The 60,948-nt window shown below is 40.6% G+C and overlaps 1 protein-coding gene across 7 annotated transcripts; it reads right to left on the reverse strand.

The window, feature by feature from the left end:
• Positions 1-957: 957 nt before the first annotated feature.
• Positions 958-55,917, reverse strand: YWHAE (tyrosine 3-monooxygenase/tryptophan 5-monooxygenase activation protein epsilon). 7 transcript variants are annotated; one of them, XM_072741068.1, is made up of 8 exons: positions 55,582-55,767; positions 31,054-31,151; positions 15,337-15,536; positions 10,621-10,727; positions 9,747-9,953; positions 6,566-6,702; positions 3,550-3,596; positions 958-1,929 (listed from the first exon to the last, which is right to left on the reverse strand). In XM_072741068.1, exons 2-7 carry the CDS (start codon positions 31,067-31,069, stop codon positions 3,589-3,591), a joined length of 675 nt encoding a protein of 224 aa, XP_072597169.1. In that variant the 5' UTR covers positions 31,070-31,151; positions 55,582-55,767; the 3' UTR covers positions 958-1,929; positions 3,550-3,588. The 7 variants fall into 7 exon arrangements, with proteins under 7 accessions (XP_072597169.1, XP_072597148.1, XP_025871854.1 ...); XM_072741047.1 differs by having other exon boundaries at positions 31,054-31,074; positions 55,582-55,760; XM_026016069.2 differs by lacking the exon at positions 31,054-31,151 and having other exon boundaries at positions 55,582-55,815.
• Positions 55,918-60,948: the final 5,031 nt, after the last annotated feature.

The raw sequence follows: 60,948 nt of genomic DNA on the forward strand, positions 1-60,948 counted from the left end.
CTACTGAGAATTAAGCCAGGGTATTACTTTTGGTGTCAACATCTTGACAACAGCAGAGTCAAGCGTGGTGATGGAGCTGATATTCTCACACATTGCTGATTTGGGGGGGGGGGGGGGACCTATAAATGTGGAACAACCTCTATGGAGGGAAATGGGCAGTATTTATCAGTTGATAAGTTATGTTCTCTGACACAGGAAATCTAGAAATGTATCACACAAATACACATGCAAATATTTAAGTGGAGACCGTTATAAGGATATTTAATGCAGCACCATTTACAACAGGAAGGCTGAAAACAATCTGAAATGTTCAAAGGAGTCAACTGGTTTAAAATAAAAATCAGGAGTATACCCATGTTACACAGTCACTCATATTAGATCTAAATGCCTGATACAGAATGGTCTATAATACCTATATACACTGATGTATAGATTATTTCTAGAAGAAAATAGTTAACAATGAGTGTGTCTAGTAAGGAGATTCTACCACGTGTACATGTACTACTGAAAATGAATGTAATTATTCTTTTCTGCTCTTGCCCCTGACCTTTGGAGGTGGTAATGGGTAATTTTACTTTAGTCTAAGGAGGACTGTTCTGACACATTCAGCCTTATTTGGTTGTACAACCCAAAATTCCATGCTAGAAAATGACCCATAATTGTACCTTAAGTATGAATTTGTACTTTAATGATTAAAAAATAAGTACCATTTTGCTACCTGGTTGAGAAAAGATAGTAATGAATTGACTTGGTGTTCTTATTCAGTGTTCTTCAACAACCAGGCTATAGGTAAAAGTTTTTTCTAAAACTTTTTTCAAAAAATATGTATCACCTTTGGGAAACCAAGTGATTTGTAGAAGAAAGAGGGGGATCTTTCCACATTCAGGCAAACAATACTGTCAACGTGTTTGGACTACAGTTTATTTTAAAAAGATAAAGGATGGAGGCGCAATAATATTTGGCATTTTTAATTTAGGTTTGTTTTATTTAAGTTTAATGTTAATTCCATGCTGTGTTTCAGTAAGAACAATACAGATTCTGTATCTGTGGCTCCAGTCAGATATCCAGTAGTACAAATTAGCTTCAAGTTACACATACTGAACAAAAGAGGTTGAGCGAGCGAAGGAGGGAAGGGGGGGCCCAAGGGGAAAGGGAAGGAGAAGAAACAAAGAACTGAACACGCATGCAGGCTTTTCCATACCACCTTCAATGCTAACCTGCTTTAGAGGGAGAGTAAAAGTAGGCAAGAATGAGCAGCCACGGATTGTTGAACTGTTACCAGCACCATGCTTTTCAGCAACATTTCCGCAACACTTTTTACAGCAAAACCATTATAACAACTCTCCAAACAGTCTTTAACCACTTCAAGCTAACATCCAATTAATTTTTAACATTGGTATAAAATTCGATTTAAACAATTAGAAAAAGGAAAAATGATACCACAATGCCTCTATAGTGTGATTAACCTCTTTCTTAGATGCTTGCATCACCTAGAAGTCTAATGGCTTTCAAATGTAATTTCCATTTATAATGGTGATCTTGCCACATCTGGCAGTAGACAATACAGTAATGCTGAAAAAGCCTCTACACAGTCCTGTTAGTGTCTTAAAGAACCTAAAAGCTGGGACCAGTAAAAATCCACAGAAATTCACTCTTGCCTTTAAGAACTTTTGAAAACTGTTTAAAAAAAAAAAAAAACAAAAAACAAAAAAACAAAAAAAAAAAAACAAAACAACAGGGCAGGAACCTAAATTCTGAGACCAAATGTAAAAGTCAGATTTGGTGGTTCTCAGTGACAATGGGGGAATTTCCAATGGGAGTGGGATGGGAAGGAATGGGGTGGTCAGAGATGGTTTCTCTTGTTGGCTTTTATGTCTCACTGATTTTCATCTTCCACATCCTGCAGCGCTTCTTTATTCTGCTCTTCACCTGCAAAGAAGAATGAGTTAATTATTTCATACTAAATTAGACTGTTGTGGTAACAACAACAAAAAAACTATCATTCCAAGCAAAGACTCCTTATATTTGCTGCAATTGGTATTAAACACAGACAGCCAAAGGACTTCTACCATCCTTGACACCTGAAATGCCTAAGCCAAGAGGTGCTGCTCGATCAAGGTCCTGAATGGTCAATAGGATGAAAAAAAAATGCACAGTGAAACTATTTTTATGCTAAATAAGCTCTTAAAAGTAGACAGCCAAGGTAACCATATTATTAAATGATTTTCAAGCTTTTATGTATTTCTTGGGTCAAAATACTCTTTCTCAATAACCTCACCTCTTCAAAAACCAAGGGTACTTTATAGTTTTTTGTAAAATCTACCCATAAGCTCCATGTGAAATACTTCAGTAAAGAGAACTGAGCAGAAAAATGCTCCAAAGAAGTTCTATAGTTTTAGAGGGAGGGTTCTGCTTTTCAAAGTGATTTCACTTTTATATCATTTTAGATCTTGGCCAGTCACACTAAACCATAAACCAAATTTCTTACTCCAGGGTGAAACAGCATGCTCAAAGTAAACCAGACCGCTGAGGTTATTAAAGAAGGGCATTTGGACCAGTTCTCTCATGCTATTTTTCTTTCCCTTACAACATGGTGATTGGCCTGAGGAGTTTCAACTGCACTGTGACATGCAACAGAAAGCCAGCCTATTCACTGGAGAATCATCTACCTATTAATAAGCATTAAAATAAGTCAGCCATAATAAAGCATGCAGGCTTTTGCTAAAAAATAATGGAACAGGTAAAAGTTACATTCTTTTGTGCTTTAATAAACCACTACAATTCCTATGTAATTACTAGTATGAATCAAAATGAATACCAATTAACTAATCCAACAACAGTTCAGACAATCCATCCATTCATATTGCTTGTTAAATTACTTAACTAGGATGGACAAATGACACTAAGACCAACTGCCTACCAATGTAAAATATTTAACCTAAGGAGTGCTTTTTCATAGTCTGAAAGATCTTGATATGATAAATGATAAACGCTGTTACAAACAAGGATTGGGTAAAGATAGTTTTAGACATTTCAAATTTTCTTCTCTGACAAAAATGTTTGACACTAATATGTGACTCTTAAAAAGTACTTAAGGCACATAAAGATTTTGGACTCCTATATAGAAAAAACATGCAGAAAAAGACAAAAATCCATTTCCTGAGGAAAGAAATGATGCACCACCCAACCATTCCCAAAATAATGTACTCAAACTTAGGAAATGATAGGAACATTCACGCTCATTTTTAACAGCAATACACTGCCAAAATACGGTTAACAAACAACAATAGGGCACACGCTAATTCACTTATAAGCAACCATTAGATTTGCCACAAGTTCCAAGTAACTTTGGCATAGGGTAAGGTCAGATGAGTCACACCCAACCAGAAGTAGACAAGGGTAGCAGATCATAAATGTCTTAAAAGGTTTCACATCCTAGAATGTAGAACAGGCAGTTTTGTAAGCAAAAGGATGATGATATATGCAGGCATGATTAGTGAAGAACCAAAACTAAAAAGCAGAACTCGCTGTGCCATGATAATGACTTACAAAGTAGAGTTTTTAGGAAAGGAAGAGTTGAATTTTCCTTTAGGAATCTATATTGCAAGGAGAAAGGGAGGGAGAACAATCATATGAAAGCAACATTACAAGAAAAATAAACCGAGAGAGCAGGACAAAAGAAAACATCAATGATTTAGCGGAGTCAGACTTTGGCCTTTTCACTTTGTATAAAAACCTCACACAACAAAAAGTATTTGTTCATTTTACCTTTAAAAGGATGAAATAATATCCTCTTAAAAGGTATACAGAAGGGGGGAAAAAGGTTTCTTTGGATATGTATCTCTTAGCCCATTGTTTTCGGATTTGGGGGGAAGAGGGAAACAGGCAGAGAACGCATATTTTCTTTCTATGCATTTATGTATGAAACAGTCCTCTGAACACAAGAGGACTGAAATCACTTGATGAGAAAAAGTGGTAATCTGTTTATAAAGATGTTCCAACACAGACAAAAGTGAACATATTCTGCAGTTAAAAAAAAGATAAAAACATCTCAGTAAAAGCTTGTGAATCACATACATTTCTTCCTTTAGAAACCCTTAATTCTAGTTTTTTGACACCGTTTTTCGTAATAAAATTAAAAAGGAAAAAAACTAAATAATGTTCAAGTAAATTAACATCCTGAGGAACTGCCTATTTCATGACTGCAATTTTGCAGATTCTAAGTCACAAAACCTATTTAATAAAACATGTAATAAATTACTAGTACCCACAACAATTTTTAAATTCAGATAATTTGTTAATTTTACTAAAATGTCCGAAGACTACTTGAATTTTTAATAAACTATGTATGTTTCATAATTTTTTTGTTTCCTAATTTCAAATACAAAGCTCTTCAATGAAAATTAGTCTGTCTCAACTAAATTTAATCAACTGTTCAACTTACAAAGTGATAAGAACTATAGCAACTGGATTTCACTAAATTTAAAACAGGATTAAAGAGAGATCTATCAGAAATGTAATAAAACATCTCTATACAAAGAACCCCTCCAACTATGAAAAGTAGTTTCAAGAGAATAATCCTATTTCATAAAATGCTTGATAACCAAGAAAAAGTGTTATCTTTGGTTCTTTGTAAAAACTGAATGGACATAGTTACTTTGATTAATTCCTGGTTATCAGTGATAAATAAGTAGCATTAGAAAATAAACCTTATTTCTACTTACTTTTATAATCTAGCAAGTTTAGTTATAAAAGTTGGCATGAAATGTCTTAAAAAAAAAAAATAAAGAAAGGTTTCAACCCAGGTCACCTTCTTTGTTATTTTCACCCTCAGAAAAATGTCCCCAGAGGTCACAGGGGTATATACCTTACTTATAGGTCAATACCGCTTACCAAACTCTCCACATGTTTTCCTTTAGCCCCTCAAACAGGCAGAGAGATATTAGTCTTCTCTGAGCTGAGAGTGACTGTGAAGAGTCCACAGCTGTTTGGCCATTCTTCTGAGTACATATTATTTAGAATACAACAGAATGTCAAAGCTGGAAGGAACCTCAAGTCATTAGTTCAGATATGGTAAATTGGTTTTGAGTCCTACAGACTGGTAGTGGTTGCCTAAAGTACTGTGTTGAAAAGTAGTATGTGGCTCCACCTGGCTTTGTTGGGTAAGTGTGCAAGTAGATCACATATGCCACACATCTCAAGCCAACCCTAGTCAAATATCTAAATATTTCATAAAGCTAGTTAGCTTTAAAGCGGAGTCACCTAATTCTCACTTTATTACCTAAAGAAGTCTAAAATCTGACTCTATCCTTCTAGAGTAAGGAAACTTAAAACATACATGCCCTGAAAAACCCATTTTCAGAAGTACTTTTTAATTTTTTAAAAAGATTTTATTTATTTATTCATGAGAGACACAGAGAGGCAGACAGAGACATAGGCAGGAGAAGCAGGCTCCTTGCAGGGAGAGTCCCAATGCAAAACTCAATCCCGGAACCTGAGACTGTGACCTGACCAAAGGCTGACACTTGACCACTGAGCCACCCAGGCATCCCCAGAAATACTTTTAAGTACAATGCTTCCAAAGACAACATGCTGGATTCAGCATGCTGTCTTGACTAACAGACTATACAGCCTCAAGCAATGCAACATATGCTTCAGTCCTTAAAGGATCTGCAACTAAAATTGACAAACTTTTTGTTTCCTCTCCACATACCACCAACTATAGAGCTAGCTCATAAAATGCTCATGCCACACTAGTTTATGTGCCCCATGCCCTCTCCCCAACTCTTCAACAATCTATCATGGATAAAAAAGGATTATTTGGGATAAATAAAGAATAAGAGTAAAATCTCCTTTAAAATCAACAATTATGACAAATTTGGGCATTTAGAATAAATATTAACCCCCCATCACAAGACTAAGTTTTGTAAAATAATATTTATAACTAAAAACAAACAATAACAACAACAAAACAGAGACTATATCAGACCTCTTACAGACAAAAAGCAGGACATTCCATTTGCTTTATAAAATCCAGAGACAAGTTCCTTCTTTAAAGATTTCCAGGGAAAATGGTTCATAAATATTTACTGACACCATCTAGTTTTTTTTTTTTGACACCATCTAGTTTTAACCTCAGTATACCAGTCAGCCAAAGCAGTGATCATGACAATCAAATACAATCTTAGATTCCTAAAATTGAATCTGAGAAAAAGAAAATGAGCTGATTCCTGTCTCCATTTTCCAAAACACAGTGAGAGAAAAAAACTAAGGTTAGCAAACATCATTAGAGACAAAATTTTTAAATCTTTTAACTTTTAAATCTTTGAATATTAAAAAGATCCCCCTTTCCAAGGAGGTCTTTTATATTATTAACATACAGCCCCAAATGGAAATTGTACTTTGAGATCATTTGCTATAAAAACAATAATTAAAATTTGATAGTTTGTTGGATGATAGGCTGAGTCTAAACTGTAGCTTAGTATGAAGAAATTCTTAGGAATTCTTAAGAGTAAAAATATTCAATAGCTGAAAAGAGATGCATTTAACTTCGGAGTTTCCTTACCATCACCCTGCATGTCTGAAGTCCATAGTGTCAGATTATCACGTAACAACTGCATGATAAGTGTAGAGTCCTTATAGCTTTCTTCACTCAGCGTATCCAGTTCTGCAATTGCATCATCAAAAGCTGCTTTTGCCAACCTAAAAGTATTTAATAAATATATTATAGTAATAAGCCTCAAAACAGAAATGATGTGTTAGAAATCAATCTTTTTCTTCAGCTATCCCACAGTATATAATACTATCCTGGGTCTAAATACTGAAATAAAGGAAAAATAGATGTAACTGATGAAAATTAATTTTCTTTTTTTTTAAAGGTTTTTTTTTTTAAAGATTTATTTATTTGGGGGGGGGGGGGGCAGAGACACAGAGGGAGAAGCAGGCTTCATGCAGGGAGCCCAATGTGGGACTCGATCCCAGGTCTCCAGGATCACGCCCTAGGCTGCAGGCGGCGCTAAACCGCTGCACCACCAGGGCTGCCCGAAAATTAATTTTCTATTTAATTTTATAATCTAGCAAATTTGGAGGCATAAAATTGTTAGGAGCACTACTACATTATTTTTTTAAAAACTCCCCATGTGGGGCTCAAACTCATGACCTGAGGTCAACAGTCACATGCTCTACCTACTGAGCTAGCCAGGCACCCCAGAACACCACTTCTTACTAGGCCTTTGACAAGCCTATCAATAAACAGAATATGGACTAAATAAATTCTATCCTGAACCAACCAAAATATAGGCATAATAAAAGTATTACCAAGTTCTAGTCAACAGCTCACGTTTTTAAAAAATTTTATTTATTTATTAATGAGAGACACATACATAGAGAGAAGAGAGAAGAGAGAGAGAGAGCCAGAGACATAGGCAGAGGGAGAAGCAGGCTTCTTGTGGGGAGCCTATGTGGGACTTGATCCCAGGAACTCGGGATCATGACTTGAGCCGAAGGCAGATATCTGGCTCAACCACTAAGCCACCCAGGCATTAACAGCTCACTTATTTAATAAAATTTTAATGCAAAAAGATGAAATGTTAGTTCAGTTTATTTCCGAAGAATTTAATGTTAACAGAAGCCAAAAATGGGGGGAGGGGCAATATAGAACCCACAAAAATGTATGTAAGCCATTCGTTAGAATTTAAAAGAAACAACATTTACTGGGTATACTGTATGATGTATACCAAGTGATGTGGAACACTGGTGGAGAAACAGAAGAGAGGGAAAAAACAATCTCAGTCCACAGTGGACATCTAGAAAATAGAGGACTGACATACAAAACCATTATAAAACAAGTATGAAGTGCTTCTCTGGAGAAAGTACTTCAGAAACCCTAGAGGACAAGCAAAAGGAAAAATCAAATATAAACTCATCTTAAAGGGTAGGGAAAAGAATGAATGCACACTTAAGATTAAAGCAAATGCATAAAAATAAAGGCATGGAGAAGACTTAACTCCAAGTGATATGTGGGACAAGCAGACTGGAGAATGACAATGAAAGACCCAATCAATACTATTAGCTGAACAGATAGCTATAACTTCTTCAGTTGAGACCTGTACCTGTTTAAACTCGACAAGGCATTTAGAATGTTTTTATTTTTAAGTATTTATTTTTAAAGATTTTATTAATTCATGAGAGACAGAGAGAGGCAGAGACACAGGCAGAGGGAGAAGCAGGCTTCCCATGGGAGCCCGATGTGAGACTCCACCCCGGGACCCTGGGATCACAACCTGAGCCAAAGGCAGACGCTCAACCACTGAGCCACCCAGGTGCCCCTAGAATGTTTTTAAATGAATAAATAATGGTTTGCATTCAAATGAATCCACCTCACAAAAGGACAATCTCTCCCTTTCATCAAGTATCTGATCCCAACATACTGACGACTGTAAACTATAAACAACAAATACATTATAACAATTATGTGAAGTACCTAAAATAGGCAAATTCACAAAGAGAAAAGGTAGAAATAACTGGGGTCAAGGGTGGGTGAATCTGGACAATGACCCGGTACCAGTTAGTGTTTGTTTCAGGTGATTAAAAAGTTTTGGAAATAACTTAGTGGTGACGGTTACACAATATTGTGGGTGTATTTAATGCCATTCAATTATACAACTTAAAAATGGTTAGAATGAGGGGCGCCTGAGTGGCTCAGTCATTAAGAATCTGATTCTTGATTTCAACTCAGGTTATGATCTCAGTGTCATGGGACCAAGTCCTGCATCAGCTCTGAGCCCAGCAGGGAGTCTGCTGGAGATTCTCTTTGCACCCCACCCCCACTCACTCATGATCTCTAAAATAAATAAATCTTTTGGGTGGCTGGGTGGCTCAGTCCACTGACCATGTGCTGTTGGCTGAGGTCATGATCTTAGGGTCCTGGGATCGAGCCCTGCAGGGAGTCTCCCTCTCTCTCTCTCTGCTCATGCTCTCCCTCCCTCTCAAATAAATAAAATCCTTAAAATTAAAATAATAATAATAAATCTTTAAAAGAATGGTTAGAATGATAAACTGTTATATTTTGCAATAACTTTTACAAGAAAAAGCCATGTACATAGAGCTAGCCCTTAAATTTCTATCTGTATCAAATATTGGGAACAATCTAAAATACATATAAATGAGGGAATTATTAACATAGAAAGATGGAAAACTATTCATATTAGAATAGAAAATACAAAATATGTACACTAAGAGCCTAACTATGTTAACATACCTACAAAAGACTAAAAGCTCATATTTAAAAAAAAGAAAATAATTCTATTCTAATTCCACCCTCTGGGACACCCAGGTGGACTCAGAGGTTAAATGCCTGCCTTCAGCCCAGGGTGTGATCCTGCGGTCCTGGGATGGAGTCCCACCTCAAGCTCCCTGCATGGAGCCTGCTTCCCTCTCTGCCTGTGTCTCTCATTAACAAAATCTTAAAATAATAATAATAATAATAATTCCACCCTCCCACTAACAAGTTAAAATTTCAACCTACCAACCAAAATTGTCCCCATCAACATAATCTAAAACTGCTATCCTAGTGAACAGAGATAGAGTCGGTCTTAAAATAATCCAAAGAAGTTTCATTAAAAGCCAAAAGAATTCTTACATGTCCAAGGCCACAAAGGCAATCCCAGGAAATAAGACAAGTAATTCTCTTTTGTAATGTTTTTCACTTTCCCAGTGAGAACTTTTGTTTCTCTTCCATGACTTACCTGCAGGCACGGTCGGGGGAATTAAGAATTTCATAGTAGAATACAGAAAAGTTGAGAGCAAGACCTAAGCGAATTGGATGCGTTGGTGGAAGTTCTGTCATTGCAATATCACTAGCAGCCTTATAAGCCACTAGGCTGTTCTCTGCAGCCTCCTTCCTGTCATTTCCTGTGGCAAATTCAGCCAGATACCTGTGGTAGTCCCCTTTCCTAAAACAAAACAAAACAAAACAAGAATTAGGAAAAATGCTTTTTAAATGAAAGTAAACTGTTAAAATTTTTCTATAATCTATAAAATGAAATGTAACAAAAATTATTTTAATAATCAGCATGTATACTTCAATAACTTCACTCTATCAGGAAAGACTATTCAGTTTTCCTTCTCAGAGTTCAGAATACTAAATATAAGCAAAATCCTAGAGAAATTAATTGAAAAGCCTCTAAAAAAATAAATAAATTTATTGCCAACTAGAATTAAACACAAAAAAGTGGTTCCAAAAAATGGCATGACAGTTAATTGTGAAATAAAACTTCTACATAAAACATTAAAACTGAACTATGTAATGTATTGCAACAGCTGATGGGTTAATTCCACACAAAAACAAACGCAAAGAGGTAAAACCTAGTACTCTTATAGTAAATAGTCTGAGCATCTTAAATGCAACAATAATTGTTCATTAGCAGTGAATATGCAAATGAGCACTCTAAGTTTTGAAAATCATTCCTCCCATGTAATTATCCTTTAAACATTAAACAATTATTCTTAAATAAAAGTTGAACACCTACACAAAAAAGTGATAATTCAAAAAAAAAAAAGTGATAATTCTAAGGGGGCCAACATTTAATCTGACATTTTCCCTTCTAGTATAGAACCTACATTTTATAATAGAAAACCTTGGACTCGCCAGTGTTAGCTGCTGGAATGAGGTGTTTGTCCAGTACATCCAGAATGTCACAACAGATTAACTTTAGCTCAGTCTCAACCTGAAAAAAAAAGTAAAAAATTGTTTACTTAATTGTAACATGAATTACGACATATTTGCCCACTGGTTTTGAGGAAGAGAGCCAGAGTAAACAGAATACACATCTCTATCTAAATCTTCTTTAGGGATCCCTGGGTGGCGCAGCGGTTTGGCGCCTGCCTTTGGCCCAGGGCGCGATCCTGGAGACCTGGGATTGAATCCCATGTTGGGCTCCCGGTGCAAGGAGCCTGCTTCTCCCTCCGCCTTTGTCTCTGCCTCTCTCTCTCTCTGTGACTATCATAAATAAATAAAAATTTTAAAAATAAATAAATAAATAAATCTTCTTTAAAATTTTTTATAAATAAATAAATAAATAAATAAAATGCTGAATCTCCCCTGCTCTTGATTTAAAAAAAAAGCAGAGAAAAGCTGTCTCCAGGTTATAGACATTATCTTCCTTCTACATGCTAAAAAACCAAAACCAAAACCAACCCCCCTACACACACACACACATACACACACACATACACACACACATACACACACACACACGGTTGGCTCAGCTGGTGGAGCATGTGACTCTCAATCTCATAGTTATTCAAACCTCACGTGAGGTATAAAGATTACTTAAAAATAAAATCGTTTTCTTTTTAAAAAAGATTTTATTTATTTATTCATGAGAGACAGAGACACAGAGAGAGAGAGAGAAGGCTCCATGCAGGGAGCCCGACGTGGGACTGGGTCCCGGGTCTCCAGGATCACACCCTGGGCTGAAGGCAGCGCTAAACCACTGAGCCACCCGGGCTGCCCTTAAAAATAAAATCTAAACAAACAAACAAACACACCAACCCAACAACCTCATGGTTTAGCTACAGAACTGAGTATAATACTGATTGCTATTTACAAGTGCTGCATACTTAATTAGCATATTTAACAAGGTAGAAACTATGTCTCTATTTACATGGGGGAAACAACGATTATAGTATTTAGCCAAAAGGAGGAGAGCTAGGATCTGAACCAATGTAGGCTATAAAGCCTAAGGTCACAGCTTCTAAGGGATGGAATAAAAATTAAAAACCTAGGGCAGCCCAGGTGGCTCAGCAGTTTAGCGCCGCCTTCAGCCCAGGGTGTGATCCTGGAGACCCGGGATCGAGTCCCGCGTCCGGCTCCCTGCGAGAAGCCTGCTTCTCCCTCTGCCTAGGTCTCTGCCTCTCTCTGTGTCTCTCTCACAAATCAATAAATAAAATCTTAAAAAACAAAAACAAAAACAGGGCAGCCCCCATGGCGCAGTGGTTTAACACCGCCTGCAGCCTGGGGTGTGATCCTGGAGACCCGGGATCAAGTCGCGGGTCGGGATCCCTGCATGGAGCCTGCTTCTCCCTCTGCCTGGGTCTCTGCCTCTCTCTGTGTCTCTCGTGAATAAATAAATAAAATCTTAAAAAAGAAAAAAAAATTCAAACCTAGGCACAGCCTGCCTCCAGTGCTCACATTCCAAACCACTACTATGCTCAACAGCCAATCACTTGAGTGGCTCAGATCCACAGTCCATCATGACACCAAAAATGCTTATACTCAAGTAAATATTGCCACTCATCTCAATTTATCATACTAAAAAAGCATACCACCACAAACACACATAATTATTTGGGCCCTTTCCACTGTAAAGAATTCCCCCACTCTCTCTTCTCCTGTAATCTCATCCTGATTCTATGTTAAACTAGCTCCTTCCTGAAAAACTTACCTCTTTTGTGGCTTTTTAAGTGGCGATTACTGTAGAGACAAGACAATTTCTGGATTCGCTCAGTTCCCCACTAACTCAGTATTACTCCAAACTGTTCGCTCAGCAGTTGAGTGTCTGCTATTTGGAAGCTCATCTTCAACTTAATTTTTTTTTCTTTTTTTTTTTTTTAAAACATTTTATTCACTCATTCATGAGAGATACAGAGTGAGAGAGGCAGAGACACAGGAAGAGGGAGAAGCAGGGGGCCAGACATGGGACCTGATCCTGGGTCCCCAGGATCACACCCCGGGGCCAAAGGAGGTGCTAAACCGCTGAGCCACCGGGGCTGCCCTTCAATTTAATTTCTAAAAATCTGTTCTCAGTCAGTGGATCTCTATAGGCCTTTCACTCACATTCAGTCAGTCTACCTCTTCAATTCTTGGCATCACATCCGTGTTCCTTTCAACACAGTTGTTCTTTGATCTCTTCTCTATGACCTTATTTGTCAACATCCCTAACTGTACTGCTTTAACCCAAGAAGTTGTAAATTCTAGTATTTTACTACCGGAATGTAACTTCCTTTTTTTTATTTCCTTTATTCCTGGTTAATCCTACTTAGGGACACATCAAGACACCCAGCCTCTTGAATCTTTCATCTTCCCCCAATTTATCAGTCCCACTCTTTGCTTCCTGCTTCCTTTCTTACTTACTCCAAATCCCACAATTTAGCACAGCCTTCAGCACTTCTAATTTTCTCATTTCATCATCCTGCTGAGACACCAAACTTTTCTACTGACAATCCATATTCTTACTCCAACATATTTGAGGTTAATGGACACACTGATAGCATATAACTTCTTTGTGGCTCTAGGTATGTTACTTAATCACTCAGAACCTCAGTTTCCTCCTCATCTATAAAGCAGAACAATAACCTATTCTTTACAGGGTCATTATATGTACTAATAAATATCTCCCCACTCAGAACAGTGTCCAACAAAAGTAGAGATAATTAATGGATGTAGTTTCTGTTTTCCCATTGCCCACGCTACTTTGTGAGTGGTTCCTGTAATTTTCCTCGCTGTATTCTAAATGGGTTTAATATACCTGTCTCTTCCACCAGGATCAGTTTCTCAGCAGTACTCCTATTGACATTTTGGGCCAGGTAATTCTTTGTTGTGTGGTGCTGTCCCATGCACGACAGAATATATAACAAGAAGCATCCCTGTCTGTACCAACTGGATACCAGTAGCACCCTTCAAGTCGCTGACAGCCAAAAATGTCTTCAAAAGATTTGCCAAATGCTTTGAGGGGCAAAATCACCCCCTAGTTGAAAACCATGAACTAGGGACACATGGATTGCTCAGCAGTTGAGTGTCTGCCTTTGGCTCAGGGCCTGATCTTGGATTCCTGTGATGGAGTCCCACACTGGGCTCCTTCCATGGAGCTTGCTTCTCCTCCCTCTACCTGTGTCTCTTCCTCTCTCTAGGGAAGGGGAAGGGGAAGGAAAGGAAATAAAACTATGAACTAGGAACACTGGGTGGCTCAGTGGTTGAGTGCCTGTCTTCAGCCCAGGGCATGATCCCAGGGTCCTGGGATTGAGTCTCACACCAGGCTCCCTGTGGGGAGCCTGCTTCTCCCCCCTCTGCCTCTCTCTGTGTCTCTCATGAATAGATAAAAGTCCCGAGATCGAGTCCCACGTGGGGCTGCCGGGATGGAGCCTGTTTCTCCCTCTGTGTCTCTGCCTCTCTCTCTCTCTCTCTCTCATGAATGAATGAATCTTTTTTTAAAAAAAGAACACCGTGAACTAGATCAATGGTTATTGTACTTTTCCACCAAAATTCACAGTAAGAAAAATTACATATGTTTACATATACAAATGTAACATCTGAAATAGTAACTTCATGAGATGTCCAATGCCCTCTAACATTTTATATTAAAAAACAAGGACCGGGGGATCCCTGGGTGGCGCAGCGGTTTGGCGCCTGCCTTTGGCCCAGGGCGCGATCCTGGGGACCCGGGATCGAATCCCATGTTGGGCTCCCGGTGCAAGGAGCCTGCTTCTCCCTCTGCCTGTGTCTCTGCTTCTCTCTCTCTCTCTCTCTGTGACTATCATAAATAAATAAAAATTCAAAAAAAAAATTAAAAAAAAAAAAAAAAAAAAAACAAGGACCGGGTGCCTGGGTGGTTCAGTGTCTGCCTTTGGCTCAGGTCATAATCCCAGGGTCCTGGGGATCGAGTCCCGCATCGGGCTCCCCACAAGGAGCTTGCTTCGCCCTCTGCCTATGTCTCTGCCTCTATGTCTCTCATGAATAAATAAACCTAAAAAAATATTTATAAGTGAATAATTTTTTTAAAAAACAGACTGAGCCTCCATTAAGGAGGCTTTATAATATGTATCTGTCTCATCTTTACACCCATAGCACCCAGCAAATTCTGTGATTCATAACAAGTACAAATATACTCGCTCAATTATCCTGAATGGCAATTCCCAGTCACTCACTGTAGCATTTTGCAGCTAACTACAACAAAAACAAACTGGTTCTCTACCTGTGAGGTGCTTAAAATTGAACACCCTCTGCAGCTTCTGGAGAAAAATAGTTTACCTCTTTCCTGAAATATTGTATAGCCCATAATCTCTTAATTCCAGGTAAGTAAAAAATGCAAATCAACCAAATAGGATATGTATTTTATGCATATTTAACTCATGAGTACTAGGCTGTCATCTAAAATATCCAAAACCTAGGACACCTTGCTGGCTTAATTAGAAAAAGCATGAGACTCCTGATCCTGGGGTCATGAATTCAAGTTCCACATCAGGGTAAAGATTACTTAAATAAATAAAACTTTAAAATAAAACAGCCAAAACCTAAGGCAACTTTCTTTAAAGATGTCTAGGATATGATAATCTCACCATTTGCCGATATTCCCGGATCATTTTTAGTTTGTCTTCTCCTCCCTTGTTTTCTTCTTTCTGTTCAATGCTGCTGATTATTCTCCAGGAAGCTCTTCTGGCTCCAATCACATTTTTATATGCAACAGATAGGAGGTTTCTTTCTTCAACTGTCAACTCCACATCCATCCCTGCTACTTTCTTCATTGATTCCACCATTTCTATAAAGGAAAAGAGAAGTAAAATCAGACCATACAAAGTAAGTTTTGATATACAATACCCCTTTACAATAGAATTCTTTTTTTCTGTCAAACTAGTGTAAAAAGTAAGAATCTTAACAAAAATACAATCATCAAAACTAAAGAGTAGGGGTACCTGGGTAGTTCAGTTGGTTGAGCCTCTGCCTTAGTCTCGGGTCATGATCCCAAGGGTCCTGGTATTGAGCCCTGCACTGGGCTCCCAACTCAGTGGGGAAGAGTATGCTTACCCCTCTCTCCCTCTCAAATAAATCTTTTCTTAAAAGGAGTAAAAAACTGGGATGCCTGGGTGGCTCAGCAGTGAGTGTCTGCCTTCAGCTCAGTGCGTGATCCCAGGGTCCCGGAATAGAGTCCCGGATCAGGCTCCCAGCATGAAAGCCTGCTTTCCCCTCTGCCTGTGTCTCTGCCTCTTTCTGTGTCTCTCATGAATAAATAATATTTTTTAAAAAGGAGTAAAAAACTAAAAACATATAAAACAAAGTAAACTGGGATCCCTGGGTGGCCCAGCGGTTTGGCGCCTGCCTTTGGCCCAGGGCACGATCCTAGAGACCCGGGATCGAGTCCCACGTCGGGCTCCCGGTGCATGGAGCCTGCTTCTCCCTCTGCCTGTGTCTCTGCCTCTCTCTCTCTCTCTCTGTGACTATCATAAATAAATTTAAAAAAATTAAAAAAAAAAAACAAAGTAAACTAAAAGCCTAGAATAAGAGAATCTGCAATATAAGTTCTATGTAAACAAAAGTTCATATAGTACCTAGTGTAATTCACAGCAAGGTTTGGAAACATCTATCTCATTAAATAAGGGAACTAAGAAGGCACACCTGCCCATTTCCCAGTAAAAATAATTAAGCTGGCAGTTTAGACAAAAATTAAAGAGTTATAGGCTATAGAGGCACCTGGGTGGCAGTCAGTTGAGTATCCGACTCTTGGTTTTGGCTCAGGTCATGATCTCAGGGTGGTAAGACCAAGCCTGGTGCTCAGCACAGAGTCGGCTTCTGTTTCTCTTTCCCTCTGCCTCTGCCCCTCCCCGCTGCTCTCTCTTTGAAATAAATATTTTTTAAAAAGTTATAGGCTCTAAAATAGATTTTCTTACAAATAAATTATTTCCCAATTAAATCCAAATAAATTGTATTTTCAAAAATAAGGAAGTTGGAGGAATGAGCATTCATATAGCAAACATACACATTTGAGCATCTGGTTAATCACACATACAAACCAAACTTATCTTTGGATGTTTCCATCCTTCTTAAGAAGGGACACTGTTCACTTCCTATGAATTTCAATTCATCAGCAAAACTCGTGATGGTTCCTATTTGTTACCACTAGGTGGCGACCAAAGAAAGGGGCCCAGATAAATCTTAGGAGATAGGCAAGTAAAGGAAAAAACAGGTAACAAACACAATCCACATGAAGTGCTCCTGGGTGGCTCAGTTGGTTAAGTATCTGACTCTAGATCTACACTTAAGTCTTGATCTCAGGGCCATGAGTTCAAGCCCCACACTGGATGTGGTGCCTACTTAAAACAGGGCACCTGGGTGGCTCAGTTAAACATCTGGCTCAGGTCATGATCTCAGGGTTGTGAGATCGAGCGCTCTGCTCTCCCTCCCTACTGTGCGCATGCTCTCTCTCAAATCTTTAAAAAATTTTTCAGGGCAGCCCGGTGGCGCAGCGGTTTAGTGCCGCCTGCAGCCCAGGGCGTGACCCTGGAGACCCGGGATCGAGTCCCACGTCGGGCTCCCTGCATGGAGCCTGCTTCTCCCTCTGCCTGTGTCTCTGCCTCCGCCTCCCTCTCTCTCTCTGCATCTCTATGAATAAATAAAATCTTTAAAAAAAAATAAAAAATAAAATTAAAAAAATAAAAATTTTTTCAGATAAAACAATGGAATGCAAATGAAAAACGAAAAAAAGCTCAATGAACAGTAACCTAATAAATACATTAATGAAAATTATGCTTTTAGAAAAGACTAAATGCCATATTATCATATGGCTCTTCTACTTTACTGATTGAGAATCTTTAAGACCCAACGATCTACATTTTATTTTTTTAAAGATTTTATTTATTTATTTATTCATTCATTCATTCATGAGAGAGAGAGGGCAAGCAGAGACACAGGCAGAGGAAGAAGCAGGCTCCATGCAGGGAGCTGGCCATGGGACTTGATCCAGGGTCTCCAGGATCACGCCTCGGGCTGAAGGCAGTGCTAAACCGCTGAGCCACCCAGGCTGCCCAGGATCTACATTTTAACAAGCACCCTAAGCATACATTAACATTCTAAACATGAGCAATACCTTAAGACATGATGCAGATGGTAACTTTATGAAACAATGCATAATAAATTGTTTAATCCCAGGGAAATATGTTCAAAAACATCCTTTCAGGAATATCAGGAAATTAATAGAAACATTAAGATGGTAAGGTCTTTGAAAACAGTTTGGTCGTTTTGGTGTTTTTTTTCTTTTAAGATTTTATTTATTTACTCATGAGAGAGGCAGAGACACGGGCAGAGGGAGAAGCAGGCTCTTCACAGGGAGCCCAATGTGGGACTCTATCCCCAGAGTCACGCCCTGAGCCGAAAGCAGACAATCACTGAGCCTCCAAAGCGTCCCCAGTATAGTAGTTCTTATACAGTTGGAACACCCTAAGACTCAGCAATTCTAGTACTAGGTATTACCCAAAAGAAATGAAAATTTATCTCCACAAAGACGTTTTACACAAATGTTCACAGCAACTTTATTCAAAATAGCTAAGGTGAAAACAATCCAAAAAGTCCATGTATACAGTGGAATACTATTCAAGAACAAAAAATAAACCATGGGTACAAGTAACAACATGGATGAGTTACGAAATCATGCTAAATGAAAAAAGCCAGACCAGAAAAGGCTGTATAATTCACTTTAAGTTATATAAAATGCAAAATTAGGAGTGCAGGGGGCGGAGGGGGGGTGGCCTCAGTGGTTGAGCGCCTGCCTTTGGCTCAGGTTGTGATCCTGGGGTCCTGGGATCAAGTACTGCATCAGGCTCCCCCCACAGTAAGCCTGCTTCTCCCTCTGCCTATGTCTCTTCCTCTCTATGGCTCTCATGGATAAATAACTTTTTAAGAATGCAAAATTATAAAGACAGCAAATAAGTGGTATGGGGGTGAAATGAGGGAGGCTTGTGTCCAAAGGAAATTTGGAGAGTAAAAGAATGCTCTGCTGTGGTGGTTATACATCTGAATAGATTTATCAAACACTTAACTGTATGGCTTAATCCTTGAATAACACAGGAGGAAAAAAAAAAAAAACAACAACAACACAGGAGAGCAGACCCACCAAGCAGTCACAGACTGAAATCCAAGTATACCTTATGACTCCCCAAAAACTTTACTGATAATCTGTTGACCAGAAGCCTTGCTGATAATTAGCACATATTTGTGCATGTTATATGTATTATATACTGTATTCTATAATAAAGTAAGCTAGAGAAAATAAAATGCTATAAAGAAAATCAAGAGAAAAAGCATTCACAGTACTATACTGGATTTACGGGGGGGAAGGGGACACACACACACATATAAGTGTACACCCACACAGTTCAAACCTATGTGTTCGTCAACTGTACATGGAAAGAAGTTCTATTTTATTGCATACAAATACTTTAATAAGATGTATTTTTAAATGTAATTCTGAAACATTAAAGAATGATTAGGAAGTACAGTAACAAAACCATTAATTCATTTGTGGAAGCCTGAAAACATCCCCCCCCCCTTTAAACTAGCCATGAAAAAAAAGCTAAATTCAGAGGCAGCAGAGTCAAAGGGTAAATTCAAGATCACTTCCATACTAGTTTATTTTCAAAAACTAACAAATTGGGACGCCTGGGTGGCTCAGCGGTTGAGCATCTGCCTTTGGCTCGGGTAGTGATCCCAGGGTCCTGGGACTGAGTCCCACATCAGGCTCCCTGCAGGGAGCCTGCTTCTCCCTCTACCTGTGTCTCTGCCTCTGTGTGTCTCTCATGAATAAGTAAATAAAATCTCTTTAAAAAAAGAAAAAAAATTTTTTTTAAAAACTAGCAAATTAAAATGCCCCAGAAGAGAACCAGTAATTAGCTTTTCTAAATTGGCCCCAACAAAGCAATTTAAAAAATAACTTCGCTACACCAAAAAAGACTATGAATTATCTTAAACTGTAGGACTTTGTAACATTATATAGGGAAAAACTATACACAAATACCTATACCACCAAAAATTTAACAATTATATATGTCTCTGGGTACTATTTCAGATAATTTACATTTCCTTTTCTATGCTCTACAATTTTTCAGCATCTTAATAAAGGTCTTATTTATTGAGAGTACACATGCACGCACAAGTAAGCACAAGCAAGGGAAGCAGCAGGCAGAGGGAGAGGGAGAAGCAGGCTCAATCCCAGGATCCTGGGATCATGACCTGAGCCAAAGGCAGACTCTTAACCGACTTGAGCCACTCAGACATCCCCAAATTTTTTTTCCAACATTTCAACAATATTTTTACAATAATAAAGGGGGGAAATTAAAGCACTCAATGAGGGGCACCTGGGTGGCTCAGTGAGTTAATCATCTGCCTTCAGCTCAGGTCATGATCCCAGGGTTCTGGGATCAGGCCCCACGTTGCGACCTCCTCAGCAGGAAGTCAGCCTCTCCCTCTTCATCTGATTCTCCCTGCTCATACTCTCTCTCACTTGCTCTAATAAAATAAAAATTTAAATAAATACAACACTCAATGATATCCTATCCCAAATGCAATTAAATATATCCTTCTCTTCATTTAGAAGGCCAAAAACAAGGCAAAAAAGACTATATAGTACAACTACAGAAGCAGTTATCTAGCTTTCCTAAGTAACAGCTTTATCTATTTCATTTTATTGATTTTATTAATTTACATATACAATTCACCCACTTAAAATGTAAAATTTAGGGGTGTCTAGGTGGCTCAGTTGGTTAAGTGTCTACCTTCGGCTCAGGTCATGATCCCAGGGTCCTGGGATCAAAAGTCCCATACTGGGTTCCCTGCTCCAAGGTGAACCTGCTTCTCTGTCTCTCATGAATAAACAAACTTAAAAATATTTTTAAAAATAAAAAAACAAGATGTGGGCAGCCCGGGTGGCTCAGCGGTTTAGCCGCCTTCAGCCCAGGGCGTGATCCTGGAGACCCAGGATCGAGTCCCACGTCAGGTTCCCTGCATGGAGCCTGCTTCTCCCTCTGCCTGTGTCTCTGCCTCTCTCTCTCTCTCTCTCTCTCTGTGTGTGTCTCTCATGAATAAATAAATAAAATCTTTAAAAAAAAAAAAAAAAACAAGATGTACAATTTAGTGGTTCTTAGTATATTCACAAAGTTGTACAACCATGACCACAGCCAATTTTAGAATATATTCATCATGTGAAAAAGAAACGCTCCATACCCATTAGTAGTCACACTCTCCACTCAATTCCAACTCCCTCAAAGCTAGGTAACCACTTACTTTCATCCCTATGGATTTACCACTCTAAACATTCCATATAAATGGAAGCATATACAGGCATACTTTGTTTTATTATGCTTTTGTTTTTTTACAAAGCGAAGGTTTGTGGCCACCCTGTATGGGGCAAGTCTACCAGGTTCTTCTTTCCAACAGCATTTGTTCATTTCATGTTTCTGTGTTCACATTTCAATAATTCTTGCAATATTTTGAAATTTTTCATTATTATATTTGTTACGGTGATCTGTGATCAGTTATCTTTGATGGTACTATTGTAATTGTTTTGGGGCACCACAAACCACACCATATAAGATCATAGACTTAATAAATGTTGTATTCTGTTCCACCAACCTGCCTGCCATTCAGTGCCATGTCATGTCTTCCCACTCTTCACTGTCTCTCCCTCTCTCTTCTTAGGACTACCTATCCTCTGAGACACAATACTGAAATTAGGCCAATTAATAACCCTACAATGGCCTCTAAATCAAGTGAAAGGAAAAGTCAATATCTCTCACTATAAATCAAAAGCTACCAATGATTAAGCTTAGTTAAGGCATATTGAAAGCTCAGGCCAAAAGCTAGGCCTCTTAAACCAAACAATTTGCAAATTGTGAGTGCAAAGTAAAAATTCTTGAAGGAAATACAAAGTGCTATACCAGTTAACACAAGAATGAATAGAGGCAAAAAAACACCCCTATCACTGATAAAGAAAACATTTTAGTGGTCTAGATAGACGATTACCCTATCCACAACATTCCCTTAAGCCAAAACCTCCTACTCCACAGCAAGGCCCTATCTTCCATTTTATGAAGGCTGACACAGGTGAGGAAGCTGCAGAAGAAAAGTTGCAGGACAGCAGTGGTAGGTTCATGAGGTTTAGGGGAAGAAGTCTTCTCCTTAACAAGGTGAAGGAGGAAGCAGGGACATAGAAGCTACAGCAAGTTATCCAGATCTCACCATCATCATTAAAGGTGGTAACACTAAACAGATTTTTCAGTGTAGACGAAACCACCTTATATTGGAAGACAATACCATCTAAGACTTTCACAGCCAAAGAGAAGCCAACACCAGGCTTCAAAATTTCAAAGGAAAGGCTGACTCTCTTTTAGGTAGGGGCTAAGGCAGCTGGTGATTTTAAGTTGAATGCTCACTGACCTTCCTGAAAATCCTAGGCCTTTAAGAATTATGCTAAATCGGGATCCCTGGGTGGCGCAGCAGTTTGGCGCCTGCCTTTGGCCCAGGCCGCGATCCTGGAGACCTGGGATGGAATCCCACGTCAGGCTCCCGGTGCATGGAGCCTGCTTCTCCCTCTGCCTGTGTCTCTCTGCCTCTCTCTCTCTCTCTGTGACTATCATAAATTTAAAAAAAAAAAAAAATTTTTAAAAAAGAATCATACTAAATCCAGGTGTCTGGTTGGTTCAGTCTGTAGAGCACAGAACTCTTGACCTTGTGGTCATGAGTTCAAGCCCCATGTTGGGTGCAGAGCTTACTAAGGAAGAAAGGAATTAATTTTGTTAAGGCTATGGCTGCCATAGTGATTACTCTGATGATGAATCCAGGTAAAATGAAATGAAAAGCTTCTGGAAAGGAATCATCATTTCTAGATGCAATTAAGAACAGTAAGAACATTCTAGATGTTATTAAGAACACTGAGGGAGGGATCCCTGGGTGGCGCAGCGGTTTGGCGCCTGCCTTTGGCCCCGGGGCGCGATCCTGGAGACCCAGGATCGAATCCCACGTCGGGCTCCCGGTGCATGGAGCCTGCTTCTCCCTCTGCCTATGTCTCTGCTTCTCTCTCTCTCACTGTGTGCCTATCATAAATAAAAATAAAATTTAAAAAAAAAAAAAAAAAAGAACACTGAGGGGAGGGTCGCCTGGGTGGCTCACTGGTTTGGCGCCTGCCTTCGGCTCAGGGCATTATCCTGGAATCCGGGGATCGAGTCCCACATCAGGCTCCCTGCATGGAGCCTGCTTCTCTCTCTGCCTGTGTCTCTGCCTCTCTCTGTCTCCCATTAATAATAATTAAAAAAAAAAAAAAAAACCACTGAGGGGAGGAGTTCAATAGAGATCACCATTAACAGGAGTTTTGGAAGAGGTTGATTCCAACTTTCATGGATGACTTTGTGTGTGGGGTTCATGACTTCAGTGGAAGTTAACTGCTGATGTGGTAGAAACAGAAAAAAAATAACTAGAATTAGAAGTGGACCTAACTTGGGGTACCTGGCTGGCTCAGACAGTATAGGATGTGGCTCTTTATCTTGCGGTCATGGGCTCAAGACCAATGTGGGGTAGAGAAATTACATAAATAAACAAAAAAAAAAGTGGACCTAATCAAAACCAAAATGAGATGTATCACCTGTCAGAATGGCTAGTATCAAAAAGAAATAACAAGTGTTGGTGAGCATGTGGAGAGAAAGGAACCCTAATGCATTTTTGGTGGGAAGGTAACTGGTATAGGATAGGCACTGTGGAAAACAGAATGGAGATTCCTCAAAAAATTAACAACAGAAATACCATATATTCTAGTAATTCCACTACGATTTACTCAAAGAAAATGAAAAGATATATATGCACCCTGTTTATTGCTGTGTTACTTACAACAGCCAAGATATAGAAGCAACTTAAGAGTCCACTGACAGATAAAGATGTTTGTAAGCAATCTCTCTCACACACACACACACACACACACACACACACACACACACACACATATCCTTATAATGGAGTATTACTCAGCCATTAAAAAAGAATGAGATCTTGTCATTTGCAACACAAATGGACATAGAGGGTATTGTGCTAAGTATGAAATAAGATAAAGACAAATACCATATGGTTTCACCTATATAAGAAATCTCAAGAACAAGATAAATTAACAAACAAAAAAGCAGAAAACAGACCCTAAATACAGAAAACAAACTGGTGGTTGCCAGAGCAAAGAAAGTAGAGGCATATGCAAAATGGAAGTAGGAGGGGAGTGGGAAGTACGGGTTTCCAGTATGGAATGACCAAATCACAGGGATGAAGGGTATAGCATAGGGAATATAGTCAGTGGGGTGTAACAGTGTTGTAAGGTGACAGATGGCAGCTACACCTGTGGTGAGCATAGACTAGAGTTGTTGAATCACTACACTGTAAACCTGAAACTAGTGTTAACATTGTGTGTAAACTGTACATTAACTTAAAAAACAACAAAATAAAGTTGGTTTAAAGGCTGACTCAATTGCTTCGATTTCATGATAAAACTAACAAGTTAGGTTGCTTCTTATGAACGGAAAAAAGAAAACAGTTTCTTGAGGTGGAATTTACTCCTGGTTAAGACTACTGAAATAACATCAAAGCATTTAGAACAGTACTTAGATTTAGTTGATAAAGCAGTGGCAGGGTTTAAGAAGCCTGACTCAATTTTGAAAGAAATTCTACCATCCAGGGTGCGCCTGGGTGGCTAGGTTGGTTAAATGTCTGCCTTTGGCTCAGGTTGCGATCTCCAGGTCCTGGGATTAAGCCCCACATAGGGCTCCCTGCTCAGAGGGGAATTTGTTTCTCCGCTCTGCGTGCTCACGCTCTCTCTTAAAAAATAAAAAAATAGGGATCCTTGGGTGGCTCAGCGGTTTAGCGCCTGCCTTTGGCCCAGGGCCGACCCTGGAGTCCCGGGATCGAGTCCCGCGTCGGGCTGCTGGCATTGAGCCTGCTTCTCCCTCTGCCTATGTCTCTGATGAATAAATAAATAAAATCTAAATAAATAAATAAAATCTTAAAAAACAGACTATAGTATATTGTAAACATAACTTTTACAGGCAATGACAAATCAAAAATATCCATGTGACTCGCTTATTGCAATGTTCATTTTTTGCAGTAGTCCAGAACCAAACCCTCAATATCTCCAAGTATGCCTGTAATACACTGTCTTTTGTAACTGACTTCTTTCACTTAGCACATCTCTAGGTTCACCCAGAGTGCAGCACCTAACAATATAATATGGATACACCACATTTATATATTTATAGTTAATGGATATTTGAGTTGAATTTTCACTTTTGGGCTATTATGAATAATGCTATGAACATAGTTTATTCAAGTATGCTTTCAGGTCTCTTTTGTATATAGCCAAGAATGGAACTACAGAGTCATTACAGTAACTTTTTGAAGAACTGCCAAACTTTTTCACATGGCACGCACTATTTTTACATTCCTACCAGCAATATAGGAGGATTCTAATTTCTCCATCCTCTAACATTTGTTAGTTTCCTTAAAAAAAAAAAAAAAAAAAAAATCACCTTAGTGATGACTTTGATTTCTTTGACGGCTAACGATGCTGAGCAGTTTTTCAAGTACTTACTGGCCATTTGTGTATGTTCTTTGGAAAATATTCAAATGCTGTCAACTTTTTTTTTTTAATTTGAGAAAGAATAGAGGTGTGTACATGAAAGCAGGGGAGGGGCAGAGGGAGAGACTCTCAAGCAGACTCCCCATGAAGGCAGGACAATCCCATGACCCTGAGATCATGACCTGAGTTGAATCAAGAGTCTGATGCTGGGATCACTGGGTGGCTCAGCGGTTTGGTGCCTGCCTTGGGCCCAAGGGTGTGATCCTGGAGTCCCGGGATCGAGTCCCGCATCAAGCTCCCTGCATGGAGCCTGCTTCTCCCTCTGCCTGTGTCTCTGCCTCTCTCTCTGTCTCTCATGAATAAATAAATAAAATATTAAAAAAAAAAAAAAAGTCTGATGCTTAACCAACTGAGCCATCTAGGTACTCCAGGAGTTACTTATGCTATTTGGTTTTAAAACTCTAAATACTCTTCTCAGCCCCTCATCTTCAGGAATTTCTCCATTCCTGAAGGTAGATTAAGGGAGAGTAGTAGCATGAATCAGAAAAGAAAAACACTTCCTACTATCAATGCTTTGTACAAATTTGCACAAATTATGACTATAGTGAAGCTCTCATGAGGACCATGGTGTCATCCTCACCCTTTTAACACCAGCAAAAGAAACATGATCCTAACTATAACATATCCCAAACCTTGATGTGAAAGCTCTGATTTTACCCAAAACTGGCCACAACCTCAAAACCACCATCAGCAGAGGATTAACAGAATTATACTCATTTAAAATTCTTAACATACTAGTATTTCATAAAATCATCTTTGCAACAACTATTTTCATCAGTGTGATCCGAGTATTTCTAAAACGGAGTATGGCTGTCAAATCTGTTTGCAGCAGGTATGATCATAACTTATGAACTAGAGAATGGAAGAGTCAATGACTACATGTGGATGTGTTGGCAGTTTGGTACATAAAATCTAGGCAGCAAAATTTTAGAGACTTCCAGTAAAGTTTAAAGACAATGGGTAGCTGATCGAAAATCACATTACAGAAACTGAAATTTCTAATATTCACAACTGAAAAGGCATCGTAAACACACTAATGAGAAGTCTGTTTGGTTCCAGGTAATTTCCCTTCACTGTGTAATAGCCCAGTTAGACATCTATTACATTAAACCAGCTTGACTACTGGACTATCTGCCAGAAAGAGAGTCCCATTATTTTTCACCCTGACCTTAATTCAGCTTTGGTTCTTAGTTTTGCTCTTTGAAGTATTCATTCAATAAACTCATTCACAAATAAAACACATCATGCCAGGCACTGCTGCAAATGCTTTGTATGTATTAATGCATTTAATTTCCACAATAAAAAATAAATTAAAAAAATAATAATTTCCACAATAAACCTTTGAAGTAGGTAGCAGTATTATCCTCGTTTTATGAGGAAATTGAAGAATATGGATGTTAAACTTGCTCAAAATCACAAATTCAGCAGATTACAATACCAACCCAGGCAATCTGACTCCAGAGCTGTACTGTGATCTAATCCCATTACCCCAAGTTTGAATATTTACTTGACTTCATCTGAATGGGGATCCATTCTTTTTTTTTCCCCATTAAAAGTGTAACTGACAGGACCCTTTGCTTGTTTTTAAGGATGTATTTATTTATTTTTAGGGGGAAGGCGAGTGCAAGCAAGGGGGGAAAGAATCTCAAGCAGACTCTCCACTGAGTGTGGTGTCTGCTACAGGGCTCCATCTCAGGACTCTGAGATCATCATGACCTGACTAAAACCAAGAGTTAGATGCTCAGCCAACTGAGCCAACTACCCAGGTGCCCCAGGATCCTCTCTTTTCTAAGAACAGATGCAATAAATGCTTGCAATGACAAGAGACACAAGCTTAATACATTAAAATGTGTATTCCGGTTCAAAGCACATTTTTCCACCAAGTTAACCCTCCAGGAAAATTATCTACAAAAAGCATAATGCCAATGCTTAGCAGATACTCCCATGCCACTTGTATTTCTACATCAACATTCCAGTAAACATGATTCTCCCAAGACTGTCCTTGACACCTGGAAAAGCAAGTCTCTGCTGAGATTCAATAGCCTTATAATCTTGTAAAGTACCAATCTATAAGAGGGTGTGTTTCTACCTATTAGACTGACAAGTTACCACAAAGCCTGATTCTATAGTTCCTAATGAGATCCAGGATCAGGAAAGAAGCAAACTGTTCAGAATCAGCATAGGAAAACGAGCAGGCACTGTACTGGCTGCCAGAACTAATGTACCTTGTACTTAAGAAGCATATAGGGTCATAACCCATAATTACTCCCAATATAGGAAAAATGTTTGCCAGCTGTTAAAAAACATAATCCTGACTTATTAAAGACCAAAAAAAAAAAAAAAACCTTGAAGTTGAATAACTTGCCTCAACTCACATAGCTAGTAAGTGATAAAACCAGAATTCAAACTGCATCTAACGTAAGTCCCTGAACTCTTAACCACCACCTTCAACTAAATTTCCAAGTAAAGTGCTCATAGAAACAAGAAATCCAAATAAATAAATAAATAAATGAAAGAAAGAAAGAAAGAAAGAAAGAAAGAAAGAAAGAAGAAATCCTTAAATCCAAACACAATGAAATCCAAACACAAATAATCACCCCAAGAGTAGAAAAGGACCAGAGCATCAGACACTGCCTTAAAAAGCTTCTGTCAAGGGGCAGCCTGGGTGGCTCAGCGGTTTAGTGCCACCTTGAGCCCAGGGCCTGATCCTGGAGACCTGATTCAAGTTCCTCCATGTCAGGCTCCCTGCATGGAGCCTGCTTCTCCCTCTGCCTGTGTCTCTGCCTCTCTCTCTCTGTGTGTGTCTCACTATTTAAAAAAAAAAAAAAATCTTTAAACAAAACAAAAAAAAAGGTCCAGTCAAAATTCTAGAGAGGACTTTGATTTGCTTTATGTAGAGGTCAATCAGTTGGCCAATGACCCTTCCTCTGCCTGGGAAACTATTCATTCCTCTGAATCAAACTAAAACATCTGGGGATCCCTGGGTGGCGCAGCGGTTTCGCGCCTGCCTTTGGCCCAGGGCGCGATCCTGGAGACCCGTCCCACGTCAGGCTCCCAGTGCATGGAGCCTGCTTCTCCCTCTGCCTGTGTCTCTGCCTCTCTCTCTCTATCATAAACAAATAAAAAAAAAAAAATTAAAAAAAATAAAAAACAAACTAAAACATCTTTTCTGTAAAGCCTTCCTGTGCTTTCCAATTTGTTCACATTTGTTTTTCTCTCCAATAAACATTACCTTCCTTAAAAAAAGAATTACTTTCCTAAAAAGGCATGAACTGTGTGTCTTCATGTTTATTCCCCAAAGAGCACAATATCTAATGCCACATTATCTAATACACAAACATTTGATGAAAAAATAAAGATGCCAAATTAAGTTAAATAAAAAGACTGATATAGGGGCACCTGGGTGGCTCAGTCAGTTAAGCTTCTGCTTTCAGCTCAGGTCATGAGCCCAGGGTCCTGGGATCAAATCCTGCATGTGGCTCCCTGCTCAGGGAGAATTCTGCTTCTCCCCCTCCCTCTGCCCCTTCCTGTCTCATGTGCACGCTAATAAACAAAATCTTTAAAAAAAGGAAAAAAGGACATATATTCTGGTGGGTCAAAGGTAAATGAAATCTTTAAAGCTTCCCTCTAGGTAGGACCAGGGATTCTGAATCCTTTCTCAGCATTTTCAATAGACCTTTTCTCCTGCACCCAGTATTTAGTAGAAAACTTATATTTGTCCCCTAAAGAGTCCCCTGAGCTGTCCATGAACTTGAGCTACTCCTGTGCAATTATGTGTATGGGAATGGAATAGTGTTCATGATTTGTATCTACATCATCATATGGATGTATATTTATTAATAAAGTCATTACTTTAAAAAAAGAAAAAAAAGAGTCCCCTGAGGGACACTTGGGTGGCTCAGCGGTTGAGTGTGTCTGCCTTTGGCTCAGGGCATGATCCCAGGATCAAGTCCCACATCAGGCTCCCTCTTCCTGCTTGGAGCCTGCTTCTCCCTCTTCCTCTTTCTGTGCCTCTCATGAATAAATAAAATCTTAAAAAAAAAAAAAAAAAAGGAAATTCTGCAATATGCTACAACACGGATGAATTTTAAAATGTTTTTTTAAAAACCGGTTAAGATGGGGGCACCTGGGTGGCTCAGTTGGTTGATCATCAGACTGATTTTGGCTCAGACTGTCATCGCAGCCCTGGGATCAAGCTCCACATTGGTTCTGTGCTTGGCATGGAATGTGTTTGGGATTCTCTCTCCCTCTCCAACTGCCCCTCCTCCAACACATGTGTGCTTGCTCTCTAATAAAGAAATAAAATCTCGGGGTGCCTTGGTTTCTCAGTCAGTTAAGCCAACTGACTCCTGGTTTTGGCTCAGGTAGAATCTCATGGCCCTGGATAATAGAGCCCGGAATCAGGCTACATTTGGCTGGGAGTCTGCTTGGGATTCTCTCTCCCCTTTGCCCCTCCCCCTTCCTCATTCCCTCTCTAAAATAAGTAAATCTTTGAAATAAATAAAATCTTTAAAAAGGTTAAGATGATAAATTTTGTTGTGTATTTTAACACCGAGAAAATAAACGAAGATGAAGTAAGTAGCTATGTCCCAAACTCTAGGACCCTTCTCTCTCTTTTTTTTAAAGATTTTATCTATTTATTCATGAGAGACACACCCACACACACAGAGGCAGAGACACAGGCAGAGGGAGAAGCAGGCTCCACTCAGGGAACCCAATGTGGGACTCAATCCCAGGTCTCCAGGATCACACCCCAGGCTGCAGGCGGCACCAAACCATTGCGCCACTGGGGCGCCCCACTAGGACCCTTCTCAATAAAAAGTAACTTGGATGACAGACATGATGATAATGACAGTGGAATATTCAGTTGACTCAAGACTGTTGAAAGGAATTCCTGCAAAGACTGGCTTGCACGGGGAACCCTGGGTGGCGCAGCGGTTTAGCGCCTGCCTTTGGCCCAGGGCGCAATCCTGGAGATCCGGGATCGAATCCCACGTCGGGCTCCCGGTGCATGGAGCCTGCTTCTCCCTCTGCCTATGTCTCTGCCCCCCCCCCCTCTCTGTGTGTCTGTGTGACTATCATAAATAAATAAATAAAATTTAAAAAAAAAAAAAAAGACTGGCTTGCATGAAGGCAAGTTTCCCAAATCTCCATGTCAAATGGAAAGAATGAAAAGCTATCTTAGTGTTGATGCAGAAACATCATGGGGGGTTGCGGGGGCGGGGAGCAAGGTACCTCTGTAAATTATAAAACTCTCTAAATTTCACCTTGGTGTAATTATAAAAATCATCTGAGTAAAAAACCTCTATAGACTAATTATTACTTCTCAGGCCTGGTTGTTTGAACCTGTTACTCTGGGATCTACCAGAATGTATTTTATATGCATGTATCAACAAACAAGTCTTCACCTCCTCAGACAAAAATATTTCTATGAAGAATACTTCTACCAATAAAGGAAAATCTGTGCAATTTTAAGTGGCAGTCTAAGACCTGTACATTCCAATAAAATGCCACAATCTTTCCCTCACCTTGAGTTTTCCCTTATCATGTGAGGATTATTACCTCAGACACTTCCCAAATAACTAAAAACCTAAAAATAAGGACAAATATAATAGAGAAGACTTACCATCACAGAAAGCCATTTGCACTAGAAGAGAACAGCAAGAAGGAAGAGAAAAAACATCTTGTAGTATTTTCCCAGCTTCTGCAAAAAGGTATTTTATCCTTTGATGATAAAAAAGAAGTGAACTTAGGAGAGTGTCAATAGCTTAAATTTAGCAATGTTCTCATTATATGATTAATTACCAGAGATACTATTAACAGTGAGAGCAGAGACCCCTGCATGAAGATAATGTCTCTTGCACTATATGTGGAAAAAAATATTTGTATCTTCTGGGCTAAAAAGGGAATTAAGTACAGCAGCAAAGGAAAACCTGATGTCTGCATGGGAGGTAGGAGAGGCCCAAATGAATAAAAAACATAAATCCAAACCTGTGCCAGCAAATAAATTTGGAGAATTGCTAGATTAAGGGCCAAAGGGAGAAATAAGACCTAAGATAAAATTTCAGTACTTACTTCTAAAGAGATGCACTTTAGAAATTAAGGAATAAAAAGAAGGGACTCTACCAGAGAATCTGTCTACACAGAGGGGGTAGGCATCCTGCCCCTTTAGGATTTATTCATGTTCTGAGGTTGCCATGGAAGTAAAGTATCCTTCATATGCATGCACATATTTAATGTAACAGCTAAAGGATAATTTTCATCTTCAGAGAAGCTACTAGCACATAATTTTTAAACAATCCCTTAAGATTCTGGAAGGCAAAGTATCCTGGATGTAATTTGCTTAGCATCTCAAAATTGAAAACACAAAAGCAGGGTGTAAACATGTTTTAAACTCTTTCTAAAGAATGGATAAGCCTGGGGGATGAGGGGGATTGATTTGACCTATATTTTGAGTAAAAATTCTGTATTTTCAAAGGACAGGATAGGTATGTCTGGGAACCAAATTACTTCCAAATTTCAGAGACTTCACACAACAAAGGTTTCTTAAGTGAGGAGCTATGCCTTTTCATAGTTGAGGATTCCTGGTCAAAGCAAAAGAGGGAAAAACAAAATTATCAGGAGAGGGGTTTTCACTGCCTCTATAATTAAATAAGTTCTGCTTAAGTTTCAATGATAGCAACAGCTCACAAGGCCTTTCCACCTAAGTAGAAAAGTTGGGAAAAGAGGGGAGGAAGCGTTACAGCACATCAAAAGAAAAGCCAATGAAGCCACACGAAAATAAAAGAGGCTGTCAAACTGGGGCACCTGTGTGGCACAGCTGGTTCAGCGTCAGACTCTTGGTTTGGGCTCAGGTAGTGATCTCTGGGTTGTGAGAGTAAGCCCTGTCTTGGGCTTTATGCTTGGAGTCTGCTTGAGATTCTCTCTCCCTCTCCCACTCTCTAAAATAAATCAATCAATGCTTGGGGAGAAAAAAAAGGCTGTCAAGTCAAATCAGACATTATTTAAAAGAGCTACACATAGGAATTATGAGTAATTAATGAAGACCACAAATTTTGTCCATGGTATCAGCAATTAAAGCAACAATCTAAAATGTCTTTTTGCTGCTTGTTTTTTTTTTAGATTTTACCTATTTATTTATGAAACACAGAGAGGCAGAGATATAGGCAAAGGGAGAAGCAGACTCCCTGCAGGGAGCCTGATGCGGGACTTGATCCCAAGACCTCAGGATCACGACCTGAGCTGAACGTAGACTCTCAACTACTGAGCCTTCCAGGCGTCCCGGTTAAATTGTTTTTACTATTATTTATAAAAAAGAAGTACGCAAGATTACTGGGAGGAGGTATTCCAAGATACTCTAAGATTCATACCATACCAATCTTTACTTAAAAAGGAATAATGAGGGCAGCAGCCCCAGTGACGCAGCGGTTTAGCACCGCCTGCAGCCCAGGGCGTGATCCTGGAGACCCTGGATCGAGTACCATGTCAGGCTCTCTGCATGGAGCCTGCTTCTCCCTCTGCCTATGTCTCTGCCTCTCATTCTCTCTGTGTTTCTATGAATAAATAAAATCTTAAAAAAAAAAAAAAAGGAATAATGACAGGAAATGTTTTACTAGATTTACAGAAGCAGCAGTTTTTACTTGTATACTTCTGGTTCTCATGAAATCCCTAAGGGCATTTCTTTCATTCTTTTTAAAATAAGCTCCATGACACTGGGCTCAAACTCACAACCCTGAGTATCAAGACCTGAGCTGAGATCAAGAATCAGAAGCTTTAAAAAAAAAAAAAAAAAAAGAATCAGAAGCTTTACCAACTAGCCACCTAAACTTCCCAGTTAGGGCATTTTGGTAGAAAATTATGTATATTGCGGCACATGGGTGGCACAGTCAGTTCAACATCTGACTCCTGGTTTTGGTTCAGATCCTGATCTCAGGGTCGAGAGATCAAGCCCCAACTCTGGCTCCATCCTCAGCAGGGAGTCCCCTTGGGATTCTCTTATCCTGGCCTGCTGGCCCTCCCCCTGTTCACACTTTCAATCGGTCTCAAATCTTTTAAAAATAAACAATTTTTTGTTTGGCGGCTCCAGTCTACTCAAAGGGTGTGGTGCCATCATTTTAACGGCTATTTGCACTTGTACAAGTATGCTTCCAAATCATTTAAGGACTCTATGGGATGCTAAAACACACCTTAAGATTTTACATTACTCAGCTCAGCCATTTAGTGCTGCCTTCAGCCCAGGGCGTGATCCTGGAGACCCGGGATGGAGTCCCACGTCAGGCTCCCTGCATGGAGCCTGCCTCTCCCTCTGCCTGTGTGTCTCTGCCCCTCTCTGTGTCTCTCATGAATAAATAAATAAAATCTTTTAAAAAAGATTTTACATTACTCAAAACTATAATTTAATCTATTAAAAAAACTTAGTTTAAAAAAAAGATTTACTTGAGAGCAAGCATGGGGGTGGAGGGTGTAGGAGAGAATCCTTAAGTAGTATCCCCACTGAATACAAAGTCCAATACAGAGCTTGATCCCAAGAACCCAAAATCATGACCTGAGCTGAACCAATAGAGTCCAACTAACAGAGCCACCCAGGCACCACCCTCCAAAAACTTTTTAAAAAAAAAAAGGTTTTATTTACTTGAGAGAGAGAAAGCACACATGCGAGAGAAAGCAGGGGAAGGGGCAAATGGAGAGGGAAAAGCAAACTGAGCAGAAGTCCAATGTAGGGTTAGATCCCAGGACCCTGGGATCATGACCTGATCTGAAGGCAGACACATGACTGAGCCACCCAGGCACACCTTAAAAAAAAAAAAAAAAAAAAGCCTGAATTACTTTCATTCCAACAGCAAATAATGTAGAAAAGATCTAAGAGTACAATAAAAAACTTGAAGTAAGCTTTCTTGTATCACCTATGTTTCCCAAGGAAGATAAAATGGTATTGCAATAATCACTAGACATGTTTAGTTAAAACCTGCAAAATATTGAGGAGATATATTTTTAAAGATTTATTTATTCATGAGAGACAGAGAGAGAGGCAGAGGCACAGGCAGAAGAAGCAGACTCCTTGCAGGGAGCCAGATGCAGGACTCCATCCCAGGACCCCAAGATCATGCCCTGAGCCAAAGGCAGATGCTCAACTGCTGAGCCACCCAGGCATTCCAAGAAATGTATTTTTTAAGTAGGCTCAAGTGTGGAGCTTGAACTCATGACCCTGAGATCAAGAGTCACATGCTCTGCTAACTGAGCAAGCCAGGAGCCCCAGGATATATGGTCTAAGAGTCAGTTAAGAAAAATTATAAAGGTGCATCTGGCTGGCTTAGTGAATAGAGCAAACAACTCCTGATCTTAGGGTCACAAGGTCAAGCATCATATTGAATGTAAAGATTACTTAAAGAGGAAGAGGGGCGCGAGAGCAGTTATAAAGGAAAGAATATAAGGAAGGAATAATTTAAAGTAAACAACTTATCAAGATTTGGAAATTGCTCCTGGGATTTTTACTTTAAGCAAACGGCTAAACAGCTTAAAGTGGACAGGATTAAGAATTGATTTAGGGAATGCCTGGGTGGCTCAATGGTTGAGCATCTGCCTTCAGCTCAGGGAGTGATCCTAAGCTAGAGTCCTGGGGTCCAGTCCCACATAGGGCTCCCTGCAAGGAGCTTGCTTCTCCCTCTGCCTACGTCTCTGCCCCTCTCTCTCTCTCATGAATAAATAAATAAAATCTTTAAAAAAAAAAAAAAGTGAACTGACTTAGAAGTATACTTTCTGGGGACGCCTGAGTGGCCCCATCAGTTAAGCATCCAACTCAGCTCAGGTTGTGACCTCAGGTTTGTGGGATCAAGCCCCACATCGAGCTCTATGCTCAGCTTGGAGTCTGCTTGGGTTTCTCTCTTTCCTCTCCATCTGCCGCTCCCCTGTAGGCAAATATGCTCTAAAATAAATAAATTTTTTTTAAAAAATAAATAAAGAAGTATATTTTGTGTTGGGTACTACTAACAGGATTTTTAAAAAAGAAAATAGGTGAACTGGGAAGCCTCCCTAAGAGGTCCTATTCTATTCAGTAACATTTTCACTGTTCTTGTCAAATCTATATACCATTTGTACTCTTATTAGGTGGACCAAAAGACACACACTTTAAGAAACCTAGCATACGAGAAAACCACCACCTTTACAGCCAGAAAGATTTAGATGAGGCTTTCATTCTGGAATAGGTATTGACATACATGCTATTTCACCTCTTTGAGTTTCCTGTTTCCTCATATACAGCTTGAGAGATACCCACGTCTCACTGGGTTCTGAGATTTAAATGAAGAGTGCCACAGACAAATTCTCTAGCACAAAATATAACTCAGCATTATATAAAAATACTTTTCTTTGCTTGCCTGTCTTCCAGATTTAAAAGGCAGCTCGGGTGGCTCAGCTATTTAGCGCCTTTGGTCCAGGGCCTGATCCTGGTGACCCAGGGTCGAGGTCCCACGTCGGGCTCCCCGCATGGAGTCTGCTTCTCCCTCTGCCTGTGTCTCTGCCTCTCTCTCTCTCTTTCTCTCTGTCCCTCATGAATAAATAAATAAAATCTAAATAACAATATTTTTTTATTTTTTAAAGGGGGAAGGAGGAATCCAGGAGGATATAAGCCCTTTAGAGAAATGTTAACAACGTACTTGATGTAGTAATGAGCTAAATAAAGAACAGAATTTAGAATCTAAACCTAAATAAATACAACCTTTTGCAATAATCTGAGTCCATTTCCTCTTTCTAGCTCAGATACTCCATTCTTAAGCTCCATATGCTTAATTCCAATACTGTAGTTTTGATGATACCTGAAAGAACCTCCCTCTCCCACCACTCAAATCTTTTTTTTTTTTTTTAAGATTTTATTTATTTATTCATGAGAGACAGAGAGAGAGAGGCACAGGCAGAGGGAGAAGCAGGCTCCATGAAGGGGAGCCTGATGCGGGACTCGATCCCAGGACTCCAGGATCACTCCTTGGGCCGAAGGCAGGCGCTAAACCGCTGAGCCACCCAGGGATCTCCCCACCACTCAAATCTTATCCACCACAATGAATACCTACTCATCTCTATCTGAGTAATTCAGGATTTCCCTGATAACCACAGCCCATATGCCTTCAATTCCCCTCTTCTGAAATTCCTGGGTCACGGAAGTTAGCAATAATCAGTCCTGTTGTTGTTGTTTTTTTTTAAGATTTTAACTTGAGGGATGCCTGGGTGGCTCAGTGGTTGAACTTCTGCCTTTGGCTCAGGGCATGACCCTGGGATAGGGATCGAGTCCCACACTGGGGTCGTCCTTGCATGGAGCCTGCTTCTCCCTCTTCCTGTGCATCTGCCTCTCTCATGTGTCTCTCTCATGAATAAATAAATAAGATCTTTTTTTTTTAAGATTTTATTTATTTATTCATAGAGACAGAGAAAGAGAGGCAGAGACACAGGCAGAGGGAGAAGCAGGCACCATACAGAGAGCCTGACGTGGGACTCGATCCAGGGTCTCCAGGATCACGTCCTGGGCTGCAGGCGGCGCTAAACCGCTGCACCACCGGGGCTGCCCAATAAATAAGATCTTTAAAAAAAAAACAACAAGATTTTATTTGAGAGACACCTCGGTGGCTCAGCGGCTGAGTGTCTGCCTTCAGCTCACGGTGTGATCCCGAAGTCCTGGGATGGAGTCCCACATTAGGCTCCCTGCATGAAGTCTGCTTCTCCCTTTGCCTATGTCTGCCCCTCCTCTCTCTGTGTCTCTTATGAATAAATAAAATCTTAAAAAAAAAATTGAGGGGTGAGAGGCAGGGGAAGAGGGAGAAACAGACTCCCCGCTCAGCAAGGAAACCTACAGGGCTCAACCGCAGACCTCAGGACGGCGAGATCATGACCTGAGCCAAAAGCAGATGCTTAACCAACTGAGCCACCCAGGTGCCCCCTCATTCTTGTTTTTAAACACAATTTTCCTTAAATTAGACTGTAAGCTCTTTATTAGGTATAATGATAAATTCTTTTATCATTCACAAGGGGAAACTCATTCCCAAAACTCACTAAATAAATACTTATTGATTAAAAAGCCTAAGAACAGGGGCACGTGGGTGGCTCAGTGTTTTGAGCATCCAACTTTTGATTTGGTTCAGGTCATGATCTCAGGGTTGTAGGAGAGTCCCACATCTGGCTGTGCTCAGTGAGGAGTCTGCTTGTCCCTCTCCCTCTGTTGCTCTCTAGCTTGTGCACACACACAACTCTTTCCCTCTCTCTAAAATAAAACGGAATCTTAAAAAAAAAATACAGAAACCAATACAGGGAAAAATGATAGAAATTAACAAGCTACAGTAAATGAAGGGAAGAAACATTAAGAAGTCCCTAAGAAATGCAGTGCAACTCTAAAACAAGATAAATAGGGGCAGCCCTGGTGGCTCAGCGGTTTAGCACCGCCTTCAGCCCAGGGCATGATCCTGGAGAACTGGGATCGAGTCCAAGGTCGGGCTCCCTGCATGGAGCCTGCTTCTCCCTCTGCCTGTGTCTCTACCTCTCTCTCTCTGATGAATAAATAAATAAAGTCTTTAAATAAATAAAAAATAAATAAAACAAGGTAAATAGTATTTTTAAAGTCAGGTTTTTTTTTTTAAGATTTTATTTATTTATTCATGAGACACACACACACACACACACACACACAGAGACACAAGCAGAGAGAAGCAGGCTCCATGCAGGATTCTGGATCCTGAGATCACGCCCTGAGCCAAAGGCAGACCTGAGCCACCCAGGCATCCCTTTTAAGTCAGTTTAAATTTGATTAGCGGGATCCCTGGGTGGCGCAGCGGTTTGGCGCCTGCCTTTGGCCCAGGGCGCGATCCTGGAGACCCGGGATCGAATCCCACGTCGGGCTCCCGGTGCATGGAGCCTGCTTCTCCCTCCTCCTGTGTCTCTGCCTCTCTCTCTCTCTCTATGACTATCATAAATAAATAAAAATTTAAAAAAATTAAAAAAAAAAAATTTGATTAGCACTTATAGCTAAATTTAAGCCTAAACTTCTATGGAGTGAGTGCCTGTCTGGCTCAATCAGTAGAGCACCCAACTCTCAATCTCAAGGTTTTGAGTTCAAACCCAACATTGGGCATGGAGCCTACTTAAAAATAAATTCCAAAAAACTAAAAAAGAGGTTAAATTAATGGTGAAATTCCATCATTTGCAAGGCAGTAACTAATCTTTCAATACTGGGAAAATATATCCACATAACCATTAACTACTGTCTGTTAAAAGTTAAACAGAAAAAAATAGACAAAAAGCTATATAGTATAGCTACATAGCTTCCAATATTCTAAAACTCAATCCCTGGCAATTAATTACTTAAGGCTGAGAAACAGCTGAGACAGCCTGCAGAAAGAAACATTACAACATCATCTAGTCTAACCCCAGCTGTATATCCACCAGAGACATGCATTAAATTTGAGTACAGACCAAATGCCTAAATTTTCAATAAGCAAACTCAGTGAGGCACATGAGAAACACTGATGGATTCCAGGGGTTCTCAATCCTGGCTGCACACTAAAATTCCTTTAGTTTTTATTTTTTATAGAGATTAGACTGACACTAAAAAAAAAAAAAAAAAAAAAAAAAAAAGAGGTTACACCGACCTAGATTAAACTAGTTTAAATCTAAATTAAACAAGTTTTGGGGACATCTGGGTGGCTCAGCAGTTAAGCGTCTGCCTTCAGCCCGGGGGATGGTCCCAGAGTCCAGGGATCCAGTCTTGCATTGGGCTCCCTGCGTGGAGCCTGCTTCTCCCTCTGCCTATGTCTCTGCCTCGCATTTTTTTTTTTTTTATGATGTGTCAATGGTGCCAACTGGCAGCATTTTTTTTCTGTATCTCTCATGAATAAATAAATAAATAAAACCTTTAAAAAATAAGTTTACATGTTAATCTGGCTAAAACCATCCAATTTGCTTTTAAAGCTTTTTGGGGGGGAGGGGCAGAGAGTAAATCTTAAACGGACTCCATGCCGAGTGGATCTCAAAACCCTGAGATCATGGATGGCTTGCTTGAGCCAAAAGAAAGTCAGATGCTTCATCAACTGAGCCACCCAGGTGCCCCTAAAGTTTTTTTTTTTATATTCACAATGTTTTGTTGAGGGAAAAAGGCATGTTGCTAAATAATATAGATGTTTCCACAAAAAAACATAATACAGATGTTCACATCACCTATTTTAGGAAACATTTTTCTCTTTTTTAAAGATTTTTTTCATTTATTTATGAGCCTAGAGAGGCAGAGATATAGAGGGAGAAGCAGGCTTCTTCACCGGGAGCCCCATGTGGGACCTGATCCCTGGATGATCACACCCTTGAGCCAAAGGCAGATGCTCAACCGCTGAGCCACCCAGGTGTCCCAGGAAACATTTTTTCACATTAACATCAATGAAATACAGATTTTTCTTACTGATGTGTCAATGGTGCCAACTGGCAGCATTTTTATTTATTAGTATTATTTAAAATAATAATGCATGTTAAATCAATAGCACGTTGGTATCCATAAAACAAAGTAAATTTCTGTGTTTATACATGCATTGACATGAGCAAAAAGAAAAGTTCTCAAAGTATATTCAAACCATTTACAAGTTACTTCAGGCAGAGCAGTGTAGCTATCAGTATATATTTAATAGGGTTGCACTGTTTAGCTTTCTTACATTTTATTTTAGATTTTGTAATTAAAAGTATGCATTTCACATTTTAAGGAACATTTAAAATATTTAAATACATGAGTTTTGTAGGAAAAAATCATACACTGCATGTTCATAAATTGGTAGTACCGTAAAATGAAAAAATCCCTTCACAGAATGAGAGCACAGAAGCCAAAAGCTTTAGGTTTATTTACTTTGACCAGTAAATTCCATTTCTCAGAGTCTCTCCTAAGCAGATAGCCCAAATTACAGAAAGTTCTATTTTGGATATAAGTATTTCACTGCAGTGTTACTAACAACATACTAACCAAAAACTTAGAGTAGTATGTTAGTTGGTATGTCTACAGCCAATAAAAAATATTTGCAAACAGCAGCACCTGGGTGGCTTAGGTGGTTAAGCATCAACCTCTTGATTCTGGATCTCAGGTCATGATCCCAAGCCCCACATCAGCCTCAGCACCCAGCTTGGAGTCCTTGCAGAATCTGAGCCCAAAATTCTCTCTCCCTTTCCCTCAGCCCCTCCCCTCTCACATGCCACTTGAGTTAAATAATCATTAAAAAACATATTCACAAATAGTTCATGATATAAGAAAAATGTCCATGATACAAAATTAAGTAAAACCAGTGGCATCTGGCTGGCACAATTGGTGGAGCATGCAACTCTTAGTCTCAAGATTGTGAAGTCAAGCCCCACCCACGTTGTACATAGAATTTTAAATATTTTTAAGTGTAAAAAAAAAAAGGGTACAAAATCAATTAAAACCAGATATAGATATATATAAAAAACAATGAAACAAAAAACGCACAATGAAACAGCAAAACAGAAAACTACTGCATAGAAAACACCAGTTAATACAAGTTTTCTTCTAGGACCCTGGGTGCCTCAGGGGTTGAGAATCTGCCTTCAGCTCAGGGAGTGATCTTGGGGTCCTGGGATCAAGTTCCACAGTGGGCTCCCCATAGGGAGCCTGCTTCTCCCTCTGCCTGTGTCTCTGCCTCTATTTCTCCCTGTGTCTCTCATGAATAAATAAAATCTTATTTTAAAAAAATACAAGTTTTCTTCCAACCTTTTTCAGATTTTCTGCCAATATGTAAACACATTTATACTGAAAAAAATACGGAAAATATATCGAATAGAAACTATAGCTGAGGGGATCCCTGGGTGGCGCAATGGTTTAGCGCCTGCCTTTGGCCCAGGGCACGATCCTGGAGACCCGGGATCAATGTCGGGCTCCCGGTACATGGAGCCTGCTTCTCCCTCTGCCTATGTCTCTGCCTCTCTCTCTCTCACTGTGTGCCTATCATAAATAAATAAAAATAAAATTAAATTAAAAAAAAAAAAGGAAGAAATTATAGCTGAGGCAGCCCAGGTGGCTCAGCGGTTTAGTGCCGCCTTCAGCCCAGGGCCTGATCCTGGAGACCCGGGGTCAAGTCCCAGGTCGGGCTTCCTGCATGGAGCCTGCTTCTCCCTCTGCCTGTGCCCGCCCCTCTCTGTGTCTCTCATGAATAAATAAATTAAAAATCTTAAAAAAAAAAAAAAAAGAAAAGAAAAGAAACTACAGCTGAAAATATCCAAGTTGCTAAAGTTAATTTTCACGCAATTTAGCCAGCTATTTTTAGTAATGACTGTCCTCCTAAATTCCTCTGCTTCACAAGTATCAGGAAATTTAAAGTCAGTTTGAGATTAAGCTTAAAAACCTAAATGTCAAATAAAAATAAGACAAAAAAGTAATTTTAATTCTTTAAATCACATCTTAATTAGTGAAATTAAGTCTACTTGATCTAGACTTGACCTGGGGCAGCCCCGGTGGCTCAGGGTGGCTCAGCGGTTTAGCGCTGCCTTCAGCCCAGGGCGTGATCCTGGAAACCCTGGATGAGTCCCATGTCGGGCTCCCTGCATGGAGCCTGCTTCTCCCTCTGCCTGTGTCTCTGCCACTCTCTCTCTCTCTCTCTCTATGAATTAATAAATATTAAAAAAAAAAAAATAGACTTGACCTGAAGGCATCTAAAATAGGTATAAACATTCTCTTAATCTAATTATTTTCAAAGCCATACAAAACTAAAATAAAATAGATCGCTACTAGTGTTCCAAAATCCTTTCAGCTTTTAGAAGTGCAGGAAAGAGAACCGGGAAACAATATTAATGCAGTCTGACAGAGTAAAAGATAAAGACAATTGGTAAACTCCAGTTTTAAGAAAATGTCTGGATTTGTTAGATTATGCAGTACTAACATGCTTTCTTAACTACAACCAGTAGAATCCCATTTACAAATGTGGAAATTTTCTTTCTTTTTTTAAAAGATATCCTTCCTCTTCCCCTCTCCCACTGTGAGATTCTTTCTAGCTTTGAAATCTAACAAATCCTTATTTCTCAACCTTCTAGTCTTTATTTTTTAAAGACTGTATTTATTTGACAGAAAGAAAGAAAGCACAAGCAGGGGGAGCAGCATGCAGAGGGAGAAGGAGAGGGAGATTCCCTGCTGAGCAGGGAGCCTAATGCATCATGACCTCAGCCATGATGCTTAATGGTCAACCTGGGTGGCTCAGTCGGCGGCATCCAACTTTTAAAAAAAAAAGATTTTATTTATTTATTCATGAGAGACACAGAGAGAGGCAGAGGGAGAAGCAGGTTCCATGCAGGGATCCCGATGGGGGACTTGATCCCAGAACCCGGGATCACACCCTGAGCGAAAGGTAGACACTCGGGTAGCCTGGGTGGCTCAGTGGTTTAGCATGGCCTTTGGCCCAAGACCTGATCCTGGAGACAAGGGATTGAGTCCCACGTCAGGCTCCCTGCATGGAGCCTGCTTCTCCCTCTACCTGTGTCTCTACCTCTCTCTCCCCCACTCTGTGTCTAATAAATAAATAAAATCTTTAAAAAATAAAAATAAAAATAAAAAAACAAAGGTAGACTCTCAACCACTGAGCCACCCAGCCGTCCCAGCATCCAACTCTTGACCTCAACTCAGATCATGATCTCAGGGTTGAGAGATGGGAGCCCTGTGTCAGGCTCCCTGCTTAGAGTGGACTCTGCCTCTCTCCCTCAGTTTCTCCCTCTACCACTCCCCGCCACTCATGCACTCACCATCTCTCTCAAATAATCTAAAAATAACAAATAAAAATCTTTAAGGGTAAATTCCATTCATTACGAGGGGAATATGCCTGCCACCTTTTCTCCAATATTTTCAAAATATATCTGCAGTACCTATGCTACACAGTTCTAGAAGTTGTACGACATTATGACCCTAAACGTGCTGCATTAAAAGAACTACAAACTCAGGGGCTGAGCATCTGTCTTTGGCTCACCTTTGATCCTGCGGTCTGGGGATGGAGTGCTCACCTTTGATCCTGCGGTCTGGGGATGGAGTCCCGTATGGGGCTCCCTGCAAGGACCCTGCTTCTCCCTCTCTCCCTTTGTCTCCCATGAATAAATAATAATCTATATAAAAATAAATAAGTGCAAATTTAGAGAATGGAAATTCTGTGTTCAATGAACCAGTAGCTAAGTTGGCTGGAGTAGAAATTAAAGTTCTATTTTTTTAAAGATTTTATTTATTTATTCATGAGAGAGAAAGAGAGAGGGGCGGAGACACAGGCAGAGGGAGAAAACAGGCTCCATGCAGGGAGCCTGCCGTGGGACTTGATCCTTGGTCTCCAGGATCACACCCTGGGCGGAAGGCGGCGCTAAGCCACTGAGCCACCCAGGGATCCCGAAATTAAAGTTTTAGGTGTAATAAAGAGCTGAATTTAGATTTCACAGCTTTCCATCCACTGGTCACAAAACAAATTATTAAAAAAGAAAAATCAGCCTGTAATTCATAAAATAACTTTCAGCAATCTGTCCTTATAAAGATGAGAAAAATAGGCTCTAAAAGCAACAGGTCTAAAAGGGAGAGTAACTGAGATAAAATCTGGACATGACAGACTTCCCCCTAAATTTAATGACTTCTGGTCCAGTGTTTATTCTACCATCTCTTGTTGCCTCTCCACCGGAAAATATACTCAAACTACATACCCTTCTGTCTCCTTCATATGAAAGAAAATGCTAAACAGAAATCAAAAAGCTGTTCAAAGCAACTTTTAAGTTATAAAGTTAAAATCTAAGGAACAGAAATAGAGCTTTAAGCAGTTTAGACTAATGTTTACATACAAGTATGGAAGTCTTACCAGCCGGGAATGAGAGATCTCAATGACGTTACCGATTACCCACACCTCTCCTGAAGTTCTTAATCCTTACCTATAAAATGGCTGTTATATATACTTTGCAGGGTGTTTTTTTGTTTTGTTTTGAGGATTGAGAGGAAAGGTAAGTTTCTGGCATACTTGTTAATAGTAAATGGTATTATTATAGAGTTTTATAATTACAGAGTCAATGAAAAATTTGTGAAGCTTTTCGATTTGTTAGCACCCTTGACAATTAGTAGTCAATACCGCAAGCACATATAAAGGACACCTGGGTAGCTTAGTCAGTTAAGCATCTGACTCTTAATCTCAGCTCAGGTCTTGATCTCAGGATTGTGAGTTCAAGCCCCATGTTGGACTCCATGCTGGGCTTGGTGGAGCCCACATAAGGAAAGAAAAAAAAAAGGGGGGGAAGCCCAGGTGGCTCAGCGGTTTAGCCCCGGGGCCCAGTAGAGCCTGCTTCTCCACCTCTCTCTCTGTCTCTCTCATGATTAAATAAATAAAATCTTTAAAAAAACAAAAAAACAAAAAAAAACACTTGTAGTTTTCTACAGTCTTTGATTTAGGGCAAGGACCAGCATCAAGTAGGGTGCCTTATTTTTTTTTTTTTTTTAAGATCTTATTTATTTGTTCATGAGAGACAGAGACAGGCAGAGGGAGAAGCAGGCTCCATGCAGGGAGCCCGACATGGGACTCGATCCCGGGTCTCCAGGATCAGGACCTGGGCTGAAGGGGGCGCTAAACCGCTGAGCCACCCTGGCTGCCCAAGTTTAGTGCCTTATGTGCAACACCACTGTTGTTACTAATCCAAGTTAACAATTACATATACTAACAGAAGAATAATTCTAAAAGTATTTATACATTTACCACAATATAAGCTCCTTGAAGGGACTCTCCCAAATGTCTTGGTAGTGCCTGGTACATAGTTAATTTCAATTTGCATTTGTCAAATGCCTTTGGAACTTGTTTTTATAATACACCGATTTGTCAAATTTCCTTTCTTTTAAAGATTTTTATTTATTCATGGGAGACACAGAGAGAGGCAGAGACATAGAGGAAGGAAAAGCAAACTCCATGCAAGGAACCCGAAGTGGGACTCGATTCCGGTACTTAAGGATCACAGCCCTGAGGCAAAGGCAGACACTCAACCACTGAGCCACCCAGGCATCCCTGGGACTTTTAATGCTCTGAATACTGAGGCTTTTCAAAACAATCTTTGACATTCAAGCAAATACAATTTTTCCTTCTGGTAAACAGAAGTACTTCTCACTGTAAATTAACTATCTTGCCTAGAAACGAGAAAAAGTTCAAGCATTCTTCTAAAGAATTAAAACCTTACCAATTAAGCTGTTAGGTAGAAAACAAGACAACCTTCTACGTAGAGTCTACCATTTTGACTACAATAAAGTACCTCTCAGACACCTAACTCTGGGAAACGAACAAGGGGTTAAGTGGAAAGGGAGGTGGGCGGAGGGTTGGGGTGACTGGGTGATGGGCACTGAGGGGGCAATGGCGGGATGAGCACTGGGTGTTATGCTAAATGTTGGCAAATTGAACTCCAATAAAAATTTAAAAAATAATAATAAAGTACCTCTCCCATCAGTCTCAAAATTGGAGGAGGTGGGGAATTCCCTCTTACTCTATAAAAACAGAAGATTTTTCCTTAGAATTTAAGAGGATACTCCCTCAAGAAGCCAAATATGTTTAGCTATGGTAGAATCAAAAAGAGTATACAAAAAAAAAAAAAAAGAGTACAAAGAGGGACGCCTGCGTGCTAGGTGGTTGAGCATCTGCCTTTGGCTCAGGATGAGATCCCAGTCCTGCATCAGGCTCCCTGGCGGGCTCCCTGAATTAAGAAATAATCCTTATACTGATACAGTTTAAGAGAAAAGTTGTACTACTTATTCAGATTTATTAATCTGACTTAAGTCTGAACAGACTAGAAATCATCAAAATTTAAGCAGTTTTAAAGTTGTGAGAAAGAAGTCTATACTGCACAGAAAAAGACTTCATTAATGAATTCCTTTTGGAAAATCTATAAACAGGATTTTAACCATCAAGTGATATTTTTTAGTAAAGAGTGCACAATGAAAAAAAGAGTCCACAATGTTTTGAAATTTTCATGGTAATATTTTTATAAAAGTTTTATTACTCAATTTACAATCCAACCTATTACGATTAAAAAAAAAAATCAACTAAGGGGCCCCTGGGTGGCTCAGTCAGTTGAGTGTCTGACTTCAGTTTAGGTCATCTCTGGGTCCTGGGATCAAGCCCTTCATTGGGCTCCTTGCCTAAGGGGTGGGGGATCTGCTTGTCCCTCTGGCCCTTCCCCTGCTCATTCTAGTTAATAAAATCTTTTTAAAAATCAATCACACACACACACACACACAAAAATCAATCACACAAATTCTTAAGTAGCACATTTCTACAACAAAAAGGTGTTCACAATAATCATTCCAAGGTCCTACAAGAACCTCAAATGACTAACCACTAAGGATTGTCGTACTAATTGGTAGCTTTCTATTAATCAGAATCCATTCACTGCCCAAGGCTTACACTAAGCTTTTAAAATCACATTTCACAAAATTCGTTATATGTAGTATCATTATGTTCCTAGTCAGTAACCTGAGACTACTTTAACAAAAATATTTTAACTCTAAATTACTTTATTTTTATTATTCTATGGAACCTTTCATTCCAAATCCATATACAAGTTATATTTGCCAGGGAGACAGGAATATTCTCCTGATATTAACCTGAAATTACTATCAAAAGAACTACACACACACACACACACACACACAAACAAAAGAACTACACACCAGCTCAACATGGCCAAATTATAGATTATACTGCTTGGGAATTACTTAGCCACCTTCACTTTCAGGATATGCAAATTTTCAGATTTAAGTTACAATTAAGGATTTTGAAAATTAATTTTTTAAAAATATTTTACTTATTTATTCATGAGAGACACAGAGAGAGAGGCAGAGACATAGGCAGAAGGAGAAGCAGGCTCCATGCAGGAAGCTCAATGTGGGACTGGACCCCAGGACTCTAGGATCATGCCCTGGGCTGAAGGCAGATCTCGACCACTGAGCCACCCAGGCGTCCCAAAGGTAGTTCATATTTAGTATGACATAGTATATCAGCGGCAAAAACATTTACTTCATCTTTCACACTGGAAAACAGGAATTTTTCACAATAAATAATACTACCTGACAAATATTATTTTTTTTCCTGACAAATATTATACTCTGCCCTTTACTACAGCCTGTAATTTCATAACCCTGTAAATAAGCAGACAAGATAGGTATCATTAAATGCCATTCTATTAGACAAGGAATCCAGATGATTCCGAAGCCTTTGCACTATACTGCATCTGTCAAAGTATGAAATAGTCATAACCCTTAGTACAAAGTGTCTCCTCCAAATTTTATATACAAAGAAAAAAGTTAAACATATTTCATACTGCTTTAGCTGGATAAAATCTTGACCTGATCACAAATCAAGCCTACCTATGACAGATCTGCCCAGCCATCGTGCTAGATCACTGGAAGAATGGCAATAAATTCAAGATTAAATTTCAAACAAGATAAACCAGGATCATAGCCATGTTTTCTAAATCAAACAAAATTCAGTGTTCTAAACAGAATAGTCATGTATGGATGGACTATAAAAATGTATTTGGGAGAAAAGTTCTGAGCTTAAGGATAGACACTGCCACTAATACCTAAGTATTTTTAAACACTGATCTAGCTCAAGGTACACATACATAAAACCAACATACTTGGCTCTGACACCATACTATCAGTCAGGTTGACTAGTTGGTATGCCAGCAAGCTCTATTTTCAGCAACTATTCATATCCTTGACTTTTCCAGTTCCCAACTGGGGGAGAGGGGAGAAGGAAATCTTCCACTTTGCTTTTGATTTCTCTTATATTCTGTCAAATGTTAACTTCATTTCAGAAAGAAGGGGACTTAAATCTAAGATACCTCTGTGGTAGAGGGGATGGACAAAGCTTAGGAACTTTTGGGATGCCTGGATGGCTCAGCAGTTGAGCACCTGCCTTCGGCTCAGAGCATGATCCTAAGGTCCCAGGATCCAGTTCCACAGGGGCTCCCTGTGAGGAGCCTCCTACTCCCTCTGCCTATGTCTCTGCCTCTCTCTGTGTATCTCTCATGAATGAATAAAATCTAAAAAATAACAAAAATGAAAACCATAGAAACCTTTATATGAATCTAAATGAGTAGAACAAATGGTCTAAGTATGATAACCATAATGCAAGTTGGCAGCTCAGAACAATCCTAGTTTATGTTTACTGTCCCAGCACTATGAATTGGTACCCCTTTGTTTCAAGGCATTCTGATTTGAATGATAAATTATGATGACCCTTTAATTATCACCCAGTTATTATCATGTAACCTAACAAGAATATTTAGTTAATGAGCTCAAACCACAGAATTACATTGGCAAACCAATTTGCCAACTAAGGTACATCAGTATTTAACTGTTATCAAAGTGTTAACTGATCATTCAGAAACAGACATAATTTTTTGTTGCTGTCCCTCATTACCTCTTAATGGATTGTTTGACAGCTATCTAAGCTGGTATTTGAAACATTTGCAAATTTATTGCCAACCTTTCTCCCTCCTAAAAGTGTTATACTACATCATTAACTAAAAGGCTACATCCATCAAGACAAAAGTGGGGGTGGAGGAAGAATGTGTTATAAGCAATTTACAGAAATGCAGGCCATTAGCCATAGCTCAGACATCATGACAAGCCAAGGAAACCATATGCAAGCAAACACACATTTTGCAACTACCTAAAATCCCTCATTCTAATTTCATTCACTGTGTCTTCAGATGGGATTTTTTGTTTGTAGTAATCTCTACACCCAATGTGGGGTTCAAACTCATGATCCCAAGATCAAGAGTCACATGCTCTTCCCACTGAGCTAGCCAGGTGCCTCAAGATGGGATTTTTTTTTTTTTTTGAAACCACAATGTTTCTTCATGAAAGCATGAAGATATTCTAATGTTTATGATGGATACAGGTCATAAGCACCGACATATTATTTGAAGTAACTGCTAAAGAAATAAGCACACACACTCCCCCCAAGGTACCACCTTACTTAGTTACACATAGGATTTTTGTCAGTGGCTTAGGAGAAATAAGAGTACTGGTCTAAAGGTCAGCAGACAAGTTCTGGCTTTGCCATTTACTAGCCAAACAGTCATATGATAGAGGGGAAAAAAAAAACAGTAAATCTCAAATTCACTTTCCTGAACCCTAAAAAAGAAATAACATCATCTAGTTCACTGATGCATGAAGTAAAAAAAAAAAAAAAAAAGCTTGTGAAATGTGAAGTTCTATATAAGTGTGGGATTAAACAGTTTAAAAATTTAACCATTACACTGCTCCTGTCACCACTTTAAGATACATATGCTTAAATATAAGATTTAAAAAAAAAAAAAAGGGATCCCTGGGTGGCGCAGCGGTTTGGCGCCTGCCTTTGGCCCAGGGCGCGATCCTGGAGACCCGGGATCGAATCCCACGTCGGGCTCCCGGTGCATGGAGCCTGCTTCTCCCTCTGTCTGTGTCTCTGCCTCTCTCTCTCTCTGTGACTATCATAAAAAAATAAAATAATAAAATAAAAAAGCAAATTCAGCCTTACAGGCTTCTTCTCTTAAAATTATGCTTTCAGGGCAGCCCGGGTGGCTCAGTGGTTTAGCGCCACCTTCAGCCCGGGATATGATCCTGGAGACCCGGGATCGAGTCCCACGTCAAGCTCCCTGCATGGAGCCTGCTTCTCCCTCTGCCTGTGTCTCTGCCTCTCTCTGTGTGTGTCTCTCATGAATAAATAAATAAAATCTTTAAAAAAAAATAAAATAAAATTATGCTTTCAGATCAACTTCTTAAAGTATTGCCAACTCATCTGTAAAATTAGGTACATTAAGTTACTAGACTGAAAATTCAAAAAAAAAAAAAAAACTAGACTGAAAATTCACTTTGTATAACAGATGAAAGTCAAGAAATATTTTTAAATATTTCATATTCCCTTGACTAAGCTATTAGCTAATTATCAAAAGCTTGCTTGTTTGTATAAATTTTCAGTGTGTTTTCTTGTACTTAGTCCAAATTTTGCTCAGATTATGTGTTCTACCTCAAAGTAGAATTCAAATTGAGACCTTTTCATATGAAACTGAAAAGGGGGTGCCTGGGTGCTCAGTCTGTTAAGCATCATCTGACTTCCACTGGGGGGTCATGATTGCGGGGTCCTAAGATGGAGCCTGGTATCAGGCTCCCTGCTCAGTAGGGAGTCCGCTTCCCCTCCCCCACCTATGTGTATGAGCACTCCCTCTCTCTCAAATAAATAAGTAAAATCTTTAACAAAAAAAGGTACAAAGAATGCCTAGGAATGTCCACAGTAATAAGAATGTACTCCCATCATCTCAAATTACAATGATTTCATTATATTCCTTAGTTTGGGAAACCAACAAAATAATGTGAAAGTTTGCCCACTATGCACAATACTGGATAAAAGTATGAAGTAGAGGTCCCTGGCTGGCTCAGTTGGTGGAGCATGTGACTCTTCATCTTGGAGTCGGTGGTGAGTTCAAGCTTCATGTGTAGTGTAATTTACTTAACAAACAAACAAAAAAAAACCTTTTTGAAGCACTAAAAAGACCTCTACACACAACAGCATCTGCTTTAAATATGAAGACTAAAAGCGACCTATTGCATTATCTGATACAGAAAAAATATATCCAATAAAGTTAACTCCATTAACTGAAGTAGCAATAATAAAAATTATTACTGGCCTACAGTCAAAGGATAGCAACCTGTTTTAAACTCATTACTTAGAGGGACGCCTGGGTGGCTCAGTGGTTGAGCCATCTGCCTTTGGCTCAGGGTATGATCCCGAGTCTGGGGATCCGGATCGAGTCCTACATCAGGCTTCCTGCATGGAGCCTGCTCCTCCCTCTGCCTATGTCTCTGCCTTTCTCTCCTGCTCGCTCTCTGTCTCTCTCTCTCTCTCTGTTTGTGTGTGTCTCTCATGAATAAATAAAATCTTAAACAAAGAAAAAAAAAAAACCTCATTACTTAGAGACGCCTGGGTGGCTCAGTGGTTGAGCATCTGCCTTTGGCTCAGGTCATGATCTGGTATCGAGTCCCGCATCCTGCATCAAGCTCCCCACAAGGAGCCTGCTTCTTCCTATGCCTATGTCTCTGACTGCGTCTCTCTCATGAATAAATAAAATCTTTTAAAAATTAAAAAAATAGGGATCCCTGGGTGGCGCAGCGGTTTGGCGCCTGCCTTTGGCCCAGGGCGCGATCCTGGAGACCCGGGGTCGAATCCCACATCAGGCTCCCGGTGCATGGAACCTGCTTCTCCCTCCGCCTGTGTCTCTGCCTCTCTCTCTCTCTCTCTCTCTCTCTGTGACTATCATAAATAAATAAAAAATTAAAAAAAAATAAAATTAAATTAAATTAAAATTAAAATTAAAAAAATAAAGTCACTACTTAAAGTTAATTTGCGGGGATGGCTCAGCGGTTTAGCGCCTGCCTTCAGCCCAGGACGTGATCCTGGAGTCCCAGGATTGAGTCCCACAGGGGCTCCCTGCATGGGGCCTGCTTCTCCCTCTGCTTGTGTCTCTGCCTCTCTGTGCATCTGTCATGAATAAATAAAATCTTAAAAATTAAAATAAAATAAAATAAAATAAAATAAAATAATAAAATAAAATAAAATAAAATAAAATAAAATAAAATAAATAAAATAAAATTAATTTGCTGGGGTGCCTGGGTGGCTCGGCTCACTCCGTTAAGCAGGACTCTTGGGTTCAGCTCAGGTTATGATCTCAGGGTCCTGAAATCAAGCCCTACTCCAGGCTCCCAGGGCTCCGAAATGGGCAAGGAGTCTGCTTAGGATTCTCTCTCCTGCCTCTACCACACCCTCTATTTTTTTTTATATATATATATTTTATTCACTTATTTGAGACAGAGAGCATGAGAGAGAGAGCAGAGGGACAAACAGGTTCCCCACTGAGCAGGGAGCCTAACATGGGGCTCGATCCCAGAACCCCAGGATCATGACCCTAACTAACCAAAGGCAGACAACTGACTAAGCCACGAGGGCACCCCCTCTTCCCCACTCTCTAAAACAAATACATCTTTTAAAAAAATTACTATTTACCCATTTTTTCCTAACGTGTATTAAAGTTATTTCAAAATATGTCCCCACCCTTCACCGACTACCAAAATAAGCTAGAGATGAGGCTCTCGTGTTTTAAAAGGACAGCTCTCAAGTAAGTGACTCAGAATAGATGCATTTCTAGTATTGAGGCACTCACATACAGAATGAAGCAAAAGTGACCATCAAAACTTTACCCTTACCCCCAGAGTCAATCATCACAGGGAAAAGGTAATGAAAGGACAAAACCAGCAACTACCCCACAAACCCAAAAGTACTTTATGCTGCCCCCTCTATATTGAAAAAAATGTGACTACTTCTCTTTATGAGAATGTAAATTTGGTTCAGGAATACTAAAAAGTGATAGATTTGCTTCATATGGCTACGAATGTTATAAAAACTACTTCTTAGACTACAGACTTCATAAGTGATGAGAGGCTTCATTTAATCTTCAAAGGATGTTCAAGGTGAAGAGTCCTAGCTCCAAACTTCCTATTTCCTATCTGCAACCCACAAGTGTCTTTTTCCTGAACACAACTTAGCTCTTCCTCTAGTACGATTAAGTAATCCATATAAATTGATTCCAATTCCCCAAAATATAATTAAATAATGCTACACAAAAGTATTAAGTTCAACAGAGTATGCAAAATAAAAGATACTGCAGGAACAAGAAAAGCCAGTCCTTACCATCAAAGCATCCAAACCCAAATCATTCAGACTCACTTTTCCTTTCCTCCACTCCCCAACCACATACTGTTCGGTGACTAAAACTATGGGGAATTTTTGTCACCACAAACAAAAGTTAATTATTGCGCCCAATAAAGGAATGGACACAGGTAGAGGCTGATTCCTGATGACTGTCTTCCTTTTCTTCCTTTCCAATAAGTCCCTCCTACCTGGTATATCCTATTTTCTTCCCCCTTTATATCCTGAAGTAGACACAATATTTAAATAACTTAATGATGTGGCTCTCTCTATACAGTGCTATGCTGAATAACCAAAAAAGGACTTTCATTAAAATTCCGCAGCACCCAACTAAAAAATATGATCACTAAACTGGCATTTATTTGGAAGCTACAACCAGGGGCTTCTAAATTAAGTTTTTAAAACAAATTTTAAGAAAGACACAAAAAAACCTTCCTCCATGTCCTTTTCGTTATCCCAGAAAGTTTAGCCAGAGCCTAAATCCTTACAGACCAAAAAGCATTCAAATATAATTTCAAGTTTTCTCCCAAGGACACCAGTGCATTACCAGAGGAACCCATTTGGTGCATAAGGGGGAAGAAGAAAAAACCTTCCACTACCAGCACACCTACACTGTTTCACTTTTAAACACTGAATTAAGGACAAATCTGACCTTGAGCTGTACTTCCCCCATCTTTTTTCCCTCCCCCTCCCAACAAGAATCTCCTTCAATACTGCAGACATTTAAGGATTTACAAAACGAAATTTAGTGCACTACACTTCTCCTCATTTTGAGTTCTTGGGCTTTTTTCCTGATTTTCAAATTCCTGATTCCTAAGGTATGAGGATGTACTGGGACTACCCCTGAGGCTACTCACATGACCAATCTGGCATTCAAGGAAAGCGAGGGCCCTACTAACGTTTTGAAAAAGTGGCTTCACAGTAATTACGAAAAAAATCTGAAGATCAATGGCCCTTGATTCCAACCTTGTCTCACCCCAGACAGCATTAAGACCACAGAAGCCACATATAAGAATTTGTGTTTTTATAATACTACAATCTAACGGACATGGGGGTAATTCAAGGACCTAGACCCAAAATGGAGGGAGTGGGGGGCAATTTTAAAAAGCAGCAGCCTGAGACTGACTAAACGGACACAATGGACATTTCGATCAAGTTCTGAAAAAAAGGACTAAAGAACCTTTAGGGGCAAAGAACCAATGAACAAAGAACTGTTCAAATCTGTACACAAAGCCATTTATTTAAAATAGAAAAAAGAAAATAGGATCTGCTGGGAAGCCTTATGTTCAAAATCCAAAAACCCAAGCCTCGGGCGATTGCTTGGGATAGGTTAAGATTCCCAATGAAGTATAAACACCCATTCCAAGCCCGGGGAGTCAACCAAAACACAGTTACTAAACGTTATTTGAAATAACTTTATTTTCCAACAGGTCTTTCCATTTGTCACAGCGGCGCGTCTAGTGTAAACAGGAAAGTCATCATTTTTAAAAACTGGTAAACTGAGGCCTGGGCAATTGAGGGACTAAGCCATGGTCTCCATGTTTCCTGGTCAAAGCTGTATCCACCAGAACCCCTAACTAACGGTGCAAGAAAATGCTTACAGGAACTTTGAGCTCTCCAGGGTAAGTCTGAGGAAAGGGATCGTGAGATTTTTCTAGACCTCCCCAGAAGGGGAGGTTGAACATAAAGCCTGGAATACCCTCAACTCAAGATGTGCCGGCCTACAGAAAGGAAATCCGATCGCAGCATCTCAGCTGGCCTCTGCTCAAAGATGAACTGCAGTGATTCTCACGGTCCTTCCTCAGCCCTCATCCAAGACTGCCCTCCACCACGAACCCAAAGCTGCCCTCCGCTCGCAAGGATTCTCCTTTGTGAGCCTCCACAGCCGCCGCCCCACACTGGGCCTCCGGGGAAAAGCCACCGCCCCCACCCGCCATATTTCCCTGATAGGCGTCCGCGTTGCAGCTCCTGGTGCTACTCTCCCCCATGTGGCGAGTGTTTCTTTCCCCCATCACCCCACCCAATTGTTCTCCACATCCCAAGATGACCCAGAAGCTCCCCTGGGGATTGCTCGCCGGGAGATAACACCCGCCATCTCCTCCCCCTCCCCCGCCCCGGGACTCGCCCTCCCCCCAGCCGCCATTTTACAACCAACTCCTCCACCCTTTCGCCTCGGCCTTCTGGCCCGCCAGTGTCTGCAGCGGAGGAGACCAAAGGGATCAAATTCCTGGGCCTGGGGCCTGCCACCGCTCCGGGAGCCCACAGGCCATCTCCTACTTCTCGAATCCACATCCCCGGCCAGGCTCGGAGGCGATGCCGCCATTTTGTCTCCTGTTCCCGGCCTCTGTGGGCGGCGGCAGAGGGTCCGACAATTCCAGCCCCCTGTTGCCCCCCCAACTTACCGTCGTATCGCTCAGCCTGCTCGGCCAGCTTCGCCTGGTACACCAGATCCTCCCGATCATCCATAGCGGCAGCGGCTCCGGCAGGGTCTGCGCGACGGATGGAAGCGGATAGCGTCTCCGACTCTCTCAGCCTCTCGCTCCGTGTCCGGGCAGCAAAAATGGCGGCGCCTCAATCCGGGACTTCCGCCTGCGCACGCGGACAACTGCTCAGCTCTATGGCAACCGCTCCCTGGCAACTGGCGCGGGGGGCGGGTCCGGGAGCTCTGAGCCCGAAGACGCTGGAAGCAGCTAGACGTCCCTCCTCCACCGGCTCCGCGGGTGTTGGAGAGCTGAGGCGGGAACTGCGACGCCTGGGAGGAGAGCAGCCCCGAGATAGGGCGGGGGGGGCCCCGCCTGGACCGCTCCTGAAGCGAGTGAGTGAGGGATCCAGGTCCGTGAACCGAGGGCCGACCCCTGCACCTAGCGGGCAGAGAAACGTGTAGTGGTCTTTGTAATGGCAGGCCTTCCTCATGAAACCCAACTTCTCTCCTACCTGGCCTCTGTTTTCTCAGCCAAGCCCAGTGCTGGGCCTTTTTCACATCCTTTCCACTCGGGGTAAAGAGTGAGGGTCTGCTATAAATAGTAAGGGAAAGGGGCCTCCCAGTTTTCACACCTCAACTCACCTTCACATTTTGCCATCTTTTTATTCTTTTTAGCGCGGTTTTTTTTTTTTTTTGGCCTTAAGCCCATCATGGATAGGAACAAGGAAGTTGTTAGAGAAGTCTCCTGTCCAGTGCAGGGTGTGGAAGAGTGGGACCGAGATTAAATCGAGCTTGAGGAGGCAGGACTGGGAAAGAACTGGCCTGTTTTGCTTCCTAGTGGATTCCCAGCACCTTGTACTCACTCAATAAATATTGGTTGCAAAACTGAAGCTCAGATTCGAATATAAACTATGTGGTAGGGTGTGCAATAGATGTGGAATTAAAAGGAGATTGGGAGCCCATGGGTGGCTCAGTAGGTTAAGCATCTGCTTACAGCTCAGGTCATGACCCCAGGGTCCTGGGATCCAGTCAGCTTCAGGCTCCCTGCCCAGCAGAGAGGCTGCTTCTCTCTCTGTCCCCTCCTTTCCCCTCCCCCACCTACCTCGCACATGCTTACTCTTGCACTCTCTCTCTCTCTCTCTCTCTCCCTCCCACTCTCAAAATAAAATCCTTTTTAAAAGGTAGATTGGGAGTGTCTTGTTGGCTTAGTGTGTAAAGCATGCAAATCTTGATCCCAAGGTCCTGAGTTCAAGCCCCACGTTGGCCATGTAGCCTGCCTAAAACAAACAAACTAAAAACAAAAAGACTAGGTTGAAACCAAATTATGAAGAGCTTTGGATAGTAAACTAGGAAGTTTGCACATTATTCTGTGAGCACAGGGGAGTTATGTTTTTATGATTTTGCATGGAGGATGATGCCATCATAGATGTACTTTAAAAAGATTAATAAAGATTGTACAGCAGGCCTTGCAGACCTGCCGCCCTGCAACAACCTGTGCCACCCAGCCATGGTCAACTCCACCACATTCTTTCAGCCCTTGGGCCGCCTCTCCTTTGAATTATTTGCAAAATTCCAAAGACAGCAGAAAACTTTCTCGCCCTGAGCACTAAGGAAAAAGGATTTGGTTATAAAGATTCCTGTTTTGGGCAGCCCGGGTGGCTCAGCGTGTAGCACTGCCTTCAGCCCAGGGTGTAATCCTGGAGACCTGGGATCGAGTCCTACATCAGGTTCACTGCATGGAGCCTGCTTCTTCCTCTGCCTGTATCTCTGCCTCTCTCTTTCTCTCTGTCTCTCATGAATAAATAAATAAAATCTTAAAAAAAAAAAATTCCTGCTTTCACAGGATTATTTGGGTTGTATGTGCCAGGGTAGTTATTTCACATGTCATAAGTTGCAGTGGTGGCAATTCCATCTATGGGGAGAAATTTGATGATGAGAATTTCTTCCTGAAGCATACGGATTCTGGCATCTGTCCATGGCAAATGGAGGACCCAACACAAAGTTTTTCATCTGCACTGCCAGGAATGAGTGGTTGGATGCCAAGCATGTGGTCTTTGGCAAGGTGAAAGAGGGCATGTATTTCGGGGAAGCCATGAAGAACTATGGGCCCAGGAATGGCAGGACCAGCAAGAGGATCAACATTGCTGACTATGGACAAGTCTAATAAATTTGACTTGTATTTTTACTACAGACTGTTACTTCTATAGCTCAGGAGAGTGCCCCTGTACCCCCATCTGCTTAAAATATCCTATAATCTTTGTGCTCTCACTACAGTTCTATGGATTGCATATTTTCCTTACTCCTCTCCAAGTCTAGCTGGATTGCAAAATTAAATTTATGATTATGAAATAAAAACTAAACAAAATAGATGGTATAGCTGTGATTAAAGAAGAGATTAAACTATCAGGCTAAGGGATCCCTGGGTGGCTCAGTGGTTTAGTGCCTGCCTTGGGCTCAGGTAGTGATCCTCGAGTCCCAGGATCAAGTCGTGCATCAGATCAGGCTCCCTGCATGGAGCCTGCTTCTCCTTCTGCCTGTGTCTGCCTCTCTCTCTCTCTCTCTCTCTTTGTGTCTCATGAATAAATTAAATCTTTAAAAAAAAATAAACTAAAAAAATAAACTATCAGGCTACAATAAAAGAGGTAAAAGGCAACACATTGTTGCAATGAAAATAGGAAGGAAAGAACAAATAAGAATAGTACTGCAGGGAAAAACCACAAGAGTTTGTAGCTGGGGGCACCTGGCTGGCTCAGTTGGTAGAGCATGCAAATAGATCTCAAGGTTGTAAATTCAAACCCCACATTGCTTTAGGGATTACTTAAAAGTAATATTTAAAAAAAAGTTGGGGCGCCTGGGTGGCTCAGTCGGTTAAATGTCTGCCTTCAGCTCAGGTCATGATACCAGGGTCCTGGAATCGAGCCCCACTTGGAGCTCCCTGCTCAGTGAGGAGTCGGCTTCTTCCTCTCCCTTTGCCACTCCCCCACAGCCTGTGCTCATAATCTCTGTCTCTCAAGAAACAAAGACTTTTTTTTTTTTAAGATTTTATTTATTCATTCATGACAGAGAGAGAGAGAAAAGTAGAGACATAGGCAGAGGGAGAAGCAAGCTCCCTGCAGGGAGCCCGATGTGGGACTCGATCCTGGGGACCCAGGATCATGCTCAAGCTGAAGACAGAAGCTTAACTGGTGAGCCACCCAGGCGTCCCAATAAAACCTTTTTTTACAAAGGTTTGTGGGGCATCAGAGTGGCTCAGTCGGTTAAGCATCTTCCTTCAGCTCAGGTCATGAACTCAGGGTCAGGGGATTCAGTCCTTCATCAGCTCCCTGTGAGGAATCTGCTTCTCCCTCTGTCTATGTCTCTGCCTCTCTGTGTCTCTCATGAATGAGTAAATAAAATCTTAAAAAAAAAAAAAAAAAAGATTGGTAGGGAAAGCTGCTGGGTTGGTCTCCCTGCTCAGCAGGGAGCCTGCTTATCCCTCTCCCTCTGACTTTCATCCCCACTCATGCTCACTTTTGTGCTCTCTCTGCTCTCTCCCAAATAAATCTTAAAAAAAAAAAAAAAAAAAAAAAAGAAAGGCTGATTAGATGTGTAGATTTTGTGAGGAGGGACAAAAATTAAAATTGACTTCCCACCTTCCCACTGAGTCACTGGGATAATGAGCACTAGTAGTAGCATTAACAAAAAATAGGATTAGGGGATGCCTGGGTGGCTCAGTGGTTGAGAATCTGCCTTCCGCTCAGGTCACGATCCTGGGGTCCTGGAATCTATCTAGTCCCTCATTGGGCTCCCTGTGAGAAGCCTGCCTCTCCCTTTCCTATGTCTCTGCCTCTCTCTCTGTCTCTCATGAATAAATAAATTAGATCTTTAAAAAAAAAGACATTGATTTGTTTTATTTTTTTTTTAATTTTTATTTATTTATGACAGTCAGAGAGAGAGAGGCAGAGACACAGGCAGAGGGAGAAGCAGGCTCCATGCACCGGGAGCCCGACGTGGGACTCGATCCCGGGTCTCCAGGATCGCGCCCTGGGCCAAAGGCAGGCGCCAAACCGCTGCGCCACCCAGGGATCCCTGATTTGTTTTATTTTAGAGAGAGATAGAGAGCGAGAGCAGGGGAGGGGCAGAGAGAGAATCCCAGGCAGGCTTTGCACTGAGCACAGAGCCGACCTAGAGCTTCATCCCATGACCTTGAAATCATGAACTGAGCTGAATTGAAGAGTCAGATACTTAACCAGGCACCCCCAAGGATTGTTTAACTTACCCACCCTACTCCTGATCTCCAGGGATGGGAGAAGCTGGGGATTGAGTTAGTCACCAATGGCCAGTGACTTAATCATGCCTAAATAATGGAAAATTCATTTAAAAAAAATTTAAACAGGGCAACCGGGGTGGCTCAGCGGTTTAGTGCTGCCTTCAGCCCCGTGTGTGATCCTGGGGACCTGGGATCGAGTCCCACGTCAGGCTCCCTGCATGGAGCCTGCTTCTCCCTCTGCCTGGTCTCTGCCTCTCTCTCTCTCTCTCTCTCTCTCTCTGTCTCTTGTCTCTCATGAATGAATAAATAAAATTTAAAAAAAAAAAGAACTTCATTGTTGTTTTCTTTTTTTTAAGATTTCATTCATTCATTCATGAGAGAGAGGCAGAGACACAGGCAGAGGGAGAGGCAGGCTCCATGCAGGGAGCCCAACGTGGTACCCGATCCAGGGTCTTCGGAATCAGGCCTTCGGCGGTGCTAAACCACTGAGCCACCCGGGCTGCCCCAAGGAGATCCTTTTGTTTTTCTTTTTTTTTAGAGAGAGAGCAGGGGGAGAGGCAGAGGGAAAGAGAATCTTGAGCCAACTCTCCCCAGCACAGAGCCCAATTCCTGCGTCGGGCTCCCTGCAAGGAGCCTGCTTCCCCTCCCTCTTCCTATGTCTCTGCCTGTGTGTGTGTGTGTGTGTGTGTGTGTGTGTGTGTGTGTCGTGAATAAATAAATAAAATCTTTTTTTTTTTAAGATTTTTATTTATTCATGAGACACACAGAGAGAGAAAGAGAGAGAGGCAGAGACAGGCAGAGGGAGAAGCAGGCTCCATGCAGGGAGTCTGAAGTGGGACTCGATCCCAGGTCTCCAGGATCACGCCCTGGGCTGAAGGCAGAGCTTAACCGCTCAGCCACCCGAGCTGACCCAATAAATAAAATCTTAAAAAAATAAAATAAAATATTTGGAAAAAATAAAGTAAAATCTTTAAGGGTGCCTGGTTGGCTCAGTTGGTAGAACATGTGACTCTTCATCTTCGGTTGTAAATTAAAGCCCCATGCTAGGTGTGGAGATTACTTTAAAAAGTAAAATCTCGGGTAGCCCAGATGGCTAAG

The sequence above is a fragment of the Vulpes vulpes genome, chromosome 2 (assembly GCF_048418805.1).
Source record: "Vulpes vulpes isolate BD-2025 chromosome 2, VulVul3, whole genome shotgun sequence".
Classification (NCBI taxonomy): domain Eukaryota; kingdom Metazoa; phylum Chordata; class Mammalia; order Carnivora; family Canidae; genus Vulpes; species Vulpes vulpes.

What these genes read in the sequence shown, in the direction of transcription:
- YWHAE (XM_072741041.1), bottom strand. Translation starts at nt 55,645, where the DNA reads ATGGATGATCGGGAGGATCTGGTGTACCAGGCGAAGCTGGCCGAGCAG. An exon ending in GCAGGCTGAGCGATACGACG is followed by an intron (nt 31,075 to 55,581) that starts GTAAGTTGGGGG and finishes GTTCTCTTCTAG; the next exon opens with TGCAAATGGCTTTCTGTGAT. An exon ending in TTCAGACATGCAGGGTGATG is followed by an intron (nt 1,930 to 6,565) that starts GTAAGGAAACTC and finishes TCTTCTTTGCAG; the next exon opens with GTGAAGAGCAGAATAAAGAA.